Raw genomic sequence first — 61,540 nt, 5'->3', positions numbered from 1 at the left:
CCGAAGGCAGACGCTCAACCATCTGAACCACCCAGGCGCCCTCGTCTGTTGTTTTTGTAGCTGTGTGGAGGATAAGAGATGAACCAGACACCGAACCTGCTATAACCTACGTGTTGGGCTCCTAATACACCTGGAATTTTGGAGCATTCACTGGAACTGTTCCTTGTATGTATCCAGTCATTTGCATTCCCAGACCTCCCCGCTACCATCTGCATCTTGCAGGCCATGAATCTGAGGCTTCCATCCCCCGTTCCCTTATTCGCTCAGTTGCCCACCGAATACGTGCTCACCAGGTACTCAGTAGCCTGGCTTTGGGTCAGCCCACACTTGTCAACACACCCAGCTCTCCTGGGCCAGCCAGATGTCTGGGCAGGCCTTGGAACTCCCAGGCCTGTAGCCGCACCCTGTCTCAGCCCCACCTGGCCACCTTCCCTGCCCCGCTGGGTAGCTCGGCAGCTGCCAAGGCTTGTCATTCTTCCCCCACGCGCCCAGTTGTTTGAGTGCCGGCAAGCGCCAGGCAGGTGGGGGAACCGCAGCCCCTCCGCTGGCCCAGCTGTCCTCACCCTCAAGGTACAGGGTAGGCGTGGCGCACGGAGCCGGGGAGAGACAGGGTGTCTCTCAGGCTCAGGAGTGCTGAGACTGGACGGCAGCTGAATCACGGTGTTAACTCATCTAGAACTGGAACCCAGGAGAACAAATGCCTGTGTGTGTCCACCTGGATCCAGGGAAAGACAGGGATGGCGTCCTTGAAACTGAGGACAGAGTCCTTGAAACTGAGGACAGAGGTGTCCTCCGCCCAGGTGCAGGGACAATTGATCTCACTCTTCAGACTTGAGTTCAACTGGTCCCAACTTCTCCCCGGATTCTGAACCATTCAGGGCCCATCATGAACCCAGGAAAGAGGGGGACAGCAAAGCTTCCCAACATAAATTAGGAAATTAAGTCTCATGGGAATTCAGCAACGTTGCAGTTGCCCAGAGGGGGCTCCTGAGCTCAAGAAGCTGAAGCCCAGGGCGCCTGGGTGGCTCAGTTGGTTAAGCGACTGCCTTCGGCTCAGGTCATGATCCTGGAGTCCCGGGATCGAGTCCTGCATCGGGCTCCCTGCTCAGCAGGGAGTCTGCTTCTCCCTCTGACCCTCCCCTCTCTCATGTGCTCTCTCTCATTCTCTCTCTCTCAAAATAAATAAATAAAATCTTAAAAAAAAAAAAAAAAAAGAAGCTGAAGCCCAAACACAGAACTGAAGGTCCAAGAAGGGTGGCCCGTCCCAGGCCTCAGCGAGCCAGGGAATCCGAGTCTCTGCCCTTCCCACCACCCTGTGCTCCCTCATGTTGAAGGAAGGAAATGTACTATGTGAAAGTACTTCTAACAGAAAAAGAAGACAAAAATAGGTAAAGAATGCTATGAAGGACCTTGAAAATAATCTCCCACCCATTCAAGGAGCCCTGTCCCATGAGACTCTCCATGGAGAAAAGGCTGCAGGGGCAAATAGGTTTGGAAACAGCCGTATCTTCTTCTAGAATGTACACTGGCAGATCAAGGATTCTGAGAAGACGTGCTGTCAAGAAACCAGGTGGAAATTGTTTAAATCACGGTTTCCCAGACTTGCCCCAGAAATCCTTTTTTTTTCTTTTTTCTTTTTTTTTTTTTTAAAGATTTTATTTATTTATTTGAGGCAGAGAGAATGAGAGACAGAGAGCATGAGAGGGAGGAGGGTCAGAGGGAGAAGCAGACTCCCTGCCGAGCAGGGAGCCCGATGCGGGACTCGATCCCGGGACTCCAGGATCATGACCTGAGCCGAAGGCAGTCTTTTAACCAACTGAGCCACCCAGGCGCCCAGAAATCCTTTTTTTTTCAAAGAAGAATTCCACGGGGTGGTGTTTTGAATGTCCTTTTTTTTTTTTTTTTAAAGATTTTATTTATTTATTCATGAGAGACAGAGAGAGAGAGAGAGAGAGAGAGAGAGGCAGAGGGAGAAGCAGGCTCCCAAGGAGCAGAGAGCCCGATGCGGGACTCGATCCCAGGACCCTGGGATCATGACCTGAGCCAAAGGCAGACGCTTAACCATCTGAGCCACCCAGGCGCCCGTTGAGTGTCCTTTTGATAAACATTAGATGGCCGGGGGGATTGGAGAATGGCAACGAGTCCACTTTTGTGAGAGGAGAGCATTCACCTTGGGAGGAGGGTGGCGGCAGCCTGGAACTTCGGGGGGCCTTCCACGCGCTCCTGACTCCGCCCAGATCTGACATTGACATGATGAAGGGCACTCGGACTGCGCTGCGTCAGGTGGTGAAGGCTGGGGCGCCGGGCTGGCTCAGTCGGAAGAGCATGCACTTCTTGACCTCGGGGTCATGAGTTAGAGCCCCGCACTGGGCGTAGAGATTACAAAAAATAAAAATAAACTTAAAAAAGAAATTTAAAAAATGTTAAAGGCTCTACCATGTGATCGTCGATTTCACTTCTAGGAACTCATCCTACGGAAGTACTAATATACGTACATACGTATAAGAACTTCGACTGAAGCAACACTTGTAGAGAGAAAGAGAGCCAGAGAAAGAAAGAAGAAAGAAGGCATCCACCTTCAGGGGGCATTAGAGCACTGATTGTCCGAACTTATGTGCTTCAGTGAAAATGCAAGTCCCACTTACTTAAAAAAGAACTTTTTCCTCTCGTTCTCGCTCTGTGTATATACACAAATACACAATGTAATGTATATGCCTTGTTTTGATGTTTATGAATAATGCTTCAGTGAACATTCTTGTATATAGATCTCATGTAGGTATTTTTATAGGATAAATTTCTAGAAGTGAAATTGTGTGAAAAAAACATTTTAAGGTGAATATACACCAACACAGAAAAAAATATACAGATATATGTCTACATATATTTCCTTATGTATACATACTTGTACATATATGTGCATATGGATACATGTGTCTAAATATAGATGACACACATCCTATCCATATATCATGTGTATTTACATTATATATATTTATGAATGTATAGGAAAATGTCTAGAAAGTTACGCTGCAAAGTTCACAGGCGCAATCCTATCAGAGGGATGGGGGGTCAAGAAGAAGGGTGGGGGGAGTACAGTGAGACTCAGGTGCATTTCCATATTGTTTTTATTTTTTACAGTGAACATGCATGACTTTTGAAATTTTGAAAACTTTGGTTTTAAATTGGGAGGAAAACCCACCGAAAGTAGGCTGAAGAGGATGGCTTTTGTTATGTAGCCAACTTGAAGCCTTTGGTTTCCTGCAAACCTAAAGGCTTGGGTGTTGTTTTTTTTTTTTTTTAAGATTTTATTTATTTATTTGAGAGAGAGAGAATGAGAGAGAGCACATGAGAGGGGGGAGGGTCAGAGGGAGAAGCAGACTCCCCGCCGAGCAGGGAGCCCGATGCGGGACTCGATCCAGGGACTCCAGGATCATGACCTGAGCCGAAGGCAGTCGCTTAACCAACTGAGCCACCCAGGCGCCCTAAAAAATATCTTAAAAGAAAGATATCAGAGCTATGTTCCTTAACCTGCCGGGTCCTCTCTCTGGAAACAACCCTTGTAATAACCGATTCTTGGGAGGATTTTATTGTTGTTCTTTTTTTTTTTTTTTTTAAGATTTTATTTATTTGACAGAGAGAGACATAGCGAGAGAGGGAACACAAGCAGGGGGAGTGGGAGAGGGAGAAGCAGGCTTCCCGCTGAGCAAGGAGCCCGATGCGGGGCTCGATCCCAGGACCCCGGGATCATGACCTGAGCCGAAGGCAGACGCTTAACGACTGAGCCACCCAGGCGCCCCATGTTGTTGTTATTTCTTAAAATATATATATATTTTTATTAGGTGGACTCTACACCCAATGTGGGGTTTGAACTCATGACCCCCAAGATCAAGAGTGGCATGCTCTACCAACTGAGCCAGCCAGGCGTCCCCAGATTCTTGGGAGGATTTGGAATGGCAGTATCCCAATGCCATGGGGCTCCCTCAAAGTTAGTTTGTCTGTTACTCATTCATTGTCCCTGGTCTCTAGGATCACACGGCCTGGAAGGGACATGTGAGCAAGGGATGCCCCGCTACCCTGTTCCCACCAGAATGAAGTGAGGCTCTGTTTGGACTTACATCTGTATTATGTTTACCATTGTGCCTGCTCCCCGCCCCCTCTTGCATTACTGACCTTCTTTCTGGGATTCTTCCCCAGGCTTTGGAAGTATATCCTTTAGAAGTTCATCCAGTTCAGTTCTCTTGGGGTGGAACTCGTTATTTTTGTGTATCGGTCATTCTTTTTATTTTACACTCACTCACGCAAGGTGGCTCAGCTGGTTGCACCATCCTAGTTGAGAGAGACTTTCTGCATTTTGTGGGGAGTGTTCTGTAGGCTTCAGTCTCCAACTGCTGGTGGTGAGCGGCCACTAAGCTATCCCTGTGGAGGGCTCAGGCCTTCTAGTCAACACATGCTCAAGATCCTATGTCTTTGCCATTCTGCCCACATTGTGTGCCCAGCTGAGGATTTCTTATTTACTCTGCCTAGGATTTATAAGTTTCTTGATTTTGCGGATTCAAGTTTTTCATCAGGCATCCTTTCTTTAAAAATCGCCTTTCCTGGGGCACCTGGGTGGCTCAGTCAGTTGAGCGTCTGCCTTTGGCTCAGGTCATGATCCCGGGGTCCTGGGATCGAGTCCCACGTTGGGCTCCCTGCTCGTCGGGGAGCCTGCTTCTCCCTCCCCAACCACCCCCCACCCCGCTTGTGCTCTCTCTCGCTGTCTCTCTCTCTCAAATAAATAAATAAAATCTAAAAAAAAAAAACTTAAAAAAAATAAAAATCGCCTTTTCTCCATTCTCTTATCATTTCCTTCTGGGACTCAAATTTGATGCAGTTAGACCTTCTCATTATGTTCTGTTTTCTCTCTTTCCCCATCTTTTGGCTCTCTTGATATGTATTACAAGTATATGCCTTACTGTTGCATTCTAAGTAATTTCTTAACATACTTCTCCAGTGAATTCTCTTCAGTTGGGTCTAATCTGTAGTTTAACCCATCATTTGAGCTTTAGATTTCAATAATTATTCAGTTTTATAAAAATAATGAGTTCTGGATGTTAATTCAGAAAACTCCTAGTTCCACAGTCTTCTCCCCAGACACGTGGATTTAGCTCATGTATTTGTTTCCAGAGTAAGTTTGTAACTTTTTTGGCATCATTTGAATCTGCTTCCGGGACAGTTCTTGTCTCCAACCCCTAAGGCAACACACATGCCTATGTTTTAAACAGTAATTTCAAAATAAACAATGCTACTACAGCGATTGTGAAGACAAGCTAACAACAAAAACAAAAACCCGTGTGACCACTTATAATTCTTATTTGGCTTAAATTTTATTTATGTGTTTATTGGTTTTAATTTTAAAACGTGAAATAGAGTACACACTGCAAGGGTTTGTTTTTTGTTTGTTTTTAAGTAGACTCTACACCCAGCGTGGAGCCCAATGCACAGCTTGAACTCCCGACCCTGATACCAAGCCCTGAGCTGAGATCAAGAGTCAGAGGCTTAATTGACTGAGCCACCCAGGTACCCAAGGGGTAATGTTTTTGATAGTGCAAGTCTTACCTTATACTTGAACTATTTTACTGAACCTGCACATTAGCCAAAACAGAAATTTATTTTTTCATTGTTATTCTTTTTATTTATTATTTAATGGTTGGTATACTCTAACATTATTCATTACTGCAATAGGCCAATATGTAAATGTAAGTTTTAAAAATACATAAATGTAATTAAAAATTATCAACCCACCATCTTTCTCTTCTTTGGCAGTAATATTTATTTTATTTTTTATTAAAAACTTTTTTGCTGCTTTTCTTAAAGTTCAGTAAAACAGTAAAAAAAAAAAAAAAAAGAAGAAGAAGAATGAGTTCTGTGTAAAAAGAAGGGCATTCCTCGGAGGTGTCAGCAAAGGTGATGACATGTGTGCAGGAATGGCACAGGAGTCCTGGGTTGGAGGGATGGGGGTGTTGCCCAGGCTCATCCTATATGGATGAGACCTGTAAAACCCACATAAGGTGAGTGTTTTGCTCAGGGTCACACATCTAGTTAGGAGTGAAGCCAGAATTGGAATGTAAGCCTTCTTTATTTCTTGATTAGAGCCTAGCAATTGCTCAGGACCATCCAAGGGGGAAGGGTTTAGGCATTGAAAAGACTGAGATGATTCCCACCCTGTGTTATCCAAAATAAACCATAAATGAAATATAAAGAAACCCAACAAAAGGGTTGGATGGTTCAGTCGGTGAAGTGTGTAGAAATGTGTCCGGTGGGTGTAGAAATTAAAAACCAAACCAAACCAAACCAACCAACCAACCAGACAAACAAAAATCACACCGATGGGGGCACCTGGCTGGCTCAGTTGTAGAGCACGTGACTCAATGTCAGGGTCTTGAGTTCAAGCCCCACATTGGGCGTGGAGCCCACTTGAAAGAAAGAAATAAAAACAAACAAATAAATAATTTTACAAAATATATATACACTGATAACCCACCCTCATCCTTCCTTTTTGTTTCCTCTTTCGGTGCTCCGGCTTTGTGGTACGTGAAGCACATGCTTGAGCTACGCCTTCGGGAACTGCAGCCTGAACAAGGAAGAACCGCAGCTTTGCCCGCACTCGGGGCAGCAAAATGCCCTTAAATGCAGCCGGAAGCCAGGGTGGGGTGGCGTGGGGAGCTCCTGCAGAGACCCCAGCTCCTCCCTGTTGCCGGTTCAGGGGAAGAGAAGCTGGCAGGCAGAGGCCTGGGAGGCTAAGCTGGGGCACTATCGCCATCTGGTGGCACATCCCGGCCATGGCAGTGGTCGCGGCTGCAAGCTCAGCGGGGCGAAATGAGAACAAAGGACGCCCTTGGGTGGAGGATCGCTCTGGGCGATCTGCCCCCCCCCCCCCCCCGGAAGAGCTGACCCACTCTAGCCATCACTGGAAGGGGCTGCCTCCTGGAAAGGGTGAGCTCCCTGACCTGGGAGTGTGCAAGCAGGGAGCCCTAGACTGAACTTTACACGACTCGCAGGCATCATCACTTGCAAATCTGAGTGGCCAAGGTCTTAAGATCTTTAATCAAGGTCATTCCCACTTCCCATCCTCCCGCCAGCTCACAGTCACATGGAGGCTGAGAACCGCCCGGGATCACCCCGTTCACCCCTGAGGCTGTTTCTACCTCCCTCCTTGTCTCTCCTCCGCCTCCACCCCAGGGTGGGCAACCTTTGTTCAATCAAGGTCGTCGGGCGTGTTCCAGCCCCAGCCAGCAGAGCTTTCTCTTATTTCTCAGGCCTTCCTGCCGCACCGCCCGTGGCTCCACTCCCCTTCCCTGGCCCATCCCTGTCCCTGCCATCCTGCCCTCCCGCCTCTCACTGCTTCCCTGGGGCCCTCGGCGCCCCTGCCCCCCCCCCCCCACCTCTCTCCTACACCAATGCCATTTGGGCACTTGGAACAAGTTGCTGTCACCACCCTGGATATTTCTCCAGGGCAGTTCCCTCACGTCCATCCCCGCCCACCCAGGCACCTGGACAGTCCGCTGCCCACACCTGCCCCGTCCACACAGGAGCCGAGGTTGGAAGTTCTCCTCTTAAACTTCTTTCTTTTGAAATAATTTCATATTTACAGAAAGTTGCAGAAATAGTACAAAGAACTCCCTTAGGCCCTTTATCAAGTCATTGATTTTGGGGGGCGCCTGGCTGGGTCAGTTGGTAGAGCATGCAACTCGTCATCTCTGAGTTGTGAGCTCCAGCCCCATGTTGGGCCTAGAGTTCACTTAAAAAAAGAAAAATCATTTATTTTTTCACATTTGTCCCATTTTTCTCTTCTCTGTATCTCTCTCTCACACACACATTTACATCTTTTTGTTACTGTTATAAACCACTTGGAAGTAAATTACACCATAGTCTTCTATTTTTTTTTTTTTTAAGAGAGAGAGAACGGGTATGGAGGGGCAGAAGGAGAGGGGGAGAATCTTGAACAGGCTCCATACCCAGTGTGGGGCCTGACACTGGGCTTGATCTCAAGACCCTGAGATCATGACCTGAGGCAAAATCAAGAGTCTGGCACTTGGGGGGTGGCTCAGTCGTTGGGCGTCTGCCCTCGGCTCAGGTCCTGATCCCAGGGTCCTGGGATTGAGCCCTGCATCGGGCTCCCTGCCCTCGGAGAGCTTGTTTCTCCCTCCCCCACTCCCCCTGCTGTGTTCCTTCTCTCGCTGTGTCTCTGTCAAATAAATAAATAAAACCTTAAAAAAAAGGTCTGGTGCTTAATGGACTGAGCCACCCAGATGCCCTCCCCGCCTTTTTATTTATTTATTTATTTATTTATTTATTTATTTATTTATTTATTTATTTATTTATTTATTAAGATTTTATTTATTTATTTGAGAGAGAGAGACTGAGAGAGCACATGAGAGGAGGGAGGGTCGGGAGGGTCAGAGGAAGAAGCAGACTCCCTGCCGAGCAGGGAGCCAAATGCGGGACTCGATCCAGGGACTCCAGGATCATGACCTGAGCCGAAGGCAGTCGCTTAACCAACTGAGCCACCCAGGCGCCACCCCCCTTTTTTTTAAGTAGGCTCCACACCCGGGGCGCCTGGGTGGCTCAGTCGTTACGCGTCTGCCTTAGGCTCAGGTCATGGTCCCAGGGTCCTGGGATTGAGCCCTGCATTCCCTGCTCAGCGGGAAGCCTGCTTCTCCCTCTCCCACTCCCCCTACTTGTGTTCCCTCTCTTGCTGTCTCTCTATCAAATAAAAAATAAAAAAATAGTAAAGAGGCTCCACACCCAAGGTGAGGTTTGAGCTCACGACCTTGAGATCAGGAGTCTGGCGCTCTACCGACCTCATCAGCCAGGCACTCTCCTATGTCATAGTGCTTAACCTTAACTGCAGTGTTATTTCCTGAGAATAAGGATATCCTTAGATGATTATCGAATTCAGGAACTTTTAAACACTGAGGCAGTCTTTTAACCTTAATCAACAGTCCATATAGCAATTTTGTGAATTGTCCCCAAAATGTCCTTTACAGCACTTTCTATTTTGGTCCAGGACCCCGTATTTCATTTAGTTGTCCGGTCTCTTGAGCCTCCTTTAATCGGGAACGGTTCCTCAGCCCCTCTGCCCTGTGTGGTGCTGACATTTATGGAGAATATAGGCCAGCAGCGTTATAAAGTTCCTCAACGCAGACATTTCCTTTCCTCCTATGTTTTTTGCTCTAAGTGCCAACAGTCTACCTGGTTCCTCAGGTTAGGAGCCAGGACGCCACTGTGGCCTCTCCCTCCCCCTACTGCCATCCACCCACCACCAGGTCCTAGTGGCCAGCGTCCTGGTCTCCCAGGCCCACAGCTTCCCCTATGGCCGTGCGCTCATCACCCCTCAGCCACTGCTGCCTCACGTGGTTTGGCTTCAAGTGTGGACCAAGGCCCCGTGGCATTGGGAGCTTGTTAGTAAGGCGGAGGCGCTTGGTGCCTGCCCGGCTCAGTCAGAAGAGCCTGCGACCCTTCATCTCCAGGTCATGAGTTCGAGAAAATGCCGAATCCCAGGCCTCTGGAGCCAGAATCTGCGTTTTAACGAGTTCCCCGGGTGTGACTTCTGCTCTGTTAAACTTGAGAAGTCCTGCTCTCCACAGACTCCTCAGCTCCACATCCAAGGTTTTTGGTGTCCCTCTCCACCACCCTTGCCCTCCCAAGCTTGTCCCCTACCTCATCTACATTCATGACTGTGTGCTGTTTCACCCTTCTATTCCTTCTTCCCGGAATACCCCGTCTCCTGAGTCCTGCTCGAGATCAGGTTTACCCATCACCTCCTGGGTGGTGCGCTTCCTTCCATCCCTCTTGAGCACTATTTGCTCTACACCTGTCTTGATCCTCGTTCTCTTCCACGGAAGTGTCACTCCCACGTGCTCCTGGTCTTGAAGGGACTACTTTCTCCCACTGGTCGGTGAGCTCCTTGAGGAGAGCCTGCCTGCTACACATCTCCTCATCCTCACTGCCTACCTAGCACAACTGAAATGTTTGTTGAACGAGCACGTGAAAGCTACAGCTCTTCTTCCATGGATGCCCTTCTTCCCAGTAGATCTGAAGTGGGTATGAGGGCATCCAAATACCCGAGTCACAGAATGTTGGGACAGGGGTAGCTGCTGCAGTGGAACATCTACTTCAAGTGCCCTTTGTTATCTCTGAGGAAAGGCACCAGGCAGCGAGAAGTGACTTACTGCAGATTCCTTGGTTGGAGAGGTGTGGCCTGAGTCATCACTGACTCATGCTGTGCCCTTCCTGGAGCCAAATGCCCTTATGCCGCTTGGTGTAAGAAACAGTGTAAAAACCAAACTGAGGGGCGCCTGGGTGGCTCAGTCAGTTGGGTGTCCAACTCTTGGTTTGGGCTCGGGTCGTGATCTCAAGCCTTGCATCGGGCTCAGCACTCAGCTCGGACCCTGCTTGGGATTCTCTCTACCTCCCCCTCCACCCCGCCCCACGTGCACGCACTCTCAAATACATAAATCTTAAAAAAAAAAAAAAAAAACCCCACAAAAAACCCGAAGTGAGATGCAGAAGAATGTGCACAAAATGGATATTTGTGCAGTTTATAACATGAAAAGCAATTCTGTATCTGCTTGCTTAGAAAACAATCACAATGCCAGGGGTAGCAGTTACCTTGGGGGGAATGGGTGAGACTGGACGATTTACTATTAAGCTCGAATTCACAAACCCCAAGCTCAAGTCACATGCTCCACCGACTGAGCCAGCCAGGTGCCCCCGAACTTAAACATTTTTTATTGGAACCAGTGGATGATGGCTTGCATACAACACAGTTGCCCCATACAACCAATTTTTTTTGAGTTGTCTTACCCAAGATTCTCAGCTCTCAACCAAACTTCCAAGCAAGGATCAGAGGGCAGGGTACATTCTAGAAATAGAACTCTGCCTGTTATTGGAGCATAAGACGAACATAGGGTAAGGCTGGGGTTGTATCTTTGCACATGGGCTAGAGTTCAAGTTTAATTTTATAGGCAACAAGGAGCCATTAAACTCTCCAGTAAGAATGGGCTGACCTAATTAGACATTTAGCAGGTTGATTGTGGCAATAGGCTAAGCCAAAGGCCAGCTGGCTTTGGCAATAATCCACAGAAGTGTTAACCTGCTGAGAGTAAATTTAAAGAACAAAGTCAGGGAGAGTGAGGAAGAGAAGACTGGCTCTAAATAGATGTTGAAGCTTTTACTTATTTGAAAGAGAGAGAAGCGGACTCCCCGCTGAGCAAGGAGCCCAACGTGGGGCTTGATCCCAGCACCCTGGAATCATGACCTGAGCCTAAGGCAGACACCTAACCGACTGAGCCATCCAGGAGCCTGGTTTGGGTAAGCTTTTGATGTCCCTATTTCATCTTGCCAGTCAATCTGAATGACAAGTTTTTGGAGTCAGGGTAGTAACTAGAGGTCATTCTGGCCATCCCTGAAGGCCTGCTACACGGGAGCCCTTTGGCCTTTTGAGGAAATTTGGCCCCCCCTCTGGTTTTAGTCAAGTATGGTCCCAGAATTTTAAAGGGAAACACAATTCTCAAATCCATCAAGAACTAGGCAGAGAGCATGGGTTCAGGATTGTTTTTATTTTCAGAGCCTGCAACAGCTGGTCAGTAATGTGAGCTAAGCTGGTACCATCTGAAGGCCATCCCACCTCCCTTTCCAGGCATCCAACCAACAGAATCCCTACAAACGAGATTAGAGACCAACTGAGATGTGTCTCAATGTGTGGTGAGAGGGGGAAGAGGCCTTCCTCTCTCTTCCTGTTCCCCTCCTCCCCACTGATTTTTTCTAACAAGATTGTTTTATAGCCAAATGCAACTGGAACCCATAACAACAGCAACAAACCATCTCCGGTACCACTGCTTCCTTCCCTACCTTGGGAGGAGGAAAGGAAGTAAGAGGGGAGACTGGCTCTTGTGTTTAAGAAAAAGTTGGCTACACCCCAGTGGAGCAAAGATGGTGCGGAGGCTGGTGCCTATGGGTGGGGATGAGCAGGAACCAAAGAGGCCTGTCCAGAATCAACCAAGTCAGCCCCAGCTCCGTGGATAGGAGCTGTTCCTTTGAGACCCCCATTTCCACGGGGTTAGATGAGGGGGCAACTAGTGATGATCCATCACTCCCTGTCCCTCAAATTCAAACATGATAAACTCAGAAAGTTTTACCTTCAAAATCCACCACGCTGCCTCCTGGGAAACACATTCGGTACCGCCATCTGTATGCCAGCACCCACAGCCCTCTCCTAATGCCCAGGGCTTCCAGCCCCTCTTCACCCTTGGGTGGCCCAGCGAACACTGATTTGATACTCCCTGACTCGGACAGTGACATTTTTAGAAAATTAAAAGCTATTCAAGAGTATCAGAGTAATCGAAGACACTCGGTGTACACTCCCCTCCCCCATCCCAAAGAGCCCCCCCCCCCCCCGCCCTGACCCCCCTACTCTAGGACACCTACGCTACCACATTCCAACAATGACCTGGGGGCGGCCCAATGGAAGCTGCCTGAAGTGCTTTCCTGACTGGGACTCCTATACCAGCCAGCGTCACAGGGAACCGGGGTGAGGAAGAGCAGGGTCAGCCCCCCACCCCCAACCCGATCTCAGTGGCCTTCGAGGTAGGTCTGGGAGGTTTAGCTTATGTCCTGTAGCCAAGTCTGAGTCCAGTGCCTGCTCCTACCAGTACCTCAGTCCTTGGCTTTAAATAGCAGCGGGCCCAGTACCACAGTGCCTCCTGGGGGTGACAGAGCTCCTAGCTCTGTCCCTCAACACAAGTTTGCCTCTTCTCCCCCATCTTTTTTTTTTTTTTTTTAAGCAGAGGTAGTCCCTGGGATGATAAAACCCTACCCAGAATGGCAGTATTATGACTTAAAGAAGCAGTTAAATAAAAGTCTCCAGGAGTTAAAAAAAAAAAAATAATAAAGTGATTGATGAAGTTGAATAAATTAAAGATACGGGCTATCCCACCAGGACCATCCCTTCCCAGGCTGTCTTTGGCATCTGACCACAGCATTTCTGCTTCCGTTACTTCTCTCCCACTCTCCTACCCCCCGCCTCAGGAGAGGACAGTGCCCAGTAAGGCCCCAGGTGGTCTGTCCGACGGCGGGGGCGGTGAGAAGTCAGAACTTCTTGACTCTGTGCTTGGACCGGTGCTGCGGCCAGTGACAGCAGTGACAGCCTTGGCGGCCAGTCCCGAGGCAGAAGGAGAACGTCTTACAGGGACGGAGGAGGTGCGGCTGGCGGGACGCTCCAACCCGGGGAGCGCGGAGCCAGGGGAAGGCCCACCAGCTCTGGGTCCTCTCTCCGCACGTCGTGCAAGCAGCTGGCCCCTTCGCTCAAGTTTCTCTGCAGCAAAGAGGGAAGGGGGAGGCACGGAGGGAGTGCCAGGCTGCTGCTGTCCGGTACGGCCGCCCTCACAGCTTCTTCAGGCGACTGTACATCTCCCTTTTGCTCTTTTCCCCTGCCCAGGTCCGGCTCTTGGTGCGGAACTTCTTCAGGTCTTCTTTGAAGTCCTCGTGGTGCATGGGCCGGTAGCTGGGGGGCTCACAGTGAGACTGCAGACAGGAGAGGACGAGATGAGGGGCCCCTGGCTCACGCGTGGAAGCCGGCTCCCCCCATCTGGGCTTGCAAGGTGGGGAGCAGCACCAAAAGCGCAGCACGTTCCAGGGCCCTTCTTTGTGCAGGGCAGAACCCCAGAGCCAGGATGAGACACAGCCATGACCACCAGCCAGATCGGACCGTCCGAGCTGCGTGAGGGGGGCACCGTGCCCTCCAGAGACCTCCCCTTACCTGGCATTTCAGGAAGAACTCCTTGTACCCGCCCTTCAGGACATACAACTCAGGGTAGTGGAGTTTGGGATACTCGTTACCAAGCCGATCTCTCTCTCTTACGTACCGGCACCTGTCAAGAAGGCAGGCCGCGGCAAGGTGAGCTCTTCCGATACAGAGCAACGCGAGACAACACAGTGAGGGCGGTGGGGCGGTACGAGCACGCCTTACACAGCTTCCCAGTTTCCCGGTCATTCTTGCAAACAGTCAGTGTTGAGCTGTGCATTCCTGGCCACATGTTATCTTTAGGAAGAGCTCACAGGTGGTGGAAGGGAGACGGTCTCTCTCCAACGGTCCTGCCTCTGAGCTGAACAGCCCTACCGCCCGGCCCCTGCCCAGCGTCCTCTCTGCCCCCACCAGCACCCCATGTGGAGCGACAGCTTCCGAGGCAGCTTTCCAATGCAGTCTCCACCCTTGGCACGCCCCCCAGCCTCCTCCACGGCCGGGGTCCCTCCCTTACTTCCTATGTAAGCCAGCTGCTTTCTTCCTGTGCCTTTTAAATAGGCCTCAGGGCGCCTACTTGCACCCTCTGCTTGGACTGAATCCTGAATACTCTTACTAATACCCTCACCTCACTGTGGCTCCTGACCTCCCAACCCCTGGTACAAAAGCCAAAGTCCTTACAGTGGCCCATAATGTGGTACCCCACCCCCGCGGCCCTCCCCCTCTCTCTACTCCAGCCACTCTGGCCCCCTTGCTGTTCCTCCAACCTGCCTGGGAGCACCTTCTAACACACGGAGTAGCTGACCTATTTTTTATCGTATTTGTCTGCTCCCGCCCACTTGGAAATGCCAGCTCCCTGAAGGCAGGGCTTTTGGTTCTCCACAGTACCCAGAACACTATCTAGCATGTGAGGGGCAACAGTAAGTGCCTGTACCTGAATGAATAATCCCATTCGTGAAGGAACAGGAGTCCTCTCTCAAATCCTACTTCTTCCTGTAATTACGGTTTTGTGCCAAGTGCAGGGCAAATCCCTGCCCTTGGGAGGTAGGTGGGGAGACAAGTCCCTGCTGTAGTCGTGTGTATGCTAATGCGGCGAAACAGCAGCTGCTAATGAAGTCAGGTGAAGCACACGTAGGCAAATGGCCTTTTCTTTTTAAGATTTACTTATTTAGGGGCATCTGGGCGGCTCAGTCGTTAAGCGTCTGCCTTTGCCTCAGGTCATGATCTCAGGGTCCTGGGATTGAACCCTGCATGGGCTCCCTGCTCAGTGGGGAGTTTGCTTCTCCCTCTCTCTCTTCCCCACTCCTGTGCATGCTCTCTCTCTCTCAAATAAAAAAAAAAGAAAGAAAAAAGGAAAAAAAAGATTTATTTATTTGTGTGTGTGTGTGTGGTGTGGCAGAGGGAGGGAGATAATCTCAAGCAGACTCCCGGCTGAGTGTGGAGCCCAACTCAGGGCTTGAACTCATGACCCTGAGAACAGGACTTGAGCCAAAATGAAGAGTTGGACTTTTAACCAACTGCGCCACCCAGGCGCCCCCATGTGGCCTGACTTTTGAACTGGTTCAAAATGAAAAGGCTGCAGAAGAATCCAGGCCTGTGGGCCTATGAAAAGTCTACCTTGGCCCACCCCTGTCAGAGCTGCAGCCCACCCTGGCCCAGCCCCCAACCCCCTCTCCAGCTGTCCCTCAGTTCTCCCAGCACAGACCACAGTAGCGTCGGAGACAGGGCCAGGCTGGAGAAGGCCCAAAGCCTTGGCAACAGACACTGCTAGGTCAAGCCTATAAAAAGCCACACTCAAGGAAGCTGCTCATCAAACCAAATGACTGCTTAATAAATAAGAATTGGGGAAAACATCTGCTACACATGAATTTGAACTTTCGCAGAAGCAAACAGTTACATGTATGCAGGCTAAGGTATGGAAATGACTTGGGAGGTGCGAGAGGGTGCTCGGTGTGCTGAAGTACGCCCCGAGTGTGAGCCTCCCCCGCCTCATGCCCCCCGTTACCGCGGGCCCGTGGCCCAGAGGCCAGCTGCACACAGCACTCACATGCGAGGGCCTCGCTCAGAAGAGAACTCGCAGTGGAACACGACAATGACGCGCTTGCCATCAGTAGGTACGATGGGCTTCTTGAGTAAGAAGTCCTCAACCTCCTCTTCCATGTGCAAGTTCACCGCACCCTGTGGAGGCACCAGAGACTCTCTTGGCACCTGTGTGCATCATCCTTGCCAATAAGGATTCTGTGAGTCATCTTTAATTGGGCACCTCATATTCTGTTACGCCATGATGGGCACGATGGGTATTTAGGAATTCGGGACTTTCAAAAAGCCACCGAGACAGTGGCAAACACTAATGTTATATTTAATGTACCCCTTTACTGTATTTCAACACTATTTTATGGGTTAAAAGATTTAAGTTGGCACAACCAGTTACCTTCTTCCTGGGAAACCATGTCCCCACGCCTGCCCTCCATTCTGCAGCTTAATTCAACTATAGACTTAGAGGCATCACTAAGTCTGGCATAGACTGGGATATGTCACCAGAGACTGGCTTCTAGTGAGAAGACTCGGGGTGCCCAGGCCTGGCTTGGAAATCAGTGGGTACCACCTAGAAATGCCCTTGATGGTGACGGTGTGAGGCACAGGACAGGGAGCATTTGCTGTACAATGTGGTGGAGTAGTGTAGGCCAGGGAACATTCTTCAGTGCACCAGGACTCAAGGCCCCTTTTAAAAATTCTCATAACCAGCATATGAGCTAGTAAGCAGCCAGGTGTCACCACCCGCCTTTATTTTACTTTTTACTTTTATTTATTTTTTAAAGTAGGCTCCATGCCCAATGTGGAGCCCAATGCAGGGCTTGAACTCACAACCCTGAGTTCAAGACCTGAGCTGAGATCAAGAGTTGGACGCTTAACTATGCTACCCAGGCGCCCTGACCACCCCTCCACCTTTTAAAATCACACATCCATGGGGCGCCTGGGTGGCTCAGTTGGTTAAGCGTCTGCCTTCAGCTCAGGTCATGATCCCAGGGTCCTGGGACAGAGTCCTGCATCGGGCTCCCTGCTCAGAGGGGAGTCTGCTGGGTCTCCGTCTCCCTCTGCCTCAAATAAATAAATAAAATCTTAAAAAAAAAAAAAGTTATAAAATAAAATCACAGATCCTGTCAGCGCTCCTACGCCTCCCACAACAGCAGAGCTCACAAGCAAACCTCAGGAACATACCTTGATGTGGCCTCCCTCATATTCATATGGGTACCGGCAGTCAATGATAACAAATTCTTTAATGAGGTTGGCAAACTTGCCATTTAAAACAGACGCCATCTGTGGAGAGAAAGCCCAGAAGAATCAACTTCGGCTGCCAGAAACAACTAGGTTCAAATACCCCACAGGTGGCAGGATCCAAAAAGATGACTTACAATTTCTGGAGAGATGTATTTTAAATCCTGATGTTTCCCAGCAACTGTATGAAAGAGATAACCCTTAAAAAAAAAAAAAAAGATACTTAGCAAATCTCAAGGCCTATAAATGCAACATTTATACTGCTAGCCTGCCTGGTAAGAGGCAGCTTTATACCCAAACCTTAATAGTACAGGCAGGTTACTCATCTAGGCACTTCATTAACATCCTGTCATCTCATTTTCGCACACACCAACAAGGCATATTGTCCTCATTCTCAAATGTAAAGCTGGGCAACCCTATCCAAGGATAGCTAGCTAGTAAGCGAGATGTAAATACAGAAACCTCAGGTAATTTCCTTCCCCTTACTTGTCAGGAACCTTCATCTCAGTAGCCAGATTGTCAGGAACGTGGTGTTGGGCATTGGAGATGGGAAAAATGAGAACTGGTCTGGCCTTGAGGGGAAAGACAGGCACATCAGCAATTACTCATTAGGGAAACTGGCTGAATCAAAAGCTCATCCATCCCTATGGCCATGCGCAAGGTCATTATGACAAATATAACCAACAGCTTCAATTCAGGTGGAAGATTCCACCAACGAGGACACACCCAGTCTTTGCTCGCTCTTCCCTTCAGATAGAATTGTCTCCTGTTTTTAACCTCCTTATGTGTCCCCATTCCTTCAAAACTCAGCTGGCTGAAATATGACATATGGCCCAGACCCATACCTTCCCCACTCTTCTAGCTGAGACAGCCCCCCTTTTTTCTCCCAGCCTGCTTACACTGCACTGACCTTCACTTCCATCTCCCGTGCGGTCCATGGCACGGCAGCTCTTACCACATGAGAAGTGTTTTGAGGGAAGGACTGGGTCTCATACTGGAATCTTTCCCTAACACGTAACAGTAGTGCTTCAATAAATGTTAGCTAAACTAACGACTAAGAAATTGATCTAGTAGCCTTCATGTCCTGTGTGGCTACACGAGCTGCTATGGACACGTTCTCTGTCCCACCCTTGTGTTTCACCACAGCCCAAAGGCAGCCAAGTCCTCCACTCGGCAAATCCGTAATCAGGCCATCAGCAGACCTTCCTCTGCACTTCCCTGAGGGCCTTCTCCCTCAAAGGCTGTGCTTCTCTGGACAACAGAGAAATCTGTCAACTTCGGATCTTCTAAGATAACCTTTCAATACACAGTCGTGTAGTGAGGCTATAGGTTTATTCTTGCTTCTTTGTACTTTACTGCATTACTATTTTTATAATGAGAAACACAGTTCCCAGAGGGCCTGGCCTTTGGGCTGGAGCTGAGGCGGCTGGTTGGTGGCTTCCTACTTCGTCTGGTCAGTACCAGTAAGGCTGACAGTCCCAGAGGGACCAAGATACATCAGATCGTGAGTCTGTTTCCTTATCTTTAAAAACTTCAAACTATGTCCCCTTGGGGGCACTGCAAGAGTCACCCCAGGGAGGGAGAAAGGCTGAGGGGGGGTGTTCTAGGAAACACCCTAAAGCCCAATCACATAGCCAGAGCAGCTCTCCTTGCGTCTGTTTAGAATTACCTTGGAGAAGTCTCCTATAAGGTCCCTTGGGTCATTATCCAAAATGTTCTCAATGGTCCCCTTTGGGGAAGATGCCAGGGATAAAGACTGATGCAGAATCTGTAACAAATCACAAATCAAAGGTAGAAAATGAGGCCAGGATTCTGAATAGGACTTTTGAAAACATTCACCTAGAACATGTCTCAGGAGGAGAGTGACATGTAAATGTCTACATTTAGCAAATACTTTTTCTTACTTGATTGAATCTAGAATGAAAAAGAGAAAGTAGGTCACTGACTAGAAGTCTACTATTATTTCAGTGTCTAACTGAAATGTTCTGTAACTAAATTTTTCTTCTTCCCTTTCTAAATTTTTTAAATTTTTAAAAATGATTTTATTTATTTGAGAGAGTGTGCGCGTACACACAAGTAGGGAAAACGGCAGGCAGAGGGAGAGGGAGAAGCAGGCTCTCTGCCGATCAGGGAGCCCAATGTGGGGCTCGATCCCAGAGCCCTGGGACCATGATCTGAGCCAAAGGCAGACACTTAACTGACTAAGCCACCCAGGCACCCCTCCCTACCTTTTTTAAAAAGGGGAATTAAAATTAAGGCTAAGTCTATGGAGCACCTGGGTGGCTCAGTCGTTAAGTGTCTGCTTTCAGCTCAGGTCATGGTTCCAGGGTCCTGGGATAGAGCCCCACATTGGGCTCCCTGCTTGGAGGGAAGCCTGCTTCTCCCTCTCCCACTCCCCCTGCTTGTGTTCCTTCTCTCACTATGTCTCTGTCAAATAAATAAAATCCTTAAAAAAAAATTAAGGCTAAGTCTAAAATAAATATTTTTTAACTCTGTCCACTGAGAAGCTCTAGAGGTACAATGAGCATTCCTAAAGAATACTGTGGTCTGTGAATACTATTTTCCACTAAAAGAAACCAGGGCTTGAGGATGCCTGGCTGGCTCAGTCAGTGGAGCGTGCGACTCTAGATCTTGGGGTTGTGAGTTCGAGCCCCATATAGAGTGTAGAGATTACTTAAACATAAAATCTTTTTTTCGTTTTTAAAGATTTTATTTATTTGACAGAGAGAGACACAGCGAGAGAGGGAACACAAGCAGGGGGAGTGGGAGAGGGAGAAGCAGGCTCCCCGCTGAGCAAGGAGCCCGATGCGGGGCTCGATCCCAGGACCCCGGGATCATGACCTGAGCCGAAGGCAGATGCCCAACGACTGAGCCACCCAGGCGCCCCATTAAAAATAAAATCTTAAAAAAAAAAGAAAAGAAACCAGGGCTTTTTGAAGATGTAATTGACTCCAGGTTGGGACAAGAAATATACAAGATAAACCTGGAATGCCTTCTGATAGTAGCAAGGAAGCTACCAGACTAGTAAGGCCATGTCAAAAGGGCTAGTCATGGGGTGGTAAGGATTTCTTAAGCAGGACACAAAAAGCACTAAACATAAATAAGATTGATTAACTGAAATACATGTAAAAAATCAAGAAATTCTGTTCATCAAAAGAACAGTATTAGGAGAAAAGGCAAGCCAGAGGAGGAAGATATACAATCTCTCAATAAAAGATTCATCTCTGAATACATAGAGTACTCCCATAAATAAGAGATAACCCAGTAGAAAAATGGGCAATAACTTGGACTAGCAATACAGAGGAAAATCCAGGACCAAGAAAAATGACTATTAGGGCAATACAAACTAAAACCGCAGACACCATACACTCACCAGAACGGCTAAAACTAAAGGGATGAACAACACTAAGGATACTGGAAGGATGCAGAGGGCGACACTCATACACTGTTGTAAGAACAACCATGCTGGACAGCGATTTGGCGGAGTGTCTACCAAAGCCAAACACATGACTAGCCTAGGACCAGAATTCCACGAGACATCAAAGTGTATGTTTACAAAACAAAATTGTACAAGAATGTTTATAGCACCTTTATTAATAGTTGCCAAAACCGGGACGCCTGGGTGGTTCAGTTGGTTAAGCAGCTGCCTTCAGCTCAGGTCATGATCCCAGGGTCCTGGGATCAAGTCCTGCATCGGGCTCCCTGCTAAGCAGGGAGCCTGCTTTTCCCTCTGCCTGCCACTCCTCCTGCTTGTGATCTTTCTCTCTCTCTGACAAATAAATAAATAAAATCTTAAAAAAAAAAAAAAAGTTGCCAAAACCTGTGAACAACTACCCAAACATCAACTATGGGACAGATAACCTGTACTCTGTTCGTGAGATGAAATATTATACAGCAATGACAAAAAAAAAGGGGGGGGGTCACTCAACCATGGATAGATATAACACATGATTCTCACAAAAATAATGCTGAACAAGAGAATCCAGACATAAAAGAAATATATACAGTAGGACTCCAAGGATACAAGGTTCAAATACAGGCAAAACTCAGCCACAGTGGCTAAGTTCAGATCAGTGTTACTGACGGGGGAAGCATATGAGGGGCTCTGGGCTGCTGCTAGTGCTCTTTGCTGGTCATAGCTGGTATTTATGGGGGTATGTTCCCTTTATTATTTTTTTTAGTATATGTGCTGCCGAAGTGAGCACTCCTTTATTTTTTTTTTTTAAGATTTTATTTATTTATTTGACAGAGAGAGAGAGATAGCGAGAGTAGGAATACAGGCAGGGGAAGTGGGAGAGGGAGAAGCAGGCTTCCTGCTGAGCAGGGAGCCCGATGCGGGGCTTGATCCCAGGACCCTGGGATCATGACCCTGGAATCATGACCCAGATGCCTAATGACTGAGCCACCCAGGCGCCCCGGGGTATGTTCCCTTTAAAGAGATCCAGCATTCATTTGCCTTTCCCAAGGGTGACCAAAGAGGAGTTTGATGCGCAGAAGTTTCTCTTTGTAGGAACATTCTGCCAATAAATGAAGAATGATGGAACTGCAGAATCACTTTTTGAAACCTTGGTTAAATGAAATCTAGGCAATAATCATCAATGGCTGCCCAGTGGTGTGCCGCCTGATCAAAGTAAACAAATCACCCAGGAAATAGTCATGCCAAAGAAATGGAACTCCAATCTGATCAAGCCTTCCTAGAGTCTAGGTTTATGGGCAATACAGAGGATAGAAGACAATGTTAGAAGATCCCATAGGACTGGGAACTTCTACAGGACAACTGGCCTGAGTTCTTCAACCAAAAATTTCAAGGAAACAAAAAGATGGAGCACAGGAGCCCAAATAATAGACTAGCGACCAACTGCAATGCACAGACCTTATTTCAACCCAGATTTGAACAAATAAACTGGAGACAATTAGAAATGATATTGGGGCACCTGGGTGGCTTAGTTGGTTAAGCATCTGACTTGATTTCAGCTCAGATCATAATCTCAGGGTCGTGAGATCCAGGCCCACATCAGGCTCTGCACTGGGTGTGGAGCCTGCTTAAGATTCTCTTTCCCTCTCCTTCTGTTCCCTACCCTTTTCCCTACTAAAAAAAAAAATTTAGAAACGCTATTAAGAAAATAAAAAGGTAAATCCCTAGTATGGCAAGAGTACAAGGAAATGAATATTCCTGGATATTTAAGAAGCTTTATGGAAGGCAATTTGTTGGCATGTATAAAATGCAAAATTTCATAAATGTTCCTGCCCTTTAGTTTAGAATTTTTTTTTTTTTTTGAGGGGGTGGTACAGAGGGAGAGGGAGAATCTTAAGCAGGCATCACGCCCAGCACAGAGCACGATGAGGGGCTCCATCTCACAATCCTGAGATCATGACCTGAGCTGAAATCAAGGGTTGGATGCTTAACCAACTGAGCCACCGAGGAGCCCCTAGTATTCCACTTTTTTTTTTTTTTTTAGATTTTATTTATTTATTTGACAGAGAGAGACACAGCGAGAGAGGGAACACAAGCAGGGGGAGTGGGAGAGGGAGAAGCAGGCTTCCCACTGAGCAGGGAGCCCGATGCAGGGCTCGATCCCAGGGTCCTGGGATCATGACCTGAGCCGAAGGCAGACGCTTAATGACTGAGCCACCCAGGCGCCCCTAGAATTCCACTTTTAATTAGAAAAAGTAAAATGCTCATCAAGTATTAGGTAACTAAAACAGATTACAAAATGTAAAACACCAGGCCTAGGTATTTTCATGGTTGTTGTCTAGCTGACTTTTTTTTATTCCCCACTGAGCAGGGAGCCGGATGCGGGGCTCAATCCTAGGACCATGGGGATTATGACTTGAGCCGAAGGCAGACGCTTAACGGACTGAGCCACCCAGGCACCCCTTTAGCTAACCTTTTAAGACAACTAGTGGTTACTCAAACCTTTTCATGCTACAGAGAACATGGGCAGTTCTCCAGTTTATTTTACAATGCTTAATACCAAAACTTAATACCAAAATCTGATATAAGGACAGTATAATGAAGGAAAAACGTGTTTAATAAAAGCAATTCTAAATAAGCCAAACATGACATTTCATTAAGCAAGAATAGTTTTAAAATCAGGAAATCTATGAATACAAGCCAAAATGTATAAACAATAGAAATGAAGTAATCATTGCTGGGATGCAATAATGTTTTGAAGGCTTTAGTTCATGGAATAAACACTGCAAAGGAGTATAGGATTTATGCCCAGAGAACCACAACTCTATAAAGACAAGTCACTCACCTAAAGAAATGGCTAATGGTCAATAAGAAATGAAGAGATGCGGGACACCTGGGTGGCTCAGTCGGTTAAGCATCTGCCTTTGGCTCAGGTCATGATCCCAGGATCCTGGGATTGAGTCCCACATCGTTAAGCGTCCAACTCTTGAGTTTTGATTTTAGCTCAGGTCGTGATCTCAGAGCTATGAGATCAAGCCCTGGGTCAGGCCTGCTTAAGATTCTCTCTCTGCCCCTCCCCCCATAAAAGAAAGAAAGAAAGAAAAGAGAGAGAGAGATAAAGAAAGAAAGAAAGAAAGAAAGAAAGAAAGAAAGAAAGAAAGAAAGAAAGAAAGAAAGAAAGAAATAGGGGGGATACAGTAAATGTCCATAGCTTTTGCCAACAACCCCACCTATTCTCCCCAAAATGAACATGAAAGGACAGCAAATACTGTAATTGTTTATAGTGTTTGAACACTAGAAACAATCTAAATGTTAATCAACAGAAAAATAGCATATCCATAACAAGGATTCTCATGCAGCTATTTAAAAATAATGTACATTGTGTACCGAACTACAGAAAGTTCCTGATAGGGGCACCTAGGTGGCTCAGTCATTAAGTGTCTACCTTAGGCTCAGGGCATGGTCCCAGGATCCTGGGATGGAGCCCCATATCGGGCTCCCTGCTCAGTGAGAAGCCTGCTTCTCCCATTCCCACTCCCCCTGCTTGTGTTGCCTCTCTCGCTATGTCTCTGTCAAATAAATAAATAAAATCTTTCAAAAAAAAAAAAAGTTCCTGATATATTATTAGTAGAGAAAGTTCCAAAATAACAGGAAAACAAACCATAACAAACTATGAGCAATTGATTTGATAGAATTAGATATGCTGAACTTGACACCAAAGAGGATACATATTTTTTTGAACTGGTGAAAGTTTTTACAAAAATTAAACTTTTATTAGGCCACAATAGGTCTGAATTAAAAGAAAACAAAGGAATTAAAACACTTAGAATACAATGAAAAACACTACACAGTTGTGAGACAAACTTAAAGTAGCGGGAAATTTATAGATCCAAGTAGACCAGGAGACAGTGATGCAGCAAACCCAAAGAAACAAACCCTAAGGAAAGTCTGTTCTCCCTAGCCAAAGGACTAGGAAAAGGGCCACCTATCAAGACAGAAAACTTTTAGACAATACCACCACCGTAGCCAAACACCAAGGGAAAAATGATGGCCCTACACCATGCCCGGTCAGCAAGCGGGGAGCTTACTCGTCCAATCCTTGCCCAGCTGTAATGAAGTGCCCAGTCTCCACCTCACCGGGATGGTGTCAGCAGAGGCCTAGTGGGGACCTTGAACTCCCACTCCTGCCCAGCAATAATGAGGCTTGCTCCCACCGTGTCAAAGGAGGCCATGTTGGGGAACCTGACCTTCCACCCCTATCATCCCTGCAGTATCAGAGGCCTAAACAGAAAATTTATGTAGACCAGAGTCTTATTAATACCCAAAATACATAGGATACAAATGAAAAATCACTTGTCATACCAAGAACCAGGAAGATCTCAACTTGAATAGGAAAAGACAATCAATAGAAGCCAACACCACAACATGGATGCTGGAATTACCTGGTAAGGATTTTAAAGCAGCCATCCTAAAAATGCTTCAGTAGCCAATTAGGAACATGCTTGAAACACATGGAAAATAGTTAAGTTTGGCAAAGAAAAAGAACCAAATGGAAATTTCAGAATTGAAGAATACAGTATCATTCTCCTTGAGCAAAAAGGCACCTGGGGCTTCTCTGGACTGGCTGCCTCTTCAGCACTGGCTCCAGCCATGCTCCTTCTCCGCTTCGTATTTGCGGGCAGGTGCTCCTCTTGAGATCGGTCTGGTCTTTTTAACACTGTCCGGGCGATGGAGCTACACGTAGAAGAGTCAAACAGCTTGCATCGATTGCCCTACGGGGGAAGAAAAAGAGACCCATCTTCCATTAAAACCTGCTCACTTGAGGGGCACCTGGGTGGCTCAGTCAGTTAGGCAGTTGACTCTGGATTTCAGATCAAGTCATGGTCTCAGTGTCCTGGGATTGAACCCCTTGTCAGGCTCTGTACTCAGCGGGGAGTCTGCTTCAGGATTCCCTCCCCCCCTGCCCCTCCCTCCCCGGTTGCTGGAGCTCTCTCTAAAATAAATAAATCTTTTCTTTTTTTTAAGATTTTATTTATTTATTTGAGAGAGAGAATGAGAGAGAGCACATGAGAGGGGGGAGGGTCAGAGGGAGAAGCAGACTCCCTGCTCAGCAGGGAGCCTGATGTGGGACTCGATCCCGGGACTCCAGGATCATGACCTGAGCCGAAGGCAGTCACTTAACCAACTGAGCCACCCAGGCGCCCTAAAATAAATAAATCTTAAAACCAAAACCAAACAAAAACCCCTGCTCACTTGGACGGTAAAGAGGATGGGTCAAGGGCTTCCTCGGATGGTTTAATATTCACCCTAAGTCAGGAAACAGACACTGTCCCTTCCTCTAGTCCCAGCGACTCCTGGAGGGCCTGGCACATAGTAGCCACCGAATACCTGGTGCCCAACGAACATGTACACAGCTGACATGATACGGAGATGAAGAAGACAGTCCGCTCTCAAAAGCTGTCTACACAGGGTCCTAAGAGTCAAATAATTGTTACCCTCTAGATGGGAAAACATTTTTGGTTTGCCTCCTCCTCTCGATAACTTGCACCTTGCTTGAGTAGCTCAACAGATCTTAATACCCCACCTAAATCCAGAAAAGGTGGGAGGTAGCTGAATGTGCTAGAAAACAGGGCCAATAAGATGTTAACATAGCGCTAAGGGTGTTAAGTTTGCAAGGAGCCAGGGTGCACAGAGAAGCAAGTACCTTCAGAATTGTGTTCAAAAGTTGGTCTTTCTAGGACGAATTTCCCAGAGTCCTAGGGCAGCCACTCCGACCAGTGGTAGGGACAGTCTAAATTCGTGTGTCTGTTTGACTCAGTGTGCCCTGGCCTGGCTTTCCCTTCCATGCAGAATCTCCTTTCCTACCCCAGTAAATCGCTCCTTTTCAAGCTGATACTACAATTTCGATGATGCGTCCTTGAAACATTCAGGTTAATCCCCAGTGTGCCACTCCCAGGCCAGCTCTCCCAGAGACCACGGATTTTCTCCTAACTTTTCTGAAGTTTCTTTTAATGGAATGTTTTCTGAAAAGCAGGACCAGAGGTTTTTTTTTTTTAAGATTTTATTTATTTGACAGAGAGAGAGGGAACACAAGCAGGGGGAGTAGGAGGAGAAGCAGGCTTCCTGCCTAGCAGGGAGCCCAGTTCGGGGCTCGATCCCAGCATCCTGGGATCATGACCTGAGCCGAAGGCAGACGCGTAACGACTGAGCCACCCAGGTACCCCCAGAGACTTTTTTTAACCTAGAAAAGCTGGAAGCATTTTTGGGAAGAGAATTCACTGCTTTCAACAGTCTCAGAGGGAATTGTGAACTCCTCCAGGGCAGAAACCACAATTCCAATACAGCCCAGCAATTGTGAGTCTGCAGTAAGTGTCCGTGCAAGGCAAGTCCTCGCTGTGAAGGGTCCCAGAACTCGATTGGTAATTTAAAAAATCCAATTAAAGGGGTGCCCGGGTGGCTCAGTCGTTAAGCATCTGCCTTCAGCTCAGGTCACGATTCCAGGGTCCTGGAATCAAGCCCCATATCAGGTTCCCTGCTCGGCAGGAAGTCTGCTTCTCCCTCTCCCACTCCTGCTCGTGTTCCCTCTCTTGTGGTCTCTGTCAAATAAATAAATAAAATCTTAAACAAACAAAAAAAACAACTGATAGCCATTTCCCAAGCTTCCTCACTCTGTACATAATTTGTCTTTCAAAGTAGTAAATTTAGTCAAAGCATATATAATGGGATAGTCCATTTCCTCATAGCTATGCATGTTAATCTACTTTAATTTGTAAGTGGTCTCAAAAGTATAGTTCATTTGTCCCATATTTATATATAGTTCAAGGGCCGTGCTAGTTTAAAAATGTAAGGATATCAATTTATCTGTATACCTAAGGGTGTGGGGCTCTGATTTTGTACTGTGACAGTATCTAATTTTCACCAGGCGTTTGCACACTAGGTGAAGATGTGTCCCTGTGCAGGTCTAGCCTCGCTTCTAGCTTCATTTGAAAGTATCCCTGATGGAATCAGAAGTCCATAGGCTATATACTGATAGAAAGTCTGTGAGTTACTGTTGTTTGGCAAGTGTTGTGCTAGATGATATGGAATATAAATACATGAGAAAGATTAAAAAAAAAAAAAGGCAAACAGTCTTCAGACTTGATACTTGAAAAAAAAGATGTAATACTTGAAAAGTCTTTTTCCAACTACCTGGATGTTAGAGCCAGCAATAAATGTGGTCCTTCCCCTAATCAAGACTCCTTGTTTTACAAACTGGGAAACATGCAGACAGATGAAATGCATCTCTCAAGGTCTGCATTTGTGGGTGGCTCAGGCGGGGTCTAAACCCAGATCCCTAGGTCCTATCACTTCACTTGACCTTTGGTTGTACTCACCTAAGGTTGCATAATTGAGGGCACACCTCTACCACCCCAAACGCTATGGAGAAGATGGGAGACCACAGGTTCTCTACCCACCACGTACTTAAACACAAAGACACCCAACAAAATTGAGGATGTATTTTAAGAGTGTCTCTCCATGGGCGCCTGGGTGGCTCAGCTGGTTAAGCGACTGCCTTCCGCTCAGGTCATGACCCTGGAGTCCCGGGATCGAGCTCCCAGCTTGGCAGGGAGTCTGTTTCTCCCTCTGACCCCCGCCCCTCGTGTATACTTTCTCTCACTCTCTCTCAAATAAATAAATAAAATCTTAAAAAAAAACAAAGTGTCTCTCCTACTGACAACTTTGGTGTCATTGTCATGACTTCTTCTTTACCACTATTACCCCTAAATACCACCCGTTCCTAATTTATGATTCCTTCTATCTGTTCCCTCCTCTCTCCGTAATTCAGAAAATTAGCACTTTAGCACTTTGCCACATAGTCACAACTGGCTCCTAAGTACCCTGTTTGTAACTGACCCCTCCTCCCTTCCAGTTAACAGTCACACTCAACGAACCCTAGCGTCCCTGGGGAAAATCCATCCAAACCCCTTAGACTGGCAGACCAGTGACATCTGTCACAACCTCACCCCTGCCCACCACACGTCCTCGTTCTCCAGCTTCACAGGGCTACGCAGATGAACTCTTCTTTCATGAATCGATACATCCTGCCCCCCAAGTTCCCACACACCGTGAGACCCTTGGCAAACATGCCTTCTCTGCGGGATCGGCCCCTGACTTGCTCACAGCACATGGCTCTTTCCAGGGTGATGCACATTCCTGCCCTTGAAGTGCCCACAAGGCCCACCCGTTCGATGGGATACACATGGCAATACATGTGTGTTTAACAAGGCCACACACACAGGGTAAGCTGTGGTCTGCTTCACCATCGAGGGCTCCATAACTCCGCTGCTACCCCGCGACGGAGATGTGGCAAAGTAACCCACTCCTTGCTGTCTTACTGCTTAAAGTGTCAGGTTTTAATATGGGGACTGAGTTAAAGGTGTAGCTGAGGGACGCCTGGGTGGCTCAGTTGGTTAAGCGTCTGTCTCGGCTCAGGTCATGATCCCAGGGTCCTGGAATAGAGCCCCACATCGGGCTCCTTGCTCAAGCGGGGAGCCTGCTTCTCCCTCTGCCTGCAAGTCCCCCTGCTTATGCTCTCTCTGACAAATAAATAAATAAGTCTTAAAACAAAACAAAAAACCCCACAAAGGTGTAGCTGAGGATGACAGTGGGGACAAACCCTATTTGGGACAAGACAATGTTACACAGGCTATAAAAATGGGTAATTAAGGACACCGGCTAGAAGGGAAGCCTCAATGTGAAAGCACAGACGGAGTTTATCTACTGACGCCTCAAATTCCTGGCTGAAGCCAATGTTGGTGGCCACAGCAAGCCGCTTGCCCTTTCTCAAACTCAGACCACCTCTCAGAGCAGGTTAAGCCGTGAGGGGCAGAGGTGGCTCTGCAGAGGTGCGAAACAGAGCTCACGGGCCACTTTTGGACCCCATTCCAATGACGTAGTCATCCAAGGATGTGCTTCTATCAGTAACAGTTGTAACCAAATGCCTGGCTGGGTCAAAGGCAATTCTAACTTAACCTAGGCAAAAGAAACACAAATATCTGTCCTAAATATGAGCTGTGGGTGAGTCTATACATGAAAAATGGAAAAACATAAAAATGATATAAACTTCAACTTTCTATGGGTAATACTCTCAGCACCCTTAAGCTCTGAAATAATCCTAAACCCCATGTAGAAAATACCTGTAGTAAAGCGAATCTTTGAGCAGAAAACAGAGATAAAGCAGTGTTCCAAACGTTTGGCAGACTTTGTGCAAATGTTGGAAAGCGTGGACAAAACAACCAAACAAGCTGAAGAAAGAGGAGAGCCAGAGACCCAGGGACAGAGGACAGCCAGCTCCCCACCTTGCAACCAGGAGCTCTAAAGAGCTCAGAGTGCCCACGTAGGTGTACTCCTCAATAGCTCCTAGGGGAGATGCTGTGTTTTGAGGCCGAACAAGGCCCCAGCCTGTGAACTCAGCCTCATTCAGGGCCAATCCCCAGACTATCCGTACTTGCACCCACAGCTTAGAACACAAAGGTGCCATCAATCACTGTCACTTGTGAGGAATTCAATTTAGCAGATGTTTTCCTGAGATCTTCAACTAGAAAGTAAGAGAGGTCAGAGTTGAACAGAAAGGACATTAACACACACACACACAAAGACATTAACTTGACCAAGAATGGCTGGGATAAACTAAAAATTATAAAAATAAGAACTACATTTGTATATATCAGCCAGACTTCCTCACACACCAATGAGGACAAAAGAAAACTTAAAGAAACAGTGTAAACAGTTCTCTTTACATGAGAGAACACTAGTGACCAGTCAAGGGAAAGGCCCATAGACTCAAAGACAGAATCAAATGAAACTATTTTTGATCCCTGTGGTGATGTGGGCAGAAAGATTAGGGTTTTTTTAAAAGATTTTATTTATTTATTTGAGAGAGAGAATGAGACAGAGAGCATGAGAGAGGGGAGGGTCAGAGGGAGAAGCAGACTCCCCGCCGAGCAGGGAGCCCGATGCGGGACTTGATCCCGGGACTCCAGGATCATGACCTGAGCCGAAGGCAGCCGCTTAACCGACTGAGCCACCCAGGTGCCCCGAGAAAGATTAGTTTTCCATTTAGTCTAGTCTACTCTGTCCCAGAGGCCTAATTACTCGAGGCTCTCTCCAGACAACGGGAACAACTTACAAGGTTTGTCGTTCTTCTCATGACAAGGGGAGCTGTCCAGAGGCTTGCCATGCACGACGGGGTCTCTTCATCATTCTAAAAGAGAAAAACTATTATAAAGATCCAGCAGAGACTAACAGTTTGAAGGCATTAGGTGTGATTCTGCCTGAGGAGTATCAGACAGGCCTGGATAGGAAGCCTCTAATGTTCGCTCCTCTTTCCCACTGCCCAGTATGTTAAGGTCAGAAGAGCATCATGTTTCTCAATTCGGACATCTGAACGTGTAACTAAAAGCACCTTCCACCCCAAGGGTACGTGAAGAGGTAGCCTCTGGCTCTCCAGCTTCACGTCAGCTCGTCTTTTACTCTTCTTGTTCCAGGTCTCTTGTACAAAATAGACTGTTAGCTCCTTCAGGGTATGAAGGATCCTCTGGGTGTCTTCTTTTGAAGAACTGCCCCACTTCCACCTCAATTTAATTAGACTAGGAGCAGTCTCAATAAATTCTCACCAAAAGAACAAAAATATCAGCCACCCCAAAGCCCTGGGGAATTGCTGTTCTTTCTCACAGGACTTCCCCAGCGTACTTAGGGGAATGGGCAGGAACACACACACACACACCACCTTCAGATTCTCTCCATCAAGAAGGTCCATGAAGCCATCGTCCTCATCAGACAAAGTGGCCGTCACAGGAGACTGGGGCATAAAAATAGGAACGAAATTCCCTGGTTCGCTGCCATCTCTTTCATTGGAGGAAAGCTGGAAGACAGAATTCACGGCTTGTTAATAACTGATCAGATTGGATTTCCTTGGATGGGTCATTAGATTTTATGAGGAAAACATATTGTATTTATTAGAAGTAAAATTTTAGCAGATACTCATCAAAGGAAAATGCAGCCTAAGATGATAAAGGATTTGATGTCTACACATAGTCCTGAGTAGAATCAGGCCTGGAAGCCTTCACAAAAACCTCTTCTCAGAAGCAATTCACTTTACAGTGGGATCTGGGGAGAGCCTCTAACGAAGGGCAAGGTTTGCTTTACCAGAGGACTGTAATCAGTGAATAGGGATCAACATGCGGGTTGTGATACAGTAGGATAACCTGCTGCAATGAGGAAGGGTGAGAAGACAGAATCTCTGCCCACAGAATGGCCTAGAGAATGCTTATGTAACTCCAGCTCTGAAGAGGGGCGGGGAGCGGTAAAGGGTGACCTGGTTCTACACAGTCCATCCTAGTCTGTTAGACTTGGAATTTAAATGACAAGTGCTGTTTTTAACTGAGGAATTACTGTGTAGTGGACACTATGATATGATCTTAAGTGTTCAGTTCCATTTAAACCTCACAACACAGTAAGGGGAGTAACTCCTTTTCTACTTATTTAGCAAATCAGGAAACCAATGCTTAAGAGAGGTTACCACAAGGTTACCATGGCTCACCCGTTTGACTCCAAAGCCCAAGCTTCTCTCACTACATTTTCTCCTAGGAGAGAGAACTGCTCCTGGAGTAAAAATAGGGTATCTCACTAGGTGACACTATGTTGTTGTTTGGGGGGGAACCCCCAACATAAAACTAATGTATTATTTAATATAGGAAATTTAGAAAGATGGCTCCTAAGTCTACCATCTAGAGATAAACATTGCTGGGGTACTTGGGTGGCTCAGTCGGTTAAGGGTCTGCCTTCGGCTCAGGTCATGATCTCAGGGTCCTGGGGTCGAGCCCCAAGTGGCTCCCTGCTCAGAGGGGAGTCTACTTCTCCCTCTGCCCCTCCCCCCTGCTGGTGCTCTCTCTCTGTCAAATAAATAAGTAAAATCTTAAAAAAAAAAAAAATTCTAGAGATAAACATTACTAATACAAACATTGCTGATAGTGAATTATATCTTTTCTAGGTGCTTCCCAAAGCCAGGAAAAATGTTCAGAGATGTATCTTTTCCCACAGTAAGGAGGCAGTCTCAACTTAAGTCCTACAAATAATCCTTAAGACACAAATCCCTTTGCAATAGAACTGTATTAATCCTTAAGCTGCCCTCTCGTTTTCGGCGTCAATTGCCTACCTAGGGAGGGATCCTCTCTGCAGCTAGCCTCCTCTGCTTCAGGCACCAGCTTGCTTCACAGAAATTCTAGGCTGCCTCTGATCCTCCCCAAGTGCTCCTGAGTATGCTTTGGGCACACAGGCAAGTTTCCAGCTAGCAGAACCAAGGGGCAGGTAACTTTATCGTGGGGCGACACCCTCTGAAGGCTCACACTAGAATACCAGTATTTGTGGGAAGCCTGGGTGGCTCAGTCAGTTAAGCGTCTGCCTTCAGCTCAGGTCGTGATCCCAGGGGCCTGGGATCGAGTGCTCCATCAGGCTCCTTGCTCAGCCAGGAGCCTACTTCTCCCTCCCCCTGCTGTTCCCCTTCTTGTACACCCTCTCTCTCTGACAAATAAATAAATGAATTCTTAAAAAAAAATTTTATAATACCAGTATTTGTGACCTAGGTTCTGGGATCCCTAGTGCACATGTGATACAGCAAATGACAGACAAGTCACCTATAATTAGGGAAGGCTAGGTGACCACAATAAACCCCGATGGGGTGGTCTTCAAGGGCACACTAAAGATATTTAGTTTTGGATACCCAGTACTTAAAAGAATTACTGTGTAGTTGGGAATCAGTAGATTTTGTTAAATCCTGGTCTTCTGTTATCTGTGTCCTTTGACAAATCAGCCAACCTCCCTCACCAGACTTTCCCTATCTGTAAAATGGGTTAACTCCAGCTACTTCACAGGCTTATGAGAACATATATAGAAGTGCTTTGTGCAAATGCTAGACAGAGCAATGATACTGGCTGAACCTGAACCTCAGACCACAAGCCAGACTGGAAAGCTGTATTTTCACATGCAAATTCACAGGAAAGACTGGAAACCAAATGTGGTCATCTCGTTGGGCCTTTCTAGCCTTAGCTATCAGATCACCAGTAGGCAACTTTGGAAGCAGTGACGCCTCTTTCTGGCAAAGAAATAACCCTGGGGTAGGTAGCCCCCAATTCTGTCAAGTAGCCCATAGGTGGTAGGTTCACTGGAATCCCCAATAGTTCTTAATAAACCACCTTTGGAAGAAGCCAAGTGCTGTCTCTGAACAAAACCACTCTGGGAAGTACCTCTTAGCACTCAGGAGGCACTATGAAAGATCAAGTTTTAAGACCTATAATCCCACCGTACACACATTTAGAAGAATGACCCAGCATGCCTGCAGATTATTTCCCCAGAATTGACAAGGTCAAATATTCCTTGCTCAAGTTCAATATTCCAAACAGACCATCTCTCACTCTGCTTCTGCCTGTCTGCTCTCCAGACACAGCAAAAATACCAAAAAATGTGACAGTCTAGTTTCAAATGACAAAGTCAAGGTAAAGACTACAAGAGCTACTGTAGCGTCTTCAACTCCGGGTTCAAGAAGGTGCTTTAATTCTGTTCCCATCAGGAACTCCCCTGTGAAAGCCAGGGCACATACCATCCGAGCTGGGGCAGAGTTCTGCCTCTGTGTGAAGAGATCTTTACTCTCCTCAAGTCCATGAGAATGCAGGCAGCCACGAGATGCCGGTCTTATTGGCTTCTTAAACTCAAAGGCTTCCTGCAAGACAGTAGAGTCAAGACATATTCCACTGTCCATGAAAACCAGGGCCTCAGCTGTAGCTCGGGTGAGACAGCCAAGGGAGCAGGCACTGCTCACCTTTGTAATTGCCTCCAAACTAAGGGTTTACCCATTTCTGAGCTTAACTCCAACACTGGATCTGTGTCACGAAGAATTTCACAGACTTTGTCAACAGCTGACTTCCAAGGCAGCATTTTTTCTCTCACCACAAAGACTATTTCCTGACACAAACATAAATATCGGCCAAGTATACAAAACACTGAGTTAATAAGCTAAATCCAATCAACAACTTCCTAAAATCTAAAGCAAAGGGTTTCAATATAATTGCCCGTGAATGGGAGCAAAAACTTTTCACTCTAGATTTGTTTGAAGATTTTGTATTTTCCACCTTCTTCCTACCAACAGGAGGTAATTATTTTCCACTTAAAGTTATTGTACTCCATACTCAAAGCAATGGAAAATTAAGAAAACTACTGTTTTTACTCAACATGAATGAATTGCACATGTTGAGTGAAAGCCAGAAGTGACAGAATACATTCTGTATGATTCCATTTACTTCAAGTTTGAAAGCACTTATAATCCACCTACCTAAAACAGCCACTTCACTTGGGATGAAGTGCTCAGCAAATATCAGAGCATGTATAAGCAACACAGGACTAAGTACTTTCTATGCATTAACTCATATAACCATCACCGATCATCCCCATTTTACAGATGAGGAAGAAACTAGGCCGTACAGATTAAGTGATGTGCCTAAGACCATAAGAGCTCTTTAACCACCATCTATGCTCTTTCCCCTCCAGAACAAAATTCCAAGCGGGCAATCCTGGGAAAAGCCACGTTCAGGGGAAAACCAGGCATCAGTACAGCTTCAGTGTGTCCAGTAGAAGGCAGTACACGTACACACACACACACACACACACACGCACACACGCACACGCACGCACGCAAGCAAGCATGCCGAGGCAGTGCTCCAAGCACTCAAGGCAGGAACTCACTTTATGTATTGTCCCTCAGAACCACTCACAAGTTGCTAAGGGAATCACTGGGAGCATTCATGGAGGCAGTAGGTTTTACACGAAGTCTGGAAGATGATAAGGATTATAAACTGTGGCATTTTAGCAGGGGATGGAAAAGGGGAAGAAATCAAATGGGGATATAGTGAGAATGAAGGCTGGAAAAACTGAGCCAAGTCACGGAACTGTTTTGGGTGCTTACCCTGTGCAGTGCACCTGGCAGGTATGAGAGAAAAGCCAGGCCAGGGTGTTCCTGGATTTTTGGATGGAACACCACAAGCTCACCCTCTAAGCTACCAGTTCAGTTACTCTGTGATTCCCTGAGACTTGTTGGCCCTGTTCTTTCAAATACTGCCAAGAAGCCTTTTCCTAAGCTTACAACTCATCCCAGGGTGAGCACAAAGAGGCAGGGCCTGGGCAGACCCTTCTGGATAAAGTATTCATGGATACAATTACTCCTAAGGGCTACCATCTGAGCAACTCCTCCCTGCCAGGAACCACTTTAAATGCTTTATATACATTATCTTATTTAATTCCATAATGCCCTACAAGTTACTGCTATTCATATTTTATGAGCAAAGAAATGAAGAAGCCTAAAAAGAAGTAATGGGTCAAGGTCACACAAGCAGGATTCAAATCCAGGTTTCTCTGACTGCAGAGACCATGCATGACTTTGGTGAAGGTCTAGTTTCCCAGAAAGCAGCCCAACCACTTCTCTAAGCCACCTCTGGCTTTACCTCTATCCTACATTAGTATATTGAGGCCACTCACGTTTTCCTTGTTCTCATCCTGGTCCATCAGCTGAAAGACATCATGGTCAAGAGAATCAGAATGGCTCCTCTTCAGAGCTGGGCTACATCCCAAGAGCTTCTGCTGTCAAAATGAAAAAAAGACATTAGGGTACATAAATGACAATTCAATGAAACTCAGGTTCAAAAGAAAAACAAAAATGGCAGTGGCGGGGGTGGGGTTTATCTCCTCACACACTGCAGGTGGTAACCAAGAAATGTGGCCAGGGTTCCACCTTGCCACAACATGGGGTAGGAGATCCCACTACATGGCTTCCCACCTAACCTCACAAGGTAGGTCTACAGCCCTCTCAGCAGAGATTTAGGGTGCCAAATCAATCCAGAAATATCATTTGCAAAAAAAAGAATACTTCCTGTATCTAACTGGTAGTTAGAACTGAAGGTGAGGTTGTTTAGGTGTTTTGAGTGCTTACAAGACTAAGGAAAAGCAGTCTTTGCTGTCTAAATTAAGGTCTCCCATCAAGGTCATACTGATAGCTAAGGAGACAGATAATATGAATTAGCTCAAAATAAAAAGGGAACTAACTTACAGGCAGGAAACTTATTCTCCTCATGGGATTTTCAAGGCTGCAATGAGATCAGGTAAACAATGAGAATAAAACAAGAGAGAGGTATTCATATTAGCAGATGCAGTGGTCTTAGTCTATAGTTTGGGGAGGGGTTAGTCAAACATCCCCATTTTAGGCAAGATGGAAGAACAGATTTCTGAGGCTGTCCTGTTCTCACAAGCACCCCCAACATTACTGGGCTTCTAGGTAAAAAGAGCAAGCCCAGGTCTTCTCTTAAAATACACATTTCTCGGGGCACCTGGGTGGCTCAGTTGGTTAAGTGTCTGCCTTTGGCTTGGGTCATGAGCTCAGGGTCCTGGGATCGAGTCCCACATCAGGCTCTCTGCTCAGCAGGGAGTTTGCTTCTCCTCCTCTCTCTCGGATAAAGAGATAAAATCTTAAAACAAAAAACAAAAAAACCCCCACATTTCTCTTAAGTCTATGATGCCAGAGGGTGAAGTAAGGGTTTGGGCAAGACTCAAAGAGAACACCACAAATTACAGCTAAAATAAAGGATGGGAAGTCCTAAAAACTGCTGGCACAAACAACTCATTCTCTAAAGGCACCAGACTTATTTATAGGATCCACAAGTCTTACTCGGGTCAGCTAAATCCAGGGCTCCCATCCAGAGCACAAAGAATTTCAATAAAAAATTAAGAAAAGTCTTTCCTAAGCACAAATTTTTTAAAACCAGTGAATACATACTTTTCTTTACTGTCCAAGGGCCCAGGAGAATCCAGACAGAAGCCTGTGGGAAATAATAAAACCTCAGGAAATAATACATGAGACACCATTTTGTCATTAAAACAAAAATACTACTAGTACTGTTTCCGTAAGCCATCAATCAAGACTCAGGCTTGGGCTTTTGCCAGAATTAAAGTGGCATCATTATCTGATTGTCAAAAACTTCGTTTATCTGCACAAGTCTTAACATTTTCATGGTATATCTACCAATCCCCTTTTCCTACTTACAAATACCATCAAGGGAATAAGTTGTGACAATTAAACATAATCTTATGATGATTGGTTGGTTATTCAGAGATTACCCAGGTAACTTTCTGTGAGTGCAGACCACGGAAAGAATAGGTACTGGTTTTCTGGAACAGTTCTGACTTCAAAATATTTTATCTTGTCAGATCATATGTGTAATTTGGGGGTTTGGAAAAATACATTAGTCCTATGACAAACCAAGTATTCATTGCCTTTAAATAACACCAAGTAAGGTGCTCATCTCACCAAAGGGAGCAAGGTGTAGGAGACACCTCTCAGTATGGCCCAGACCCACCAACGTCTGCCTAGTGCACACCTCTCCACATAACTGCAGGAAGTCAAGTGTTAGCTCTGATACTCTCATCTGCCATGCTGCCACAAGTAAGCAGCCTATCCCTAGTTCTTAAGAAGTCTACATTTTAAGAGGCGCCTGGGTGGCTCAGTCAGTTAAGCGTCTGCCTTCGGCTCAGGTCATGGTCTCAGGGTCCTGGGATCGAGCCCCGCACCGGGCTCCCTGCTCGGCGGGAAGCCTGCTTCTCCCTCTCCCACTCCCCCTGCTTGTGTTCCCTCTCTCGCTCTCTCTCTGTCAAATAAATAACTGGAATCTTAAAAAAAAAAAAAAAAAAAAAAAGTCTACATTTTTAAGACCTTTGCTCTTATTCCCTAACCTAAAGCATCTGTGCAAATATAACCATGAATTTATGAATTAGAGTAAAATGCACTGGTCCATTTCCTTCATAGCAGGTTCACTGAAACAATAATTTGACTCTGTGTTTCAACCAATACGCTTTTCTGGTCTTGGTGTTATAGTTCATTTTACCCAGCTACTCATCCTCAAGATCAAACACGCACCACCTCCATGCAGACACTGGACACTTGTTTCCTCCATAAACTACCATAGGGCCTTCTTTGTCCTGTTGTTTTTTTTTTTTTTTAAAGATTTTATTTATTTATTTGAGAGAGAGAATGAGATAGAGCGAGCATGAGAGGGGGGAGGGTCAGAGGGAGAAGCAGACTCCCTGCCGAGCAGGGAGCCCGATCCGGGACTCGATCCAGGGACTCCAGGATCATGACCTGAGCCAAAGGCAGTCGCTTAACCAACTGAGCCACCCAGGCGCCCCTTTGTCCTGTTTTAAGGGTATTTGTCACGGAATGCCATGACTCTTGTTTACTGTCTCAACTAGTCACCAAACTAAGTTCCTAGGTGAAGCGCATGTTACAACAAATTCCCAAGTTTTGATCCCCATGTAGTAAACACATAATAAATGTTCAAGACTACAGGAATACCTGAATCGGTTGACTCAGAGGAGCCCATTCTCTGCAGACTGCTGTTTCTCACCTCCAGCGGCTGTTCATATTCACTGAAAGCATGAGAAAGAATTCTATGTATTTCTAAAACCTAATTGCAAGGTTACATACAGGAGACAGGCCATGAGGTTAGCAAGTATCCAGGCTGCTCTTAACCATCTACTTCTAAGGCCACACCACAGACCCCATTTTGCCACCCAAAACACCCAGTTAGCACTTGAATATAAAAGATGAGAATGGAGTGGGTAGGCATGGCCTGGGTCAGGCTGTAGACAAGAGGACTATGATGTTGGAGTATTTCCTGAAATGAGAGCATGTGTTCTAGGTACCTGCTAGGATGAAAGATGAATCAGACAAGTTCCTGCTTTTCAGAGGTTGGAAAACGTACAAGACATGTGCTTACAGAGAAAATGGGACGTCCAAAACTGTAGGGTAATCAGCTCCACCAGAAACACCGTGGGATGCATGTTTCGCCATAAGGAAAAGTCCAGGGAGCTTTTGAGGATGGAAAGTTGAATAAAAAGGCCTGGCCTTAGGAAAGCAGGGGTGGACATCAGGAATGTGCACGGGCTAAGGAACTGAGATGATTTTGCACGTACTCCAGTTAAGAAAATGCCATGTCTCTCTGTAGAGAAGGAACAAAGCTCGCAGGAAGCTAAGATCCTTCGAGATGGTTCAGCAAAGGGTAGAAGTGAGCGCCTGAAAGGGTCCGCTTTGCCCCCGTGGGGTAGATTACAAAGAGCTTCCTGGGATCGGGACAGAAGAGTACAAAGCAATCTGAAAGGGGTGGCCAAGGTGGGGAACCCGGGCCGACCCCACCCCCCACCGGGCCCGGCTCGGGGCTGAGGGCGGCCCTGGAGGGTCGGAACGGCCTCTCCCGCCCCACATTCCGCCTGGGGTGAGGGTGCACATGGCGGGCCCCAAATCAGCCGGGCGGCCCACGAGCGGCGGACAGGTCTCGCCCCGCTCCGGGCCCGTTTCCCAGCCGGATCCCCCCCGAGAGCCGTCTGGGAGCCCAGCGGCCTGCGGCACCGCTCGCCAGTCCCTCCTCACCTGCCCAGCCCCTGCAGCTGGTCCATGGTGACCGTCAGGTTGGTGACAGGCGACAGGCCCCCGGAGGCTGGTGCGCCGAACAGCGCTTTCACGACGGGCTGCGGCGCGGGAGGGGAACTGCAGGCGAAGAGCAGGCGGCGGCGGTGCGGGGGCTCCGGGCCCAGTTCCATGGCGGCGCCCGGCCTCCCAGGGCTCCCGCTCTCTCTTCCTCCGCCTCCGCCGCGCCCGCCCCACCCCGCCGGCACCGGCCTCGGCCGCGCGCCCCGCCGCGGGCGCCCGCGGGTCAAACACAAACACGACCCCGCGGTTCAGGGACGCGGCTGCCGCGGGCAAGCGGCGCGGACGGGCGGCTGTGCGGACCCGGCAGGCGCCAGCCACATGCACGGGTGATTCCCCCGCACCCCGCGAGGCCAGCGGGCGGGCGGGCGCCGGCAACCTGAAGATTAAATCCAAACAAACGCGTCAGGTCAGTAAGAGAAAGCGGCCAGGGCCGCGAGGCCAAGGCCAGGGCTCACACTCTCTTCGCTTTTCTCCCTTTTTTGCCCGAACCCGGGGTCGCAGAGCACCAAGCGGACCTTCACCTCCCTTCCGGGCTGTCGCGGCCGAGGTGGCCTTTCGCGGTAATAGCTGCTCACTAGGGACCGCCGCTGCCCCGCCCCCCTTTCCTAGTTGGCGCCAAACGGAATCCACCAATCAGTAAGCAACTTCTCCTCCTCGCTCCCGAATGGCAGCTACGCTGGGCCAATGAGAGGGGAAGAAGGAAGCAGCTCGCGGGGCTCGGCGGGGTCACCCGCTCTCCGAAAGGGGCGGGGCCTAGGGGAGGCCGGAGCGGATCCGAACGAGAGGGGGCTGCTCACAGGTCAATGAAAACTCCCAGCAGAACCTGCGAGGCGCGGGTAGAGGCGGAGAGCCCTCTCTTGCCCCGTTGCATGCTGGGAAGCGTAGTTCCCACCCCGCACTGCGGTCCAGGCACCTCTTACCGGTTGTGGGCCACCGCTGCGTAGCCCTTTCCCGGAGGTCCATACACAGAGGGGACGTGCAGCCTGGAGAGAGCCGTCCTGGCCACTGGGGGCCGGGCCGGGCCCAGCCTTGGCTCGACCTGTAACCGTGCGGTACTGTAGGCCCCTCTCTTCCGCCCGGGACCTCCAGGCCCCAATTTTGTAACGAGGGTAGGAACTGAATGTCCCGAGGACTGGACTCTGCGTCTCGAACTCCAGGCCCCAACAACGAAACGCTTAACATTCCTGCGGTGCTGGCCACGAACTGACCAACAGACTTGAACCCTACGATACAGGCTGCCAGACTCTGCATTCATTGCTCACCTCCATTTTAAGCTCTTACTGTATTTTTCAGAATCGTTTCCTTCCTTTCTACCCTTTCTTACCCTATTGGGTGGCTCCTAGATAGCAATGCCATAAATATAATAATAGTTAACACTTACATAGTGTTGATGTGCCAGACACTGTTCCAAGTGCTTTATCTGTACTAATTTATTTAATCCTTGCAACTCTATGAGGGAAGAATTGTTCCCATTTTATAGGTGACCATATTTATTTTTATATCTCCTGCATCAATGGCAGGTCCTAGATCCAATGATTTTATAAAAGGCATAGGTACAGTAATCAGGCTGCGAGAGGACTTGTCTGTAGACAGCATGCTTAGAGCATACACGCTGCTTATTTAGATGGTGTATTTATTTTAGGTGTCTGGTGGAGATTATGACCATTACCTCGGTTTAGGGCCAGCCATCAAATTCATTTAATTCAGTGTTTCTTTGAAAAGCTTTTGCTTTCAAGGATTTGCATTACACAAATAACACAAAATAATTATAGCCTTAGAAAATACAGATAAACAATTTAAAACATCATCTGTAGTTTTACCATCACCAAGAACACAACTGTCAATATTTTAAACTTTTTTAAAAACATTTTAAACTTTGCATGTGTGTGCATTGTAAACATACAATCGGTATTTGTTTCAGAGTCAAATAAAGGAATTGAAAGCTCACCCTTCTAGGGATGCCTGGGTGGCTCGGTTGGCTAAGCGTCTGCCTTCGGCTCAGGCCCTGATCCCGGGGTCCTGGGATTGAGTCCTGTATGGGGCTCCCTTCTCAGCGGGGAGCCTGCTTCTCCCTCTGCCTGCCGCTCCCCCTGCTTGTGCGCTCTCTCTCTCTGACAAATAAATAAATAAAATCTTTTCTAAAAAAAGAAAGCTCTCCCTCCTTGCCTGAGTAGACATTCCCCGAGTGGGATCAGCCCAAGAGGACTAACATACGGAAGCATTTCCACCAGCAAGTCCAAGTACTGGAATAAAAACTTGATGTCTGAAATGTGAAATGGAAGCAAAAGGAGAAGCATAGTTTCACCAAACCATTTCCCCCATTCACTTAGGCATGCTCTCTGAAATCCTGGAGGAGCACTATGGTACGGGAGGAACCCTGCACTGACTGGGAGGTCTGAGTTCTAATATGCTTCTGCTTTGGGGCAAGTCAATTTTTGCTCATTCATTCAGTCTCTACTAAGAGCCTACCAATTGGGCGCCTGGGTGGCTCAGTTGGTTAAGCGACTGCCTTCGGCTCAGGTCATGATCCTGGAGTCCCGGGATTGAGTCCCGCATCGGGCTCCCTGCTCAGCGGGGAGTCTGCTTCTCCCTCTGACCTTCCTCCTTCTCATGCTCTCTGTCTCTCATTCTCTCTCTCTCAAATAAATAAATAAAATCTTAAAAAAAAAAAAAAAGAGCCTACCAATTTGCTAGGTCTAAATAGTCAGGGTTTTCCTGGACACTAGCCTGAAAGGCCCTTCTTACCTCCGTTGTCACTTCACTCAGCAAAATCTACCCTTTCCAGGAAAGCTCTACCCTCAGACATCCCAACTGATCTATTCCCGTTATCATCCACCTTCCAGGCACCATATGTTTACATTTGATTCTGTGATTCTTGGATCAGGGTGAGTCTCCCCCAAATGACTATAAACTTAAAAGGGTAGGGACCCTGCCTTTTTCTCCCCCTTGTTTAGTACCAGCAAGGCCCTGGTACTCCTCAGAACATACAGATTGAATACATGCTACAAAGAAAAAGTGTAACCCCTTTGGGGGTAGGGGGGAAGAAGAAGAAGAAAAAAAAAAGTATGAATGCTTTGAGTGTTTAAGAAGGGAATCTGATCTGGGGCGCCTGGGTGACTCAGTTGGTTAAGCGACTGCCTTCGGCTCAGGTCATGATCCTGGGGTCCCTGGATCGAGTCCCGCATCGGGCTCCCTGCTCCGCAGGGAGTCTGCTTCTCCCTCTGACCCTCCCCGCTCTCATGCTCTCTCTCTCTCAAATAAATAAATAAAATCTTTAAAAAAAAAAAAAAAGAAGGGAATCTGATCTGATCTGGTATGTCCCTGAGGAAATGTCCAGAAGGATAAATCCTTAGGAGGTGGAAGAGAGTGTTCTGGGCAGAGGGACAGGCCCTAAGCAAAGGCTCTGAGGCTGGACGGAGTCTCTGGTGCAGAGCAGACAACCATGGGAGAAGAGGAGGCTGGGGAGGGCCCAGACTCTGCAGGGGCTTGGAGACCACATTCTGGAACTTGGACTTTATCTCAAAGGCTATGGGAAACAAAGCAAGATTTACATTTACATTTTAAGCAGATAACCCTGGCTGCAGAATGGGGAATAGATTTCAGAGCAGCAGTGGGAGAGCTGGGGAGACCAGTTTGGAGGGGATCACAAGGTCCCGCTGTGAGAAGGTGGTGACTTGAACGAGGCAGGAGGTGATGTAGAGGGGGGAAGTAGGTCTCTATTGGACCTGTGAGTGGTGACGGAGGTGGATCACAACTGTGTCCCTCGAATAGTGAGGTGCCCAAGCAGGGTTCCTGCCTCCTCCCTGCCACTCCTTGGCAACCACAGAAACTTGGCTTTTAAATCTGCATTAGGTATTGCAGTGCCTTGTCCATTTTGCTTGAAGAAAGGAGTCCCTTGTTAAACAAAAAACCCGAATAGCTTTCCATCAATTATCAGACTTAATTTCTGGGGCAAAAGAAACATTCCTTTTCTGATTTCATGTTTTATGTGTGCTCATTCTCCTTTCACCCACCTGTGCTGGCAGCAGGTTTGGGTTGATTCTGCCTGGTTATGGGAGGCAGCATGAGACCTCCCCGCGCCGCCGCGCCCCCCCCCCCATCAGGTTTCTGTTTACAATAAGAAGGAGGGTCAGAGCTTTCAAAGATGAATGAGCTGTCCAGGAGGTGTGTAACCAGTGTGTTAGATGCTGTCAAGGTGAGGAGGAGTCCCTACAATCAGAGGTTCCCAAATTCTGGTTCTACATCACAATCATATGGGGATTTATTTCTTGAGTAGATAATCCATTTGTACGGTACAAATTCAAATGGTACCAAAAAGTCCTACAGTAAATCTCCTCCTCATCCCTGTGCCAGCAACCCTGTTTTCTTCCCTGTTGGTCACCACTGTAGCCAGCTTTTTTGTCTCCTAGAGTCTGTGTCTATGCTAACAGTACATTCTCTCCCACATACACTTGTGATTTTTCCCGGACGGCAACATATTATAAACACTGTCCTGAACATTTCTTTTTTCACTTGATGTATCTTGGAGATGGTTCAATATCACAGAGTTCCTCAGTTTCTTCTTCTTCTTCTTTTTTTAAGATTTTATTTATTCAGGGACGCCTGGGTGGCTCAGTCGGTTAAGCGTCTGCCTTCGGCTCAGGTCATGATCCCAGGGTCCTGGGATCGAGTCCTGCATCAGGCTCCCTGCTCCGCGGGGAGCCTGCTTCTCCCTCTGCCTCTGTCTCTCTCTCTGTCTCTCATGAATAAATAAATAAAATCTTAAAAAAAAAATTTATTTATTCATTTGAGAGAGAGAGCGCACGAGAGGTGGGGGGAATGGGTAGGGGGGAAGGGCAGAGGGAGAGGAAATAGCAGACTCCCCACTGAGCAGGGAGCCTAACATGGGGTTCAATCCCAGGACCTGAGATCATGACCTGAGACTAAGGCAGGTGCTTAACTGACTGAGCCACCCAGGTGCCCTCCTCAGTTTCTTTCTTTCTTTCTTTCTTTTTTATTTTATTTTATTTTTTATTTATTTATTTTTTTTTTTTTTTAAGATTTTATTTATTTATTTGAGACAGAGAGAATGAGAGACAGAGAGCATGAGAGGGGGGAGGGTCAGAGGGAGAAGCAGACTCCCTGCCGAGCAGGGAGCCCAATGCGGGACTCGATCCCGGGACTCCAGGATCATGACCTGAGCCGAAGGCAGTCGCTTAACCAACTGAGCCACCCAGGCGCCCCCCTCAGTTTCTTTTTTGAAGACTACCAATTTGGGGAGCTTTTTTGAAAATACAGACGCTCTGGTCTCCCTTGGATTTTTTGATGTCACAATTTTAGCATGGGGCTCTGCTTGGTATCTGCGCTATCAGAAAGTTCTCTGAATTGTTCTGATACACAGCCAGGTTGGGGAACGACTGAACTGTTTGGATTTTAAGGACATCGAGGACCAGAGATCACACACATTATTTTGATATGTAATTTGAATTTCTACTATATTGTGCTGCGTAACAAGTCTCGTAGGATGGTATTCTGAGCACAGGCTATGTCTTGTCTCATGGCTAAATGTTTGCTCTCAAATGACAGTCTTTTCTAGCAGGAGCCCCTCCATTTTTTTCATGGGTGCTCCTGAACAGTTTCACCCACCCCCGCTACTTCTTCAGTCTTATCCCCACAGAACTCCCAAGTTCCTGCCTCCAGTCAGAATCTCCCTCCTGAATTCCAGCCCCTCATCTGAATCCACCTAGAAATGGCCCACTGGCAACACAACTCTACTTGCCTCAAGTTCGCATCTCTTTCCTTCCAAGCTTCTGACTCTCCCCAGGGCTCTTGGCAGAAAATGGCACCATCATCTATCTGTTCCTTCTCCTCACTGCTGCCCTGGTCTAGTTGGACTCCCAGGCCCTGGCCCCAAGTGATCTTTCTAAATGCAAATCTAATTTCTTCTTCCCTCTTCCTCTGCTCAAAGCCCTGCCTGTACCCAGCACGTTGCGTAAAGCAGGGGCTCTCATACATTTTGGACCTGTGACCCAGAACACACATTTCAGAAAGTTTCCAATACATCATTTATTCATACTTCATGCAACACACTCTTTTCTATTTTATTTTATGTCACTTAAAAAATCCTGGTAATGAGGGGTGCCTGGGTGGCTCAGTTGATTAAGCATGCATCCGACTCTTCAGCTCAAGTCATGATCTCAGGTTTGGGAGATCTAGCTTGGTGCTGGGTGTGGGGGCTGCTTAAGATTCTCTCTCTCCCACCCCACCCCTCTCTCTCTAAAAAATCAAAAACCCAAACCAAAAACCAAACCAAACAAAATTAATATTATGATGGCTTTTGACCTATAGTTTGAAAAGCAATGGGTGACAGGCTGAAGCCCAAAACCTTTGGCCCAGGACACCAGATCCTTTATGGTGAGGCACCCTCCTCTCCCGCTCCATCTCCATACCCTCACAAGCACCCCAGTACCAGCCATGACCCTCCTGGCCCTCCAGAAACCTGACACTACTTAGGCCTCTCTGCTGTCACAGTCCCCACGGGTCCAGGGTGCCCTCCCCTGCCCAGTTCACTATTTCAAATATTTTCGTCCCTTAAATCTGAAAAATTTCTTCCCTCTGCTCCTGTCTGGGGAGATTCATACTTGCTTCAACATCCCTATTCTTGCATTCATTCATTCAACAAATATTTATTGGTTACTGGGACAAACAGGGAGGGTTGGAAAGAAAATGCCACAATCCCTACCCTCAGGGGGCTTACATCTACCAAATGCAATCTCACAGAATGATCCTTCTAATAATGGAGTCATCACCATGATAATGGTTGCCTTTGAGGTTAGTGGGACCTGGAGGAGGGGAGGAGATAGAGATGGGGAAGGCTGGAGGAGGTGGGGTGCTTCCCAAAGGAGATTAAAGCTGTTGGAGCTTGAAGGCTGACACAGTTCTTGGCATAGGTCCCTGGGAAAGGGGAATATGGGGTCAGCTGAGGTGGGGTGCTTTCTAAGAAGAGCCCCCTGAAGCTAGGAGGTGAGAACAGCACTTTTTGGGAACTACTTCTGAGTTGTCCCAGCCAAGTCTTAGAATGGGGTGGTTGATAGGTATTTGGTTGTTCTCTGCTTGGGGCTAAAATGAATAATGGGGGCGCCTGGGTGGCTCAGTTGGTTAAGCGACTGCCTTCGGCTTAGGTCATGATCCTGGAGTCCCCAGATCCAGTCCCGCATCAGGCTCCCTGCTCAGCAGGGAGTCTGCTTCTCCCTCTGACCCTCCCCCCTCTCATGTGCTCTCTCTCTCTCTCATTCTCTCTCTCAAATAAATAAATAAAATCTTAAAAAATAAAATAAAATAAAATAAAATGAATAATGAAGCTATGAACATTTGTTTAAGTGCTTTTTGGTGCACTTATGAACCATACAAAACAAATGGGAGGAAGTGGGAGGAAGGAGTCAGCTCTTGAACGACTTAGAGCTTGCTGAAGGGTTGGGCCTGTGGACAGTGGAGGGCATGGAGGGTGGGTGATAATGGGCTCAGAATTGCTACAAGGTGGGTCAGGTTGGGGAGAATGGGAAGGCCTGCAAGGTGGGGCTGTGCAAATAGTCCCAGGTGAGGAAAGGTGATATCGTGAACCAAGGCAGGGGCCTTAGCAATAGGAAGAAGGGAGTGACCTTGGGAAGGAGGTAGGGATCGTTGGATTTTGATAACAGAGTTGAGGAGGTTAGGGAGAGGAAGCAGTCTAGAGTGAATCATCAGTAATGACTTAAGCAACTGGCTGGATGGTAACATTATTTCAACAATAGGCAGCACAGTTCTTGGAGGAATTTGATAAGTTCCATTTTGTGCTTGTGTACTACATGGGCTTGGCACTCAGGAGAGAGATTTGTGGTTCATTAGCACGAGGATGGTAAGTCCGTTGAGGATGTGCAAAAAGTGTATTTGGAAACTGGGTGTTGGGAGCATCAGTGTTGAAGACTGGGTGTAGCAGGAGAGGCCTGTGGAGGTAGGGCTGGGGAAGGAACCACAGGGAAGGAGGGGACAGTCCATGGTTGAGACATACCTTGAAGGGAGTCAGGGAAGGTGGCCGGATGGAGGTCTTGGTCATGTTGAGTGGGTGAGAGAGGCGGGAGGTGAGAGGAAGGCTCTGGAAAGGTAAGAGATGGCACAGAAGGTACAATATGGTTCATAAGTGCACCAAAAAGCACTTAAACAAATGTTCATAGCTTCATTATTCATTTTAGCCCCAAGCAGAGAACAACCAAATACCTATCAACAATAGAATGGGTAAATGGAGGTTCTTTCATGCAGCAACAAAAAGAAGAGAACTACCCATACTATGGATGAGTCTCACAATCCATGTTGAACATAAGCCAGATGCAGAAGAGGACATGCTGTTTGATTCTGCTGACATAAAGTTTTTATAAAATGAAGTCCTGCTTTTTGATCTTTGGTGATAGAAGTGAGGGTACTCGTCATCTATGGGGGGTGGGTGGTGACTGGAAGGGGCTGTAAGGAGAACTTTGGGCGGGGGCTCTATCCCAGGACCCTGGGATCATGACCTGAGCCGAAGGCAGACGCTTAACGACTGAGCCACCCAGGCGCCCCGGGTCATATAGTTTCTTGATCTGGGTGCTGGTGACATGAATGTGTTCACCCTGTGGAAACTCACTGAGCCGCACACTCATGGTTTGTTCACTTTTCTGCGTGAATGGTATATTTCTTAATTTATTTTTAATTTGTTTTATTTTTTTAAAGATTTAATTTATTTGAGAGAGAGAGAGCATGAGCAGGGGAGAGGGGCAGAGGGAAAGGGAGAAGCAGCGTCCCAGGAAGCCCGAAGGGGCTCCATCCCAAGACCCCGGGACCCCGGGATCATGATGTGAGCCGAAGGCAGACGCTTAACTGACTGAGCCACCCAGGTGCCCCTTGTTTTGTTTTGTTTTGTTTTTAAAGATTTTATTTTTGAGTAATCTCTACACCCAACACGGGGCTCAGACCTACAACCCCGAGATCAAGAGTCACATGCTCCATAGACTGAACCAGCCAGGTGCCCCTGAAGTGTTTATTGTTAATAATAAAATTATTATTAAATTTTATGTATATATACAATTATTAAATTATATATATATATGAAATAAAACCTGCCCTTGATGCCACTTTCCCCTCCAGCTATAGTCTTTCCCTTCACAGTTAAATTCAAAAATGTTGTCTCTAATTTCCCTCCTCCCATTTTGTCTTAAACCCACTTCAATCAGACATTCACCCTCCCTACTCTGTGGAAATGGCGTTTGGCAAGTTCTCCAGGGAACCTTCATTTTGCTGAATCTGGTGACCAATTCGTACACCTTGTCTTACTCTCCAGAAGCTGTCCATTACAGCACTGGATGCAATTGACTACTCCCTTCTAGAAACATTTGCTTCCCTTGACTTTCAGGACACCATTCTCCAAATTTTCCTCCCACCTCAAATGGCTCCTATAAAAAGATGCTATAGAGAGGTCATGATAGAGGGAGCCATTTGGCCCCTCAAGGGTGAGAACCAGACATAGGGAGAGAGCCTTGGGCCTGCTGGGTAAGTCAGAAGCTTCTCCGGGCTCCCTGCTCAGCAGGGAGTCTGCTTCTCCCTCTGACCTTCCTCCTTCTCATGCTCTCTGTCTCTCATTCTCTCTCTCTCAAATAAATAAATAAAATCTTAAAAAAAAAAAAAAAGAAGAAGAAGAAAAGGGCGCCTGGGTGGCTCAGTTGGTTAAGCGACTGCCTTCGGTTCAGGTCATGATCCTGGAGTCCCGGGATCGAGTCCCGCATCGGGCTCCCTGCTCGGCAGGGAGTCTGCTTCTCCCTCTGACCCTCCTCCCTCTCATGTGCTTGCTCTCTCTCATTCTCGCTCTCTGAAATAAATAAATAAAATCTTTAAAAAAAAAAAAAAAAAGAAGCTTCTCTGGGGCATCAGGACTTCTTGTTCCCAGAAGCATGAGGAGAAATGTGTGGAGTGGAAGAAGACTAAGAATTTGAGTGTTATCCTGAAGGTGGTGGGTTTAGAAAGGGCCTTTGTGAAGCCGTCATCCCTCTCCTCTCCCCCTCCATAGAAGATGGACTGGACTTAGGGAGATGGCAGTTCCCTAGGGTCCCCTTTCTCTCCAGAAAAGGTTGAGGACTATTTCTGCCACTCTTCTCCCTGGACATGGGTGTAGCACCTGAGGAGGCCGCCAGAGGGCACTTGTTTCCCAGGAGAATATTCTCTGGGAAAGAATTGAGGAGTGTTGCTGGCAGAAGAAGCCGCTGTGGTTAGAGCGGCTTGGGATGGAAGCGAAGCGTGTGTGGAAAAGTCGGAAGCGCCCTAATTGCTGGGGTTTGTTTCCAGAGCCTTTTGCAAGGTGGGACATGCTCAAGGCCGGGAGCCCCAAACCTGTGTTGTTGGTCTCAGCTGGCCCTTTACCTTCTGTGTCAGCCTCTTGACCACTCTTGGTCTCAGTTTTACACTCAAGGAAATGGGAGGAATGACCCCTGACCAGTCTACCCCATAGAGGCATTAGCAAGAGAGAACAAAGTAAATAATTTAAATACTCTTCAGAAATCTGAAATGAAGTGAACTGGGATTGCCGACCCTCGCTGTCCCCCATGCTGCCCGTGTGCCAATGTAACCTAGTAAGTGTGACACTACCCTTGAAACTCCATAAAAGCATAGCGTTGAACAAAAATCAAAATGGCTGCGCTAATGCTTCAGCAAAGCTTGATTTTAAAGGAATCTTTTCCTAGGGCGCTTGGGTGGCTCAGTCATTAAGCGTCTGCCTTCGGCTCAGGTCGTGATCCCAGCGTCCTGGGATGGAGCCCCACATCGGGCTCCCTGCTCCATGGGGAGCCTGCTTCTCCCTCTCCCACTCCCCCTGCTGGTGTTCCCTCTCTCGCTGTGTCTCTCTCTGTCAAAACATAAATAAAATCTTTAAAAAACAAAATAAAAAATAATCTTTTCCCTCTCTTCTGCAGACCTCCCCTCCTCCCTTCTTGGCCTTTTTTTCTTTTTTAAGTTTCCTTTTTAAATTTTTTTAGTAATCTCTATACCCCATTGTAGGGCTTGAACTCCCGACCCTGAGGTCAAGGGTCACATGCTTTTTTGACTGAGCCAGCCGGGCATCCCCCTTCTTGGCCTTTTGTTTCAGGAACCCGGTACCACCCTGAAGACATGACAAACGAGGTTGGCAGCACGTACACAATTCCTGTCTAAACCGGCTAGATCCCGTATTTCCCTATAATCCCCTCCTCCCACCCCACCCCAGGCCCTTCCTCCCGGCAGGCATGCTGTTTTAAAGGTCTCAGCCTGCTGCAGCCTCCTTCTCCCGGCAAAGCAATAAAGCTATTGTTTCTCCTTATACCCAAACTCTGTCTTCATGTTACATATTTCAGCTCCAGAGCACAGAGACTGGTTTTCAACAACACACTCATGTACACTACTGTGAGTAAGGATGGAGCGCTGCACATTATGAGACAGGTGATTCCCCAGCAGGCAGAGGTGGTGAGTCCTGAGTTAGGTCTGAGGCAGCTGGCAGGGAATGGAGGACACTGGGGCAATAGGGAGTCATGGTAGGTTCTAGAGCAGTGGGAGGGCTTCATTCTAAAGGGCCAAGTTTTCTTGTGAGCTTTCTTGGGGTCATCCCTCTGGAAGTCAGAGGTCCTGGGGAGCAGCTGAGCTCTTCCTGCAGCTTGCCTGGGTGCTGTCCCTCCCTCCCCCCACCAGAATATACGGGCAGCTGAAGGGGCCTGGAGACCAACAAGCTGGACCTGTGGTATCATTGCCTCTGTCCTGGTCTTTCTCAATCCCTGGGCCTCTGGGAAGTGAAATTGTTCCTGAGGCTCCCTCCCATCCTGTTTGAGTTAGAGCATCTTGTGCCATCCTGCTGTTAGCTGGTTGACAAATGGCCACATTAGGCAAGGTGTTGTGGGAGGGGATTGCAGGTGGGAGGGTGGGGCTTGGTTTCCAGGACCTATTCCTTTCTAGCCCTGAGCAATGCCTGCCCTAGAAGGAATTGAGGCTGGACGTATTCTGATCTTTTACACCTAAAATCCAGACTCTAAGGCCTGCTCCAGGCCTTCTGGGATGTTTGTGAGTTCTGTGAAAAAAGGGGCAAATTTGAGGAAATTGGGGTTAATCAGAATGAAACAGGTTCCTTTTCTTCAGGACTCTTCAGAGGCTTTAATAAGCTAACGTGTATTGTGAGTCTCCAAGAACCAGCAAGGGAGGTTTTACATACTTACTTGAATAAGGGATGCTTTTCATAGAGTCTTGCGTGACCACTAGTCCACGGAACACAATCTGAGAAGTACCTACTTAGTTCAGTGTGGCCCCCACATTCATTTCACATGTGTGGAAATAGAAACGCAGAGGAGGGAGTTGTCGCCCTCAGCCCCAGGTTGGTGGGCTCCGCTCCTAAATACAACCTGGGTCTCCCTTCCCTGGGCACACTCAGAACCTTCCCAAGTGGGCAGGGAGGGGGCACCGCAGGCCTAATCCTCTTCCTCACCGCCCACCCTTTCTCCCGTCTGGCCTCAAGGGCCAGCTCATGTAAGCTTGGGCTTCGTGTTCGCAGAGAGTTGAGGAGAGAGAACAACATTCCTTCCTGGAAGGATATGCCCACACCTTGCCAGCACTTATCTGCCCACTCTACAGCTTTTATTTTATTAAAAAAAATTTTTTTAAAGTGATCTCTACACCCAACATGGGGTTTGAACTCACAACCCAGAGATCAAGAGTCGTGTTCTCTACCGACTGAGCCAGCCAGGCGGCACCCCTCCCCACCAGCCTACAACTTTTAAAATTGAGGTATACATTATCTACCATAAAATTCACATTTTTAAGAGTAATTATATGAGTTTTGACAAATACATGCAATTGTGTAACCACCAGCACAATCGAGATGTGGACCATTCTCATCACCCTAGAACATTCCCTCAAGCCCCTTTGTAGTCACTCTCTTCTTCCCAGCCCCAGCCACTGATCTACTCTCTACCACTATAGTTTTGCGTATTCTGGAAATTTCACGGGAATAGCATCATACGGTAGGTGATCATCTTCTGTATCTGGCTTCCTTCACTGAGCATAATGTCTGTGAGGTTTATTTGTGATGTGTACATGGGCACTTCTTTCCTTTTTACTTGTCAGTAACATTCCATTGCAGGGACGTTCCACAGTTTGATGGGCCTACTGATGGACGTTTGGGGTGTTCCTGGGTTTATTCTGAATAAAGTTGCTGGGCACCTTCTCATACAAGTTTTTGTGTGGAGGTATGTTTTCATTTTTTTTCTTTAGGTAAGCTCTGTACCCAATGTGGGGCTTGAACTCACAACTCTGAGATCAAGAGTTGTGTGTTCTGAGATCAAGAGTTGTGTGTTCTGTCGACTAAGCCAGCCAGGCGCCCCACATTTCCTGACAGTAATCACCCAGGAGTGGAATTTCTGGGTTGTATGATAAGCTTAGCCCCCTCTTTTTTTTTTTATTTCATTTATTTATTTGTCAGAGAGAGAGCACAAGCAGTGGGAGCGGCAGGCAGAGGGAGAAGCAGGCTCCCTGGTGCGCAAGGAGCCCAACGCAGGACTCGATCCCAGGATCCCGGGATCATGACCTGAGCCAAACAACCAACTGAGCCACCCAGGCATCCCAAGCTTAACCTTTTCAAAATGATTCCTGGTTGTCCTTCTCCCATCATCTGCAGCGGGGAGTGGGGGTGAGAGGGTGGGCTGAGGCCAGGAGAGGCTAGGGAGTAACCTGGGCCTCAGCCTTACTTCCATCTGTCTCTGAGTAGCTTGGTGTCTTCGGCGAGTTGCTCTGTCCTGCCCTGGGCGGGCCTTACTTCACACAGCTGTGAAATAATAATAGCACCACCACCCTCCCTGTCTGCCTCAGAGGCTGTTCTGGGGATGAAAGGAGATGGGCAGGGATTATTTCTGGAAGCCGCGAGGGGCCTGCACTCTGAGGGGTGAATGGAGGTTGGTGGTGCTTGGGAGACAGAACACGGACCTGGGAGAGGGCCTCCCTTTGAGAGCTCTTGTCTCTCTCGAGTCCACGTGGACGTGACAATAACCAGTTTCTGCGAATCTTGAGAGGTTCCTTTTGGCCCTGAACTGAGTCGGCTAGGGCTAGTATTTTTTGTGGCCACGCATTTGCCATAAACAACTTGGAATATGGAGCTATAAAGGAGGAAGAACATTTTGCAAGGAGACCAAGGAAAAAAGTATCTCCACCACTGTCCTATACACATGTGGCTGCTTAAATTTAAATTAATGAAAATTAAATGAAGAAATCAGTTTATGCGGGGCACCTGGGTAGCTCAGTCAGTTAATTCAAATCTTGATCTCATCTCGGGTCTTTTTTTTTTCTTTCTTATTTATCTTTATTTTTTTTTTAAGATTTTATTTATTTTTTTGACAGAGAGAGACACAGTGAGAGAGGGAACACAAGCAGGGGGAGTGGGAGAGGGAGAAGCAGGCTTCCCGCGGAGCAGGGAGCCCGATGCGGGGCTCGGTCCCAGGACCCTGGGATCGTGACCCGAGCCGAAGGCAGACGCCTAACGACTGAGCCACCCAGGCGCCCCAAATTTAAGATAAGATAAAGAAGAGAGAGTGAGAGAGAGAGAGCGCACACACAGTGGGAGGGGCAGAAGAAGAGGGGAAAGAGAATCTTTTTTTTTAAAGATTTTATTTATTCATTTATTTATTTATTTGAGAAAGAGAAAGCGAGAGACTGAGCATGAGTGGGTGGGAGGAGCAGAGGGAGAGGGAGAAGCAGGCTTCCTGCTGAGCAGGGAACCTGATGTGGGGCTCGATCTCAGGACCTGTGGACCATGACCTGAGCAGAAGGCAGACACCTAATGGACTGAGTCACCCAGGTGCCCTGAGGGGAGAAAGAATGTTAAGCAGATTCTGGGCAGAGCCCTATGGGGGGTTTGGTGTGGGGCTCAATCCCATGACCCTGAGATCATGACTTGAGCCAAAACCAAGAGTTGGAAGCTTAACCGACTGTGCTATCCAGGCGCCCCTCAGCTTGGGTCTCGATTTCAGGGTGGTGAGTTCAAGCTCCCTGTTCAAGCTCCATGACTGGCATGGAACCCACTTAAAAAAAAAAAAAGTCAGTTTATGCTACGCTAGCCACATTTCTTTTTTTTTTTTTCCTCTCCTTTTTAAAAAAATTAACATATAATGTATTATTTGTTTCAGGGGTACAGGTCTGTGGTTCATCAGTCTTACGCAATTCACAGCGCTCACCATAGCACATACCCTCCCCAATGTCCATCACCCAGCCACCCCATTCCTCCCACCCCCCTCCACTCCAGCAACCCTCAGTTTGTTTCCTGGGATTCAGAGTCTTACGGTTTGTCTCCCTCTCTGGTTTTGTCTTGTTTCATTTTTTCTTCCCTTCCCCTATGATCCTGTCTTGTTTCTCAAATTCCTCATATCAGTGGGATCATATGATAATTGTCTTTCTCTGATTGACTTACTTCGCTTAGCATAATACACTCTAATTCCATCCACTTCGTTGCAAATGGCAAGATTTCTGGGGTTTTTTGTTTGTTTTTGATGGCTACATAATATTCCATTGTGTATATATATACACCACATTATCTTTATCCATTCATATGTTGATGGACATCTTGGCTCTTTCCATAGTTTGGCTATTGTGGATATTGCTGTACACTAACCACATTTCAAGTGCTTAATAGCTATGTGTGGTTAATGGCTACCATATTGGATAGCACAGACATAGAATATTTCCTTCATCACAGAAAGTTCTGTTGGACAGCCTGATTGAGACCCCAAACCCTTTCCTTTGGGAGAGTCAGTATGTTAGAACATATCTAGTGGACTGAGGTAGGCTCCATGGAGGTCAGTGGGCTTCTAGAAAAGGATCCCATAGTTCCAGTGGGCAGAGCTCATTGTGAGAGAGTTGACTTCGCAGGGACCCTATGGTTGGCTGGTGGGGGAGATGGCCCCTGAGAGGGACAAGTGCACGTGGTGAGGACCTTGCAGAGGCAGAGGGGTAGGATTGGGTCAGGGTGGAAAAGGAGGTGGCTGGGTGGAGCAGATGTTGGCGGGGATGGTTTGCTGCTGGGAAGATGTGGTAGCTCCATCTGAGGAGTAGGCAGTGGGCCTTCTGCAGAGTGCAAGGCGGTGGGAATATCAGACACTTCAGGAGAAATGAGCCCGGCCTCCCGAGACCATCTCCTTGGCTAGAGCCCCACAAGGGGAAACTGTGGCTACCTCCTGCTCTGAGTCCAGCTGCCTTCAGGATGGTAGAACTCTGTTGGTGATCTCAGCAGGACTCTCGAGGGTCAGTGTTGTGTGCAGGTCTCAGCCTATCAATTAACAGTGTTGTGGCTGGACCAGCCCTTGTGGTTCTTATCATAATAGCAAGATGCCGGGCGCCTGGGTGGCTCAGTTGGTTAAGCGACTGCCTTCGGCTCAGGTCATGATCCTGGAGTCCCGGGATCGAGTCCCGCATCGGGCTCCCTGCTCGGCAGGGAGTCTGCTTCTCCCTCTGACCCTCCCCCCTCTCATGCTCTCTGTCTCTCATTCTCTCTCTCTCAAATAAATAAATAAAAAATCTTAAAAAAAAATAATAGCAAGATGCCCTTCAGCAGTAATCATCAGAAAACTTCGGGGGAAAAAATGTTTATTACTTACAAGACTTGGAAATTACACAGCACACTTGGGGCCACAAAACAAGGTTGCAGGTAGAGAGAGAGCGAGTGAGGTAGCAAGGGCCTGGGGTTCTGCTTTTATTGGGGTCGAGGGTGGGGGCCTAGGTTTTCTGAGGCTCATTCTTTATTGCTGAATTTAAAATATAAAAGCAGGAATTTAAAGGATGGAAAGAGAAAAAACACGTGGCCCAAATGGTCATTTATCAAAATCCACCAAGATCTCTAAAACAAAGAAGCCTGGGGGATGGGGGCAGGGAACCTGGTTTTTTATCTTGTGGTATGGCTGACCCTGTATTTATCCAAGGTAGCTATCTGGAGTGGATGCGTCTTCGAAGTGGATTCCTCCGTAACTGGTAATTGAGGTAATCAGATAATGGTAATCGAAGCTTAAGTCAGGTACTTGCATTACAAAAAAGAAAAAAAACCCCACAACTAACTATCTGGGTTAACACCCCAACCCACCCTGTGATGTCAAGGCATCAGAGCCAATGGTGAGGACATTAGCTGCCTGGGAGGCTGATAAGGTCAGGGCTTGTTACCCAGAAAGTACACATCTAAATAGGATTATAGTAGCAAATTTTATTTTATTTTGTTTTTTTTTTAAAGATTTTATTTATTTATTTGAGAGAGAGAGCATGAGTGAGTCCATGTGCAGGGTAGGGGGAGGGACAGAGGAAGAGGCAGAAGCAGACTCCCCACTGAGCACGGAGCATGATGCAGGGCTCGATCCCAGGTCCCTGAGATCATGACCTGAGCCAAAGACAGATGCTTAACCGACGGAGCCACCCAGGTGCCCCATAGCAAGTTTTATAATAATTCTGCAGGCAGTAGTGTGAAATCCAGTCTGTAGCCATGTCCCAAACTTGAAGGGTCCTGCCATGAAAACAAGTTAATGATCTCGAGGGCCCTGGGAATCTGCCTAAGGATTTGGGCAATATTGTGGACAGTGTTAATATTTTGGGCCATCCGGTGTAGGTCTGAACCTGTCCTGAGTTGTTAGGTTGGTCCATGTCGCCTCGGACCAGTCTCTTGGTCCTGAGAATAGGTCCGTTTAGTTAGAGGGCTGTGTCTCCTTTCAGGAGGAGATGGTGATGCAGGTGGGTTCCCCAAGGAAGGCCTATCGTGAGCAAACCATCAGGTATTTGATAAGAAGCGTTTCTATGGAAACAATGGCAACAGCCCCATATGGTTAATGCTTGGAGCAGATTAGAATCCCAGGTTCTGGGTTCTGAAGACAACTAGTTGAGATGCTTCTGGATGTTGGGCTTGAAGCATCTTCAGATGGAGTGAGGGCAGGCTGTGGCTCTCTGGTGGATTTTCCTGGTCTGCAGCTTGAATGTCTCTGGTGATTTTTGTGTGTGGCCCACAGAGCATCAGGCACAAAGATTGTACATATATGAGCTGTTACAGTGATTTCTCTGAAGTTTATATTGTGTTGTTCCCTGTTTGCTTGCATGCCTTCAGGAAAAGGACAGTTTTAGTTCTCAGCGATTCCAAGTCGGAAGGATGGGAGAAAAATTGGAAGCATTGGTCTGGAGACTTACAGCCAGATATTGGAAGAAATGAGAATTCAGTATCCAGTCCAGTTTACAGGTAGAAAAACCAAGCCTCAAAGACACTTAACAGAACTAGAATCTAATATCCACAGTGTGTATTACAGTTTCTACTGAAACATAACTTTTCTCTACAATCTCCTCCATTTCTATCAAAGATAAGCACAGTAAGACTAGTTTATTTGCAAATTAAGTCTAGTTTCAATAAAATTAGCCTGATTATTTATGTAAGTGTAGCAAGAATAGTAGTTGACCATATAGGCTCTTTTAAGTTTGCTTTACTGAAACTTTTTTTTTAAGTTTTTTAATTTTTTATTGTTATTTTTATTATTTTAAAAGATTTTGGGGCACCTGGGTGGCTCAGTCGTTAAGCGTCTGCCTTCGGCTCAGGTCATGATCCCAGGGTCCTGGGATCGAGCCCCGCATCGGGCTTCCTGCTCGGCGGGAAGCCTGCTTCTCTCTCTCCCACTCCCCCTGCTTGTGTTCCCTCTCTCACTGTGTCTCTCTGTCAAATAAATAAATAAAATCTTTAAAAAAAAAAAAGATTTTATTTATTTATTTTAAGATTTTACTTATTTATTTGACAGAGAGAGCACAAGCAGGGGGAGTGGCAGGAAGAGGCAGAGGGAGAAGCAGGCTCCCCGCAGAGCAGGGAGAACGAACTGAGCCACCCAGGCGCCCTAAAGATTTTATTTTTAAGTAATCTCTACACTCGATATGAGGCTCAAACTCACCACCCTGAGATCAAGAATCTCACACTCCACCAACTGAGCCAGCCAGGAGCCCCTGGAACTTTTCATAAGGAATCTCAGATTGACCTTTTATTTTATTTTTTTTAAAGATTTTACTTATTTATTTGACAGAGAGAGACACAGCAAGAGAGGGAACACAAGCAAGGGGAGTGGGAAAGGGAGAAGCAGGCTCCCCGGTCAGCAGGGAGCCTGATGTGGGACTCGATCCCAGGACCCTGGGATCATGACCTGAGCTGAAGGCAGATGCTTAACCACTGAGCCACCCAGGTGCCCCTCAGATTGACCTTTTAAAAGCCTCTCCAGGCTAAGAAGCCAAGCCAAGAGCTCACCATCAGATTTCACCTGGAATACCTATAGATTGGGTGAATTCTTGTCTTCTTGGTGTCCCCAAAATATCCTGAAGTTCCTGGGTGTGCCAGGAAGTGACCTCCCTTACTCACCTGGTAAGATGGCCAGGAACTTTTTTTTTTCTTTTTAAGATTTTATTTATTTAGGGGCGCCTGGGTCGCTCAGTCAGTTAAGCGTCTGCCTTCGGCTCAGGTCATGGATCTCGGGGTCCTGGGATCGAGCCCCGCATCAGGCTCCCTGCTCAGCAGGAAGCCTGCTTCTCCCTCTCCCACTCCCCCTGCTTGTGTTCCTGCTCTCGCTATCTCTCTCTCTGTCAAATAAATAAGAATCTTTAAAAAAAAAAAGATTTTACTTATTTATTTGACAGAGAGAGAGAGCACGAGCAGGGGGTGCAGCAGGCAGAGGGAGAGGGAGAAGCAGGCTCCCCACTGAGCAGGGAGCCTGACGTTGGGCTGGAGCCCAGGACCCTGGGATCATGACCTGAGCAGAAGGCAGACTTAACTGACTGAACCACCTAGGTGCCCCTGCCAGGAACTTTGTAAGCAGGATACCAGGCCAGTTTTTCCAAGGGGCTTTATCGGCTCCAAAAAGTCAACCTTAGTTCCTTAAAACTGTCGGGTTGTATCTGAATCTATATACATTTCTCTCAAATATGACATTGCAGTCAAAGCCTGGTGATATAACTAATGTTTCCAGTTGTGTCCTATCACAAGGAGAACAGATTCTTATTGAACTTATGCAAATAATTATATTGCCATGAAAATAAGAATACTCATTGAGAGTTTTCTAATTTTGGAGTTACTGGGTAGGGAGAAAAAGGACTTGTTTCTTCTTTGTTCAGAAGGATACACTTTACCAAATTGCTTTAAGTCATAGATAGCTTATGAGAGGATGTTTCCTTAAATCTGGAAAAAACAAAACATTAAAGAACCATCATGTTTCAAACAAAAAAAATCATAAAAATTATAATCATCTTCATCGGTTCATTCAGTTCTGTATAATTAATACTTGTTGATCTTGATCTTTTGTTAGCAGTTTTATGAAGCCATCAGGTTCTCCATTAGAGCTCTGTTCATTCTTATCTGTTTAATGGTGTGATCTGAAAGTTATCAGAAACTTGTACTTGTCAGAATCATTCCCAGGAATCTCAGTGAAGATGAAGCACTTTTGCAAAAGCTTCAGAGGAAAGCAATAACTGTAAATAACAAAAGACTTAAAAGCCATGGTTAAAGATCTTATTAGAGTTCATTACAATGCAATCGACAAAGAAATTTGGTTATTTCAGTGACACACAACATTTCAAGATAATAACTAGAATTATGACTGATAACATAATATCAGGGTATATCAGAATTTTAGGAATTTCATACAATTTCTCAAACACTTACATACTTACACAAATAAGACATAAAGAAGGTTTAGTATTACTTCTTATTTGACAATGTTTCCCATATAATTTAACATATCAAATAAGCCTAGTCAGGGGCACCTGGGTGGCTCAGTCAGTTAAGCAACTGCCTTCAGCTCAAGTCTCCATCCCAGGGTCCTGGGATCTAGCTCTGCCTCAGGTTCCCTGCTCAGCGGGGAGCCTGCTTCTCCCTCTCCCTCTGCCCCTCCCCCTGCTTGTGCTCTCTCTTTCTCTCTCAATTAAATAAATAAAATATTAAAAAAAAAAAAGCCTAATTAGTTTAATGTCTCCCTTTTTGTAAGGAGAGAGAACAAATATTTTGAGATGGCCCAGGGACCCTCTGGGTAATCTCAAAGTTAGTTTGAAGTCTTCAAGTCTTCATCTGGAATTTGATTTTTGGGGGGAATTTGTAAAAAATACCTAAAGTTTTGGACACTTGATTAAATAGGATTACAGCTCACTGTGAAACAATCCTTGTAGTTATACATTTAACCAAAGTAACAATAAAAGATTTCATAGGCAAATATAGAAGATTACATAACTAAAAAAAAAAGACTTTAGCTTTTTTTTTTTTTAAAGATTTTATTTATTTATTTGAGAGAGAGAATGAGAGGGAGGAGGGTCAGAGGGAGAAGCAGACTCCCTGCCGAGCAGGGAGCCCGATGCGAGACTCGATCCCAGGACTCCAGGATCATGACCTGAGCCGAAGGCAGTCGCTTAACCAACTGAGCCACCCAGGCGCCCGACTTTGGCTCTTAATAGGGAAGATTCAACTGTCTTAGGTAATCAAAGATGG

The 61,540-nt window shown here is 47.0% G+C and overlaps 1 protein-coding gene across 8 annotated transcripts; it reads right to left on the bottom strand.

Annotated features, from left to right (window-relative positions):
• Positions 1-11,582: 11,582 nt before the first annotated feature.
• On the bottom strand, positions 11,583-40,631 carry CDC25A (cell division cycle 25A). Of its 8 annotated transcripts, none has more exons than XM_045862511.3 (15): positions 39,973-40,615; positions 38,899-38,972; positions 37,327-37,369; positions 36,604-36,640; positions 36,036-36,137; positions 34,108-34,227; positions 31,240-31,374; positions 30,640-30,714; positions 25,076-25,243; positions 18,726-18,824; positions 17,194-17,256; positions 17,000-17,098; positions 15,828-15,958; positions 13,799-13,910; positions 11,583-13,563 (listed from the first exon to the last, which is right to left on the bottom strand). In XM_045862511.3, exons 1-15 carry the CDS (start codon positions 40,140-40,142, stop codon positions 13,423-13,425), a joined length of 1,569 nt encoding a protein of 522 aa, XP_045718467.1. In that variant the 5' UTR covers positions 40,143-40,615; the 3' UTR covers positions 11,583-13,422. The 8 variants fall into 8 exon arrangements, with proteins under 8 accessions (XP_045718467.1, XP_045718469.1, XP_054360757.1 ...); XM_064596629.1 differs by lacking the exon at positions 11,583-13,563 and having other exon boundaries at positions 13,570-13,910; positions 39,973-40,408; positions 40,548-40,631; XM_045862513.3 differs by lacking the exon at positions 34,108-34,227 and having other exon boundaries at positions 39,973-40,616.
• Between the last annotated feature and the right edge of the window lie 20,909 nt (positions 40,632-61,540).

This window comes from Mirounga angustirostris, unplaced genomic scaffold, assembly GCF_029215605.1.
Source record: "Mirounga angustirostris isolate CCGP_5_RB_7025 unplaced genomic scaffold, mMirAng1.0.hap1 SCAF_1, whole genome shotgun sequence".
NCBI classification, from domain to species: domain Eukaryota; kingdom Metazoa; phylum Chordata; class Mammalia; order Carnivora; family Phocidae; genus Mirounga; species Mirounga angustirostris.
This window is presented reverse-complemented; position numbering and strand designations above follow the sequence as displayed.

Coding starts and splice junctions, on each gene's coding strand:
- CDC25A (XM_064596629.1), bottom strand. CDS start 40,142: ATGGAACTGGGCCCGGAGCCCCCGCACCGCCGCCGCCTGCTCTTCGCC. Junction 36,138..36,603: donor GGAGAATAAGTTTCCTGCCT/GTAAGTTAGTTC, acceptor TCATTTTGACAG/CAGAAGCTCTTGGGATGTAG. Junction 13,911..15,827: donor TCTGAGCGAGGCCCTCGCAT/GTGAGTGCTGTG, acceptor CCTTCTTGACAG/GTGCCGGTACGTAAGAGAGA.